General features: G+C 36.6%; 4 protein-coding genes and 4 long non-coding RNA genes across 8 annotated transcripts; 6 read left to right on the top strand and 2 right to left on the bottom strand.

The window, feature by feature from the left end:
- Positions 1 to 20,960: 20,960 nt before the first annotated feature.
- LOC110871434 lies at positions 20,961 to 21,724 on the bottom strand. The gene is made up of 4 exons (XR_004864304.1): positions 21,668 to 21,724; positions 21,533 to 21,581; positions 21,301 to 21,400; positions 20,961 to 21,175 (listed from the first exon to the last, which is right to left on the bottom strand). It is a non-coding gene; the product is annotated as an uncharacterized LOC110871434 (long non-coding RNA).
- Positions 21,725 to 23,572: 1,848 nt separating this feature from the next.
- Positions 23,573 to 24,118, top strand: LOC110870499. The gene has a single exon (XM_022119675.1). It carries the CDS (start codon positions 23,573 to 23,575, stop codon positions 24,116 to 24,118), a length of 546 nt encoding a protein of 181 aa, XP_021975367.1.
- Positions 24,119 to 25,083: 965 nt separating this feature from the next.
- LOC118481331 lies at positions 25,084 to 26,281 on the top strand. The gene is made up of 3 exons (XR_004865511.1): positions 25,084 to 25,185; positions 25,726 to 25,779; positions 26,149 to 26,281. It is a non-coding gene; the product is annotated as an uncharacterized LOC118481331 (long non-coding RNA).
- A 2,783-nt stretch (positions 26,282 to 29,064) lies between these two features.
- Positions 29,065 to 31,760, top strand: LOC110871435. Its single transcript, XR_002553733.2, has 3 exons — positions 29,065 to 29,185; positions 30,004 to 30,088; positions 31,569 to 31,760. It is a non-coding gene; the product is annotated as an uncharacterized LOC110871435 (long non-coding RNA).
- A 551-nt stretch (positions 31,761 to 32,311) lies between these two features.
- Positions 32,312 to 34,954, top strand: LOC110870500. Its single transcript, XM_035976110.1, has 4 exons — positions 32,312 to 32,772; positions 32,875 to 33,592; positions 33,689 to 33,936; positions 34,357 to 34,954. Exons 1-4 carry the CDS (start codon positions 32,312 to 32,314, stop codon positions 34,952 to 34,954), a joined length of 2,025 nt encoding a protein of 674 aa, XP_035832003.1.
- A 1,011-nt stretch (positions 34,955 to 35,965) lies between these two features.
- LOC110870501 lies at positions 35,966 to 36,592 on the top strand. Its single transcript, XM_022119677.1, has one exon. The coding sequence runs from the start codon at positions 35,966 to 35,968 to the stop codon at positions 36,590 to 36,592; it is 627 nt and encodes a 208-aa protein (XP_021975369.1).
- A 264-nt stretch (positions 36,593 to 36,856) lies between these two features.
- LOC110871437 lies at positions 36,857 to 38,108 on the top strand. The gene is made up of 3 exons (XR_002553734.1): positions 36,857 to 36,980; positions 37,521 to 37,574; positions 37,945 to 38,108. It is a non-coding gene; the product is annotated as an uncharacterized LOC110871437 (long non-coding RNA).
- A 22,762-nt stretch (positions 38,109 to 60,870) lies between these two features.
- Positions 60,871 to 63,110, bottom strand: LOC110873646 (transcription factor bHLH123). Its single transcript, XM_022122620.2, has 7 exons — positions 62,779 to 63,110; positions 62,072 to 62,669; positions 61,868 to 61,963; positions 61,721 to 61,786; positions 61,512 to 61,577; positions 61,381 to 61,434; positions 60,871 to 61,292 (listed from the first exon to the last, which is right to left on the bottom strand). Exons 1-7 carry the CDS (start codon positions 63,012 to 63,014, stop codon positions 61,149 to 61,151), a joined length of 1,260 nt encoding a protein of 419 aa, XP_021978312.1. The 5' UTR covers positions 63,015 to 63,110; the 3' UTR covers positions 60,871 to 61,148.
- Positions 63,111 to 72,089: the final 8,979 nt, after the last annotated feature.

Below are 72,089 nucleotides of genomic sequence, written 5' to 3'. Positions count from 1 at the left end.
AATCCCAGTTCCAGGTGCCCCCTTTAGGTATCGTAACGCCTTGAAAGCAATCTAAGTGTGGGCTTCAGTGGGTTGATGTATAAACTGAGATAGATAATGAACTGAATATGCTATATCTGGGCGAGTATGGGACAAATAAATCAACTTACCAATTAGTTTTTGATATTGGGTAACGTCAACCAAATTGGTTTCCTTTTTTACTTAGTTTGTTAGAACATGATTTTGGTCAATAGGAGAACCAATGGGTTTGCTACCACTCATCCCATATTCATTGAGAAGGTCCATGCAGTATTTCCTTTGAGAGAGACACACCCCATCCCCAGTTTCTATGACCTCAATGCCAAGAAAAAATTTTAAGAGCCCAAGGTCCTTAATTAGAAATTCAGTTTTCAAAAAAAATTTTACTTCAGTCACTTTTCCTTCATTATTTCCTGTTATAACAATATCATCTACGTAGACGAGAAGGACAACAAAGATGTCTTTTGTTGACATGATAAACATAGAATGATCACACTTGGACTGTATGAATCCGAATTTAACAAGAGCCTGAACAAGTCTTTCTTTCCACATGCGTGGGGCCTGTTTGAGGCCATACAATGACTTGTTCAATTTGCAAACTTTGTTTTGATATTTGACACCTAGACCATCCGAAAGACTCATATAAACTTTTTCTTCCTTGAGATGACCATAAAGAAAAGCATTATTGACATCAAGTTGGTACATAGGCCAGTTATTTTGAACAGACAAACTGATGACACATCTGACAGTGACCATTTTGACCACATGTGAGAATGTTTCCTCAAAGTCTATACCCTCTCGTTGGTTATAACCTTTAGCAACGAGTCTAGCTTTGAATCTATCAATCTCACCCGTGGATTTATATTTGACTTTAAAAACCCATTTACACCCAATGGGTTTTTTTCCACTAGGTAGGTCCACTATATCCCAGGTGTTGTTTCTGTGAAGAGCTGATAGCTCTTCATTCATCGCATCAATCCACCTTTTGTCTTTGCTGACTTCTTTATCGTTGGTTATAACCTTTAGCAACGAGTCTAGCTTTGAATCTATCAATCTCACCCGTGGATTTATATTTGACTTTAAAAACCCATTTACACCCAATGGGTTTTTTTCCACTAGGTAGGTCCACTATATCCCAGGTGTTGTTTCTGTGAAGAGCTGATAGCTCTTCATTCATCGCATCAATCCACCTTTTGTCTTTGCTGGCTTCTTTATAGGTGGACGGTTCGATGGTTTTGTTAACATTGGCAGCTAAACAGATATTTTCCCTAGGCAAGTTGGAGTAATTTACAACTTTATCATAACTATATTTGGCGTGTCCAACAACAAAGTCATTAAACTTCTTAGGGGCAGACACAGATCTAGATGATCTCCTAATGGTTTGGGTACCCTCAGGAAGGTTTGATTCATCATTAGAGTTGTTCAACTCAACCCTCACAAGACCAGGTTCAGCACTAGTGGATTCATGGTTCACACCATTATTTCCTAATGATTGCTGATCAGCAGTGTGCTCAGCCTCGTCACTGTGTTGCTATGTCTCAACAGGAGAATCAGGAATGTCCTTCTCTTCATCATAGGGATTTGTATCACTTGAAGTTTCAAAGTTGTCGAAAAAAACGATTTGGTTTAAATCATCTATTCTAACTTGATCTGGAGAGTTGTTTTTATTTTCAAAGGGAAAAATGGTTTCATGAAAACTGACGTCTCTGGAGAAGATGAACTTCTTTTGATCTAAACTCCAGACCTTATAGCCCTTTTTATAGTTGGAATACCCCATAAAGACACATTTTTCAGCACTTTCTTCAAGTTTATCAGTGTTATCTAAAACAGTAAAAAAACAGAGACAACCAAAAACTTTCAAGTGATCAAGAGAAGGTTTAAAGCCAAAAAGCTTTTCATAAGGGGAACTACCATGCAGCACAGAAGAGGGAAGCCTGTTAATCAAGTAGGAAGCAGTAAGCACACATTCAGACCAGTATTTAAGAGGGACTTTGGACTGAAATAATAATGCTCTTGCAACATTTAGCAAGTGTTTGTGTTTTCTTTCCACAACACAGTTTTGTTGCAGAGTATAAGTACACGAGGTTTGATGGACGATACCGTTTGTTTTAACAAAAGTAGTCATTTGTGAGTTAATGAATTCAGATCCGTTATCACTTCTAAAAATTTTGACATTCACTTCAAATTGGGTTTTTACCGGATTATAAAAACTTTGTATGTTCTCAAACACTTCAGATTTAGATTTCATTAGATAGACCCATACAAATTCGTCTACAATAGTAAGAAAATATTTGTACCCGTCTATACTAGTAACCTTGCAAGGTCCCCAAACATCTAAGTGAACCAGATCCCCTACTTTAGTTAACCTGTGGTCACTTAGGGGAAAGGGTAACCTGTGTTGTTTGGCCTTATGGCAGATGTCACAGGGTCTGGTGTCATTTAACTCAGTTTTAATTTGTAAAACTTTTAACACTTGTTCAGCTGGGTGTCCCAGTCTTGAGTGCCAGAGCTTTATATTTTCAGTTTTACTCAAGCAAGAGAAATTAGTGCCTAACGGATTACCACAAAAGTACAAACCCTCAGTTTGTCTACCAGTCACCAGGGTTTTCTTTATGCAGGAATCCTGAATATAGCAAGTATTTTCATCAAAAATAACTCTAAGTTTGTTGTCTTTAGCAAGCTTATACACAGAAATGAGATTCACATAATATTCAGGCACAACAAAGACATCTTTTAAGATCACAGAGTCAGATAGCTTAAAACACCCAATTTTTGTAACTTTAGCATCTGTCCCATTAGGATGTTTAATTGTTATATTGTATTCTGAGACATCAACTGTTGAACATGTTTTCACTGGCCATGACCATGTGCTGGTTTGCACCAGAGTCAATGATTCAGTTCAACAGTTGTGATGGTGAGTTTATAGAGTTGAAACAAAATGAGTTTTTGTAACCACTTAGAGTAGAGAAGGAGTTAAAGCATTTACCTCCTACATTGGACTTATTTGTGTCTTCAGTTTTATTTTCATTCAGCAAACCTAGCAACTTAGAAAACTGATCAGCAGACAGAGTATTCAAGGAACTAGCATCACACATAGAGTTGTTAACAGAGGGGCTATTACTGTTATTAGCAGAATTGTTAGACTTAGACCACTGACCATTTTGATTAGGTTTTTGTCTATAATTGGTGGGATAGCCATGCAGTTCAAAACATTTGTCAATGGTATGCCCAATTTTATTACAATGAGAGCATTTAAGGTTAGGGTTGGGACCCTTGTTAAATCTCTTTTTGTTGTCATAAAAATTGTTTGTTTTAGCAGCAAAACCAACATTGGGAATTTTTGACCCACCATTAGATCCTCTGTGTGATTCTTCTCTAGAAATGATAGAGAAGGCAGTTTTAATAGTTAGTAGAGGATCCCTAGTTAACAGATTTGTCCTAACAGGTTGGAAAATATCATCAAGACCCATTAAGAATTGCATAAGCTTAATTAACTGACTAAACTCATTAAATTTAGCAGAAGCATTACAGGTGCAAGAAGGCAGTTTCAACATAGCAACAAACTGTTTCCACATAGTGTTAATTTTATGGTAGTATTCAGCCACACTGGAACCATTTTGGCTAACTGAGTTAATTTTTTGATATAGGCTAAACACAACAGAACCATCAACCTTATCATAGGTGTCTTTTAGACCATCCCACACTTCTGAAGCAAGTTTAGAATAGACTTGACCAACATATAATTCATCAGAAATAGAGTTCAAAATCTAGGTAAGGACAATAGAATTACACCGATCCCACTGACTAGCAAGCACATCATTGTCTTTTGATTTAACGCAAGTTCCATCAACAAAACCTAGTTTGTTTTTGGCCATTAAAGCAAGTTTCATGGCATTAGACCAGACCACATAGTTTTCAGTTCCTTCTAGTTTTATGCTAACAATTGTGAGCCCACTAGAGTCACTAGCATGCAAATATAGAAGGTCACTGGCATCCAACTTGCTAATCAAGGTCACAGCAGTTTCAGTTTTATCAGGCATAATGGCAGGATAATGAAACACATAACAGAACAGTCAGTAAACAAATAAGCAGACAATAGAAGCAAACAGATAAGCAGTCAAGAGCCAAACAGACAAGTAATCAAAGAGAACCAACCACACACTGGCGAAGCCTGGACAGAGGTCCGATCAGAGGTTCATCACTCAAAGGTGCCTCCGCAGACAATGACCAGGGAGCCACAACTTAACAGACCAACAATCAGACACAATGCAACAGAGTGAACGCTCTCTGTCTCCCAATAATCAAAGCCGGTTTTGCCTAACCCGGTATCAAGGATGCCTAGACTCAAGACACAATGATGCAAAACAAAAAAGAAGACAAGGACAGGAACAATCTCACAGTGGGTGCCAGCAGAGAAGGGGACCATGACTGCAACCTTCACTTAGGGTTGCAAGACACAGGTCAGAAAGCCGGAGGTCAGTTCCTGTTGGTTTTCCCTAATGGGACCAACGAGGATCTTCTTCTTTAACAAGGACACAGCAACCCCAGAAAGGGTATTAGCAGCGCCATCACCGGAAGCCAGGCACCAACGGAAACCAAACCCTAGACCTTAGGGTTTCACACCTACTAGATCTGCACCGTCTCCTTTGAGCAAGAACCACTCCGGAAACAGAAATCAGACCACAGGATGACGTCAAGGAAGAAACCCTAGATCGGACAAGAGAAGGACAATCGGAGCAATAGACCGCAGCGGAAGAAGAACTAGAGCCCGATTTCAACCTTGGGGCTCTGATACCATGTCACAAGTTTATATTCAAACACACAGCACCACTTTATTCAAAGCATCAAACGATTACAACAAAGCAATCATCCAGTCATCACAGATTGACTGGTGATACAAAGGTTCAAGAAGAACAAACAGAAATGCTATAACTATAAGACTGCTCACGTATTTTACTTGTGAGGAAATGAGAAAGACAAAGAACACCAAGAAGTAGTAAGAGAGCTGAAATGCTCGATGATGATAAGCAGCCACCAACCACCCCTTAAAAGGGGAAAATAACCCTAGCACATATGCGACAGCTGGAGCCCAAGAAGAGAAGCCCAAGGACAGGAGCCCAGGAGAAGCTGGCCAGCGACACAAACAGGGGAGCGGCCCAACGAGCAAACATAAGCCAAACCTCACAAAATAAAACAAGAAATAATAGAAACTAGCCAAACACATAATAATAGGAGCACATTTATACTGATATTTCAACAGATGATTTTAGATAGGTTTATGAACCCAGAAAAATTAGAGAGAGAGAGAGGGTGACAAACTATATATGTAAGTTGGTGATTGATTAGTGATTAACTTTTAAGCCATCTTTAACAATCTCTATTTATACACCCAAGGATAAACCCTAAATAAGTAGTAAGGGTAATTAGGTTTACCAAATAATTACCAATTAAACATGGTTTTAGGTAGGTTTATGAAACATGAAAATTAGAGAGAAACATGGTTTTAGGTAGGTTTATGAAAGATGAAAATCAGAGAGAGAGAGAGAGAGAGAGAGGAGGTGATATGTATGTAAGTTGGTGATTGATTAGTGATTAACTTTTAAGGGGTGACAAATTATGTTTGAGGATTCCTATTCAACCTCTCTAATTATCTCTGTTTGTACACCTAAGGAGAAACCCTATTTAGGTAGTAAATGTAATTATGTCCATCGAATAATTACCAATTAAACACATAAATGTGTTAAGGTCAATGATAATTAATGATAAAAAATGCCATTTAATTATACATAAAATATATATTTTTACAATATGACATGATAATAGTCAGGATTTTCAGAACGATCGAATTCGAGATGACCTGTGTATTTAACGCATTTAACGCATTTATTTGAACAAATTGACCTATCAACCCCTCAACCCATTTAACTCTTATTACCACTCTCCAACTCGTTTAACACATTCACAATTGGGCAAAAAGCCATTGACTCTTTAAGATAAATACGTTAAAAGGCCCAATTGTTCGGTTACACAATTTTAAGCGTGTCTGGTTTATAGTTGATGTCTTTGAGAAGCATAAATTTAAAGATCATGTTCAGGTTCAATGATTCGACCCATCAACATGTTAACCCAAAACAATTGACACCCTAAGATACATCTGATCACCAATTTTGGAACCTAAGAATGAACTAAAAATAAGAGCTGACAATTGAAGATTGATAACCGTAGCATGGTAAATATGAACATACATAGGAAGACAACAAGCTATTATTGAGTATGCAGCGACTACTAATTAAAGGAGCAGACAATTGACCCTAACCCTAAAACTATATTTTGCTAAATTTCAGTATTTTTAGCAAGTTGCCAAAACCCAGCCAACTTATTTTTGGAGGTTTCTTTGGCCCTAAGTTTTTCTGAGGACAACATTAATTTATTTGGCGATATACATGTCTATAATCTCATCTAGGGTGGAGATACAATAGGAAAGTTATTTGGCTAAGAAGGCTAGGAAGTGATCTTGACCATCCATTTAGTTAATCAAGGGCTAAGATTAAATCAGGGAAATTGAAAGGAAGAAAAGAGCCGCGTGAGTTTGTTTAGGGGTATTCTAGTCAATCCAAGACAATAGTTTCTCTCTCCTCCAATCCCCCCCCCCCCATTTTTTAAACGTTAATAACTCTTTCATACGACATTATTTTTTTATAAAAATTGCACCAAAAAATGAGCGTTTTTTTATCTTTAAAACGAGTATACTATTGCTATATTTTCAAAAAAAAATTTTGAAAACCCAGTTGCGTAAAACGCAATGGAAAAAAACCCAGTTGCGTAAAACGCAATGCACCAAAAAAACAAAGAAATGTCTTATTTGTAAAACGCAATGGCCAGTAAACACAAAGAAATGTCTTAATTGTAAAACGCAATAGCCTAAAAACTCAAAAGAAAGTGTAGTTTCTAAAACGCAATGGACTGAAAACACATAAAAATGTGTTTTACCTAAAACGCAATGCACCAAAAACACAAACACATGTCTTATTTCTAAAACGCAATGGACAGAAAACACTTAAAATGTCTATTTTCTAAAACGCAATGGACTGAAAACACATAAAAATGTGTTTTACCTAAAACGCAATGCACCAAAAACATAAAGAAATGTCTTATTTATAAAACGCAATGGCCAGAAAACACTTAAAAATGTCTCCTTTCTAAAACGTAATGGCCTAAAAAACAAAAGAAAGTGTATTCTGTAAAATGCAATGGAAAGAAACCCAGTTGCGTAAAACGCAATGGAAAAAAAACCTAAAAAATGACATTTTTCTAAAACGCAATGCACAAAAAACACAAAGAAATGTCTTATTTGTAAAATGCAATGGCCAGAAAACACAAAGAAATGTCTTAATTCTAAAACGCAATAGCCTAAAAACTCAAAAGAAAGTGTAGGGACATGGTGGATACGCCGCTGGTACTTCCTATATATAAGTGTGTCTGTCAAATTTTCAAAAGCAGCGTTAGACTAATCATGAGTGTTTTAGTTAGTTTGTTTTGGTTTTGTGATTGGAGAATTCAAATTCTATAATTTCGCTCATTCAACTCAAATTGTGGCATTTTATGAGAATTTTTCTTTTCAAAATCCCAAGTCGTGACACAGATTGCAGTTGGGCATCACATATATACCTCACAGCTCAGTTGCAAACTCTCTCGCGTTACAAGTCATCTTTAGGACGTGATTTTCTCTTTAGCTGCAATACATCTTTGATATGCCAATCTTGGGCTTCGAGATCGTAATGGTCAAGGAGTCTACGATCGGCTACCTTATACATAACATTTAACGTTTTTTTCATTACTTCATCACTGGCATCAAAAGCGATTCCTTTAATTGGGAAGGCAACCCTTATCAGGAACGCTACCGCCTCAATAATATATGCATCTTACCTTTCGATATATCATAGTTTGAGCGCATTCTCGGCATCGATATCGTTAAGTTTAGGGAAGACCCTACACTTCATCCTATACGAGCAGTTTCCTCCTAATTTCGGGATGAAATTCCCAAAATTTTGGGAGATTGTAACATCCGTAAAAAACGGACCTTCGAAATTCGACCCGGATTGTAAAATCGGACCCTTATCATTAAAATAAAAATAAATAAATTTTGATATATATATATATATATATATATATATATATTATGTAATTAATCGTCACGTTTTGCTTTGGATTAAAAACAGGAATAAAATGGAGGTTTATAAGCGAGACTCGCTTAAACTTGGTTTGTTAGTTATAAAGGATATATACTAACTAAGTTAGTTCCGTAAGTTAATCAAGTTAGTAAAGTACAAGGGGGCCTATTGCAAATAATAAAAAGTGTTTTAACTTAAAAAACAGAAAATACTCGGCGGAGCAAGGATTCGAACCCGGGTGGAAGAACAGAAAGACACAAGACCAACTAGGCTGCAGCAACTTATGTGCTACAATGCAGGCTAATTTATATGTATAAGCATCCAAGAAGCGCATTATTAAAAAAATAATAAAAACTGGCTGCTGGATTCGAACCCGCGACCACCCACTTAAACGCGCAAATGAGAACCACTCCACCACCTACGCTTTTTTTTTTTTTGAAAAAATCGGTTGCGTATTCCTTTTAACTATAACCTGACTACGCAACTGATGTTTTAATGCCCGAAACTCAACGGTTTGGCTCTCTATTAATCCCTAATGACTCGTATTAATGGAGAGTTATGTTTTAAGTAACTCAATCGTCCTTTAATCATCCAAAAACCGATTTATTGGAATGAGATTTCATCACCATTAAAACTACTTTGAATATCATTTGGGTTTTACATTCTTTCGTAAAATTAGATTGCCAACTTTACACATTTCGATCCCCTGATCAAACCATGTAAAACCCCACTGAAATTTCTTCATTTCATCAACCACATCCCGCGAATTTAATCGAAGAACATTCTAGGGCTTGTAACTTCACGTGACGATATCTACTTCAATTCTCAACCTTTTCAGGTGATTCCAAAGCCTAATCTTATTTATTTTTCGTGCTCTACCAAATCCCTATCATCAATTTCTGCATTTGTAGAATTTAGGGATTCGAACTTAATTCTTGATAAACTAGGGTTCTTGAGTTCTTGAAATTTAGGGCTTTTGATCTTAGACACCTATTTTAGTGAAATTGAATTTACCTTACTGTTCTATATCATATTATATTAGTTCACGTAAATTTTGAGAATTTCCGAACTTGTTATGGATTTATTATGAATTTTAGCATATTATATTAATTTATAGATTATGGGAAAAATAATAGCTAATGAGAATATTATATCCCAAACTACATAATCTGAATTTTTCAGTTATTCGTTAGATGTGGAATTTTAACAGCAAAATTCATATTTAATCTACTAATTGATCATACTATATAATCTATACTATTATAAAAAGGAGAAGTGATGTACACACATGTAATTTTATATGGCGTCTATCATTTTATGCAATATGTACAACTAAACAATGCTTATTTTATAAGGGTAAAACCAGAATGAGGATGAAATTTTAAGACACTGGGAGGGTATAATAGTAATTCAACCGACCCATCACACTCACACATCCAAATTTCTTTCCTTCACTGCCCTTGAAAGAAACCTAACAGACCCTCACAATCAAACCCGGAGTGAATATAGCAAATGAAAGGGTCGAAACAATTATAGATGAAATTAATTGGATGAGGGAGAGAAAGAGAAGAATACAGAGAGGGGGGAGAAGGCCCAAGGCTCTCCGGCCACAGCGACATCGATGACGACGGCGGATTGAAGCTCGGATTTCCGATGGCAGCGCCCGATATTTGGATGGTGGTCGATCATCCGAAAAGACTGGTCGTTGGGCTGATCTGGTGGTGGTTAAAGATCAGGTGATGGATTAACCGAGGGTTGAATGGCACCATCATCCTCTTAAATCGATCAAGCTTGCAACCTGGTAAGACAATCTAAACCTTGTTAAATTGATCAATGTAGTTTTTGTCCGTGGTTGCCAGATTTCATTCGGGAACCCTTGGTGGCGGTGTCGCTGACATATTTTTGAACTGTGATTATGTGGAGGTTTGATCTGTCAGTGTTGATTCTATATTGATTTTGAAGAATTAGGGTTCTTACATAGTGTTTTTTAGTGTTTTTTTTTTAATTTTACTTTTAGTTTTATTATGAAAGTAAGGAACTGATGGGGGTTCTTAAGTTGATGTGATGTAATAGATAACCATGCATTCTTGATTTTTGTTATATGAAAAGTAATTCGAAAATATAAAGATCAGACTGTGAGTGATGCAAAGATCGCCATTGGTGATGAGAAAGATCAGAGTGAATGATGGTGGTGTTGGCAGATGAGAGTGCTATGTTGCTAGGGAATTTTGGCATGCTTATTGGTTACCAGTTTCATTGCCATTTTTTCAGCAATGTACATATTCTAATTCGTAATGTTAGGCTTACAACTAAACTTCGTATTTCATTGTTATTTATACAAAAGGTACAGCAAGCATCAGCATAAAACAAACTGATGCAAGAGATACAACTATACTATGCACGGAAGACAGGCTATGCAAGATGTACAAATACCAAAAGCCTAAAGAGTTGCAAATTTTGCTTCATACTGTAATTCAGCAAAATATAATGACCATATTTTTTAAATGACTTTTAAAATTAACTTTTAGTCTTTTATATCTCTTTTAGTTTTTAGTTTTCTTTATCTATAATTGTAACCGGCAAATTCACTAAGAAGAAATAACATTGATCGATCTGGTTAGCTTTAAGCTAATTCATTAATTTGTTATCATGAATGCCGAAATTTCGTATTTTCTAACTTTTGGGATGAATATGGTTGCAGATTTAGAGGTATGATGCGCGCAACAGTTTTTTGCAATATCGATTGATTCAAGCCCACAGGCAAAACAGGATCATAAGTTCAGGTTGCTTGTTTACTTTTAATGCCTTGATGTCTGCTTGTGTGGTGAAACTAGACTCCATTGCTTCTCTGAGCTCTTGAACATGTTTTTCATGCTGCTGCTCAGCCATCTGTTGTTGTTGGTGGAGAAATGGTTGAAAAAGATTCCAGAGCTCATTTGTAACATCTGCTGGTGGTGAAGCAGGTGCTTGAGGTGGAACAGCAGTGGATGGTACCATTTGAACTGTTAACAACTGTTGCAGCATTTCTTTGATTTCTACAACAGATGTATCCAGTTTTTCAACTCTTTCCGTCAATTCCTGGTACTTTAAACCATCATCTAATTTAATGGGATCATCTGATTTCTCACTAGCAGTGGTTGTATCAGATGTTGAGGTAGGGAGTGTACTCCAAACATCAACAACTGATGCCCCTTTTTCTTGGTACTGGGTTCTTCTTCCTTCAACACTTGATAATCTTTTGATGGAACCAGTGGTTAATACAAACTCACTAGCAGATAACAGAGGTGTTATGGAAGGAATTGCCTCCAAGGAAGTCTTATTGATGTAACCACTGTCCAAGTGTAGACCTGTAGGTTCAACACTTGTAGTGGCTGCTTCACTTGGATTACCACCAAGAGTTACTTGTAACTCAAGGGGTGTAACCTCCTCAAGTTTTGTTGGTGGGTTAGCAAAGATTGATACATCTGGCCCAGTCTGTTGTTGAGGTATATTCTCAAGAACAGGTGATTGAGAAGGACTGGTTTGTGCCAGGTTCAGATCAATTGCATCCAACATTAGTTTGGTATTTGGTGGAATTGGGGATGTGAAGGTAGGGTTAGAAAGCGAAATTGCCCCGGGCATTGGGTTGTGGATGATGGAAACGAGTGCTTCCAGAGCATCATGATGTGGTGACCCTATTTGTACAACCTGTTCTTTTTGTGAAGAGACAGGAGGAGTTTCAGGTATGGGTTGAGATATTTTTACCAACTGCTGTGAGGAAGTAGAAGCAGTGGTTTCTTGTGACTTTGGTTTTGTCACAGGCAGTTGCTCTGGTATCTCATCCTCCAGAGTTGCCTTTTTGGTAGGTTTTGGTGATTTTTGATTTTTCTTTTTATGTGGCTTTTTGGTGATTTTAGGTGTGGGTTTCAAGGAAGTTGTTTTGCTACCTTGATCACCTTGAGCAGTGGGCTCAGCAGCAGATGCCTGAGGAGCAGTGTTTGCTTCTAAAGTCTGCTCAGGCACCTCTGCTTGTGTTTTTCAAGGTGTTGACATTCTTGTAAAAGTTTCAGCAGTTAAGCTGTGCATTTGTAGAGATTCACCTTGGTTTATTACTGCAAGATCATTCTTACTGAATTTTTTCTCAAAATAGTAACTTAAAAATCTTGGAAACAGTAAGAATGATTTTGTTTCAACATTTTTAACCAAATCATTGAAGATTACCTTGGAATAGTTAAAATTTTCTTCTTGTAAAATAGCATATCCCAAGTTTTGAATCTTCAGTGGTATTTCATTAAAAGAAGTGGTTTTATTTGAAACACACATGAGAAGGGTATGGAATAAAAATCTCGTTGTAGGAGGGAAGAAACCTTTTTGTAAGGTATCCCTTTTCATCATTGTGTCTGCATACCCTCTCTCAATAAAGTCAATTTTTAACTCGTTTTTAGGGAAAGAATCTTTACCTTCCTGATCAGCGAGCTGAAAGACTTCTGATATGGATTGCGGTGTGATGTTGACAGTTTTACCCTTTAGAGAAGAGGTAATGGTAGTGACAGTTTCACCTTGTTTTTCAAGGGTTGCATTCTTCCAGAACTCTTTTTGGGTCGTCAAGTAAATTGGTGCATCGGCGGTTAACAAAGTTTTGTACTTTGTTGCATTAAGCATATTAAGGATGGAATCAAAGGTATCGGTGGTGCCAGGCTTTGTGAGAAGACCCAGAAGATTATGAGACGATTTGTGTGGGATTTCTGTGGAGGTAGCCTTTTGAGAGGCCCCTTTGGAAGATTTTGCGGATGATTTCGATTTTGTCATTTTGAAGATGAGAATCGAAGATGAGTTTGTGAAGAAATTTGATGGAATGAGATGGAAACTGCTTTGAGAAGAGAATTTTTTAAGAATTCAATTCGACAGTGAAACCCTGTTTGGGTTTTGAAAAGGGGGGTTTATAGAGGAAAAGTGAATGCTGACGTGGCAACGGTTACAAAAGGTCTGACCACTATGTACTCTCCGCATGCCATCCCCTGGTGAAATGAAGGAAAGTACTTTTGAACAGTACTTTTTGTGAAAACAACTGGTGAAGACAGTAGTTGTAACGGTAATGTAGAACAGTGGATGCTTTTAACTCTCAGTGGATAGCACAGCAGTGGATACAACACTGGTTTTGAACATCAGTGCTTATCAGAGGAAAATGAGAACAGGGGATGACTTTCAGCAGTGGACAGACTTTTAAAGAAAAGCATACTTTTGAACCCATCAGTGGTTATGGCAGACTTTTAGGATTTTTAATGAAAAATTCATTTTTAGCTATTTTTAAGGATGGATTTTTGATTTTCTGAAAACATTTTAATGCTTTTATTCATAGAAAAACAGGATTTTGCCTGTTATTCCATGTTTAGCATGCCAATCCTAGAGATCAAGCTTTCAAATGTGGATGTATCTAATGCTTAGGTTAGCACATCTGCCAGCTGATCCTTAGTTGGAACATGATGCAGAGAAATCAAACCTTTTTCATAGCAATCCCTCACAAAGTGATGTCTGATGTTGATATGTTTGGTGGTTGAGTGAGAAACTGGATTTTTGATGATATTTTCTGCTGCCTGGCTGTCCAACATGAGTGGTGTCTTCAAGGCAGTGATACCAAAATCCAGTAACTGATTTTGAAGCCATAGCAGTTGGGCTGTACAGCTTGCAGCAGCTATATATTCTGCCTCAGCAGTGGATGTGGAAACAGCTGGTTGCTTTTTGCTTTGCCAAGACACTAAGCAATTGCCTAGGAAGTGGCACCCTCCTGAAGTGGACTTCCTTGTTTTATCACATCCAGCAAAGTCACTATCTGAGAAACCTGAAAGCTCAATTATACCATCAGCTGGATACCAGATACCAAGTTTGGGAGCACCTTTGAGGTATCTGAATATCCTTTTTACAACAATAAGGTTTGACTTTCTAGGGGCTGATTGGGATCTTGCACAGACACATGTTGCAAACATGATATCTGGTTGAGATGCAGTTAGGTACAATAAAGACCCAATCATGCTTCTATATAAGGTCTGATCAACCAAATCATCCTTTTGATCAGAAATGGCCAATTTATTGGTTGCAATGGGTGTACTACATGGCTTACAATCATCCATATCAAATTTCTTTAAAAGTTCTTTGGCATATTTGCCTTGATGGATGAAAGTACCATTTTGCAGCTGCCTTACTTGGAGACCAAGAAAGCACTGGAGTTCACCCATTGCACTCATTTCAAACTCAGCTATCATGAGTTGCCTGAACTCTTCACACAGTTTATTACATGTGCTTCCAAAAATGATGTCATCCACATAAATTTGGACAATCATCAAATCCTTCCCTCTCCATTTTAAAAACAGTGTTTTATCAATCCTGCCTCTGGTGAAACCAATGGAAAGTAAAAAGGTGGACAGAGTTTCATACCAGGCCCTTGGTGCTTGTTTCAAGCCATACAAAACTTTATTTAGCTTGTAGACATGATCTGGATTAAATGGATCCTCAAAACCTAGAGGTTGACAAACATAAACCTCCTCTAGAATCTTACCATAGAGGAATGCACATTTGATATCCATTTGATACATCTTGATGTTGTGGTTGACAGCAAAGGCCAGAAAGAGACTGATAGCTTCAAGTCTTGCTACAGGGGAAAATGTTTCATCATAGTCAATGCCCTCTTCTTGTCTGAAACCTTGAACCACAAGCCTGGCTTTATTCTTGACAACAATACCCCTTTCATCAGTTTTATTTTTGAAGACCCATTTTGTGCCAATAGGACTCACACCCTCTGGCAATGGAACAAGCTCCCATACTTGTTGTCTTCTAAACTGTTGGAGCTCCTCTTGCATGGCTTCTACCCAGTTGTTGTCTTTCAGTGCCTCTTGGTACTTGACCGGCTGATGGAGTGATAGAAAACCTGCAAGAAGACAAATGTTTTGGGATTGCCTTCTTGTGAGCACCCCTTCATTGATGTTGCCAATGATTTGATCTGGTGGATGAGATTTCAAGAAGATGAGCTCTCCTTGGTATGGAATAATGGCATTGAGTGGTGAGGGCTGCAGATGTGTATCATCTGAGCTAACCACTGCTGGTGACTTTGTTGACCCAGCAGTGGCTTCAAAAGGTGGTGGCATAGGGGGTAAAGGTGTGGACACCTGCTGACTTTGATCCACTGTTTGAGGAATTTTGTCAGCAGTGTTTGATGAGGTGGAAGCAGTGGTTAAAGGGCTACTTTGGTCAACAACTGTTGACGTAGCAGTGGTTGAGCTTTGACAGCTGTTTTGGACACCTACTACTCTTCCCATTGTGGCAGACTTTTGTTGAGGAATGATGATCTCATATCCATAGTCTGGTGATAAATCCTCTGATGGACCTGCACTGTTAGTCTTGACAGCAGTATTTTCAAAAGTGAATTTTTCAAGAATCAAACAATTCTGCAGGAGCAGGGATTTTCATTGATGAAAGTTCATTGAACTTTACATTCAAAGTCTCTTCCACTGCTTTGGTCCGTGTATTGAACACTTTGTAGGCCTTAGCAGTGGTTGAGTATCCCAGGTGGTATCCCATATCAATTTTGGCTGCAAACTTTGAGATAGAATCTTTTAAGTTTAGAATGAAACATGGGCAACCAAAAACTTTGAAATATGAGATTAATGGCTTTATTTTATACAGAATTTCATAAGCAGTCTTTTTGTGCCTAGGGTTGATCAAATCTCTGTTTTGGACATAGCAAGCAGTGTTTACTACCTCTGCCCAAAAAGTTAATGGCAAACCTGAATCTGCAAGCATGGTTCTGGCAGCCTCAATCAATGTTCTGTTCTTCCTTTCAACAACCCCATTTTGCTCTGGTGTTCTAGGGATGTTGTACTGCCTTACAATCCCTTTCTTCACACAGAAGGCATCCAACTCCTTATTTTTGAATTATGTGCCATTGTCACTCCTGAAGACTTTCACTGGAAGGTCAAATTGCTTTTCAACCTGTGTCATAAAGTCTTGCAAAATGCCTGCAGTCTCATCTTTTGAGTGTAAAAAGAAGGTCCATGTAAACCTAGAGAAGTCATCAACAATAACCAAGAAATATTTATTCTTTTTGAGACTCATGACTTGCACTGGGCCAAACAAATCCATGTGCAACATTTGCAAACACTAGGTTGTTTTGGACTCTTCAATGGACTTGAAAGAGCTTTTATGCTGTTTTCCTTTTAAACGGGAAACACAGTGCTCAGGACATGAAAACATTTTTTTGTGGTAAGCCACTTACTAAGCCAATTTTTGAAATCTCATTGATTGTCTTGAGATTTGTGTGTCCCAGTCTTTTGTGCCATAGCTCTGTCTCTTTGTTAGAGGCAGCTAAGAACAGACAGGCATCAGCTCTGGGACACTCTCTTGACATATCAACAACATAAACATTGCCACTTCTTTGAGCAACAAGTTTTCTTTTTCCTGATTTTATTATTGCTTCAATCTTTTCAACCATTTCTGGTCCAACAATCTTACAACACTCCTTTGTGAATAATGTCCCATACCCCGTGTCACTCATTTGTGAGACACTCAGGAGGTTGAATTTCAGATTGTCTATCAGATTGACATTTTCAAATTTTACATTTCCAGACTGAACTGTACTAGACCCCAGAACTTTCCCTTTACTATTATTCCCAAAGGATATATCACCCCCTCCATGGATTTTGAAATCTTTGAATAGGGCTTTACATCATGTCATGTGCCTGGAGCCTCCACTGTCTACATACCAAAGACTATCTAAGCATGCAGAAGCTCCCTGCACATGAAGTAAAAGGATTAGTTCATTAAGGTTTTCAAAGCCAATAAGACTTTGGATGGGGTCTCAACAGTGTCTGGGCTGATGACAGATGCATGGACAGTGGTTAGCTCAGGGGTTTGAACATTTTTGAGAATGTTTTTCTCTAACCACTGTTGGGGGTCTTGACCAATCATCTGTTGATAACCAAAAGGATACCTGTTCACTTTGGGTTTAGAGGGCTTTTTGTAAGTCTCATAAACATGTGGGATCCTATGGTACGATGGTTGCCCCTTACCTCTTTTGAATTGATTGGCAGGGGGTGCATCAGTCACCTGAATATCTCTTTGAACAGATGTTTGGTTCAGCTGTTTTGTGACAGCTGTTTGGACTAGGACGAACAGTGGTTGTTTCTTGGTGAACCTAACAGATGATGCTGATGAACTTAAGAATGTTTTTGCAGTGTACTCTTTCTTCTTTTCATCAAAGTTTTTGAGATACACACATTCCTTAGTTTTGTGGTTATTTTTACCACAGATGTTGCAGCTTTCAGCAGAAACAATAACATTTGTTTTGTTTAGATCATGTGCTTTAAGATGAAAACAGTCTTTTGTTAGATGATTCTTCTTTTCACAAAAATCACAAAACAGGTTTTTAATCTTTTCTCTTTTCTTCTTTTTCTCAGATTCCTTTGCAACAGAGTTTTGAACCTCTGTATGGATATATTTGATAGGAATGATTCTTGCTTTTGGAGCTTTTACACCATCAGTGGTTGTGAAATCCATTGGCTTGAAGTTTTCAAGGATATCACACTCATCAGACCATGTGGGTTTAAATTGGTATTTCTCAATTTCCTCAAAAGTTGAGGATCCCACAGATCTTTCCAGAGTAATTTTGTTACCAAGTTTGTCGATTATTTTAACCTCTTGGCCATTTTTGTTGGTTGGAATTATCTCAGTTTAACCAGCTTGTTTTCCAGCAGTGTTTTCAAGATCATCATATTTTCTATGTCCAATACCAAATTTAACATTGCTTTAAAGCTGTTTTGCAAGCATAACCTCATACCCTTTACAAGACTCCACCCATCTTTCACAGGTGATCTGGGTAGACTCCAACTCCTTTTTGCAAACTTGGTATTTTTCTACCATAGTTTGGAGTTGAGTTTTGGTTATGCTCTGCTCTTCTTTCAGACTGCTGATCTCTTTATCTTTTTCAGTCAATCTGTTTCTAAGTTCTTTTAATGACTTTTCAAATTTGACTTCATCAGATAAGATTTTATTCCTAAGGTTTTCATTTACCTCTTTGATGTTAGCAAATGCAATAATACATTTGTCTGAACACAGTTTTTCAAGAACTTGAGGTGATACCTTAGCAGCAGCCATCATGGCACAGTCACATTGATGATCAGCTTCTTCATCAACTCTAACTTCTTCCTCACTAGCTTTCTTCTTTCTTCTTCCTTTTTGTCTTCTTTGGACCAAGGGTCAGACAGTGGTTCAAGCAGGGTTTCTGAATTTTCTCCCAGCAGTAGTTCACCAGCAACTACAGTAACCACTGCTTCAGCAACTTCATCCACTGTTTCAGCACTTAGCTGTTCACCTTTAGTTTCAACCCCTTCTTGTATTAACTCTAATGCCATCAAACAAAATTCATCATCAAAAGTATCATTAGAAGCATAGAGAGCAAAATTTTCATCACCAAGTTCATCAGGCATGCTGCTCCAATCAACAAAGCCTTGTGTGAAAAAGCTTTGTTGATCTGGTTATGTCACTGTTGGAGCAGCTTCTTTAGGTGCAACAGGTTGCACTTATGCCTGAGGAACAGGGGCCTGAACATACTGAATTTGTGGAACAGTGGTTTGAACATAATGCACAGACACAGGGGTTGCAACATAATGAGCAGTGTTAACATGTGCTGCAGGGGCATATTGGGTATAGTGCATAGTGTTTTGTTGTTGTGGTCTAGGGTTTGAGCCAGGGTGAGTGATTATGGGACCAGTGGTTTGACTCCTACATTCCCTAGCAAAATGACCTAGCCTATTACACTTGTAACACTTGATTTTTGACTTATCTAACCCCACCCTCAAATTCCCATGAAGCCCTGGGAATTTTCTCCCTGTTATTTTGTAGAATTTGCTTGTTCTAACACTAAGCAAAACCAATTGATGCAAAATGTCCATTTCTTCTAAGTCAGTGGGATCAAAATGTTGCAAATCATTCAGTTCAAAGCACAAGTTATCTGACATCTGGTTTTCAGTATTTGCAGTGAAAGCATAATTTGCAGAGTGAGAATCAGAGTTGTTAAAATTACCCCTAGCAGTTATGTCAATAAAGTGATCATAACTCTGATCCTTACTGCTGCTACCAGATTCTTCCTGACCAAATAGAGCTGTGCTGCCAAATGAATAGTCATCAGCAACTTTTTCAGACTCTTGCAACTTCCTTTTCTGGTTTAACTCCCTTTCATAGGTCAGGAGTCTACCATGGAATTGGGTCAGGGTCAGGTCTTTGAACTCAGCTGAATTTCTGGTGACAAAAGCAATTGTGTCCCATTTTTCAGGCAGTGATCTAAGGAACCTGCTATTTTGAGTTGCATTTGGAAATGTAACTTTAACAAGCCTTAGTTCACTGATGAGACAACTGAAAAGTTCAAATTGTTGGGTTAGTGACTCCCCTTTGATATGGCAAAATGTTTCATACTGCTGATTCAGAATTTCCCTAATGTTTTCGATAACCTCTTCCGTTCCCTCAAATTGTTCCTTCAATGCATCCCATAGTTCTTTGGCACTGTCACAATGTAACAGCCCAGCATAGATTTCATTGGGTAGTGTAGAAGCTATGATGCTAAATGCTTTGGCATCAAGTTCGAACTTCTGAAAATCAGATTCAGTATAATTTTCAGTTGGTTTAGGAACGAACTTTTTGGTGTTCTCAGCACTTGGCACCATAGGAACATGAGGACCGAAAACAACAGACCTCCAACATCCAGTGTTCTGTTGAGCAAGCATGTGACACATCCTTCTCTCCCCAGATGTTGTATTCATTTCTATTAAGCATAGGAGGTTTAAAAAGCAAGCCAATGTTATTCTTATCATCTTGAGACTGTGACGACATCCTGGTTGTTTTACAGGCACTGATTAATCAAATTTATCGGTGATTAAACCTTGCTCTGTTTTTCAACAAGACGAACAAACTATCAGTATCAACGATTTCGAGCTGAACTATTTACGTCAAAATAATTGTTAAATCAAATTTGATTGTCCAAGCTCTGATACCAATTGTTAGGATCTGAATTTGGATTGATTGTGATTTGTGTTTGAATTTAGATGAACAATGAAAGAGTAGTGCAGCGGAAATTAAATGGAAGCAAACTTTTCCCAATCAAACAGAAGAAATGCTTTCAATCATACATTTTCAACACAGAATCAAATGATTAAATTTATTTCAAACTTTGATTACAATGCATGTATGATTTGCAAACTCCCCCTCAACCCGAGCTTAGTATTTGTTCGTGCAGGAAGAATGATGGTGAAAGAGCTAAACAGAACAGTACAGAGTACTGTTCTATTTATAGGCACTAGCAAACTACTGAGCATCAAAGCTGACGTCACCATGAAAGTGACATCTAACCTCCTAAACAAACTCTTAACAACTGACCTATACAAACACTGCTATACTAACTACTGATGTTACAGTTCATTACATAAGGTAAACATAAACAAGTGCTGCATCCTTCCATTGTTGTGAACCCAGCAGTACTTGTCATGAACATCAGTGCTTGAAACAAGGCAGTAGATTGAGCAACAGAGCTTTTAGTTCTTCAACAGACTTTGACTTGATCAGTAGTTGTAGGTCAGCAGTTTGCATGATCAGCAGATAGGAGGTCAGCAGATGTTGAAACCACTTTCAAGGGGAGAGACTTGCAACCAAATATCTGCTTATTCTGGATCCACTGCTTTGATCCAGTTTTGGCTTTCATTATCTGTTCCTATGGTAGGGTTCAATCCCAACAATAATCAGTCTGGTTCCTAATTAAATCTCTGTTAAAACCCAGAAGCACACAGATCTCATGTGCAACACAAAATCCAAAGAGAGCATGCCAGAGTCACCCAGATACATTCATAATACGGTAACGACTCACTTATAAGACATCAAGATTATGTGGAGCCTGAAGGGTCAGCAGGACTTACTGTTAGCCACACTGAGCCATTATATCCAGTTTGTGGGAAGGATTTCCAGCCAACCATCTAAATGCATCCCCTAATAAAACAACACTTGCATCACTTGTAATTATAAATCAAATATTGGCATCTAGAAACCAAAGTAAACTGTTTATATAAAGGTCAAAAACCGCATCTCAAACATAATCTACCTTATCTGGTGCAAACTTCAACTTGCTTTAAGTCCTGTCAAAGAAGTCATCTTCACTTTTACCCTCAAAATATGGAGGTCGAGTAAACATGGATTTGATTCTTCCAAAAAAAAAACATAAAAAAATCAACTAAAATTCGTAATATATTAACAATAATCATCAAATAATCAAAATATAAATCAACTAAAACGCAAAGTACTTAGGGTGAGGGTCAATAGAGATCTGAAATTACCAAGGCTTGTGTCATCGTCTTCCACCCACAACCACTATCTTTGAGGAACCTAACACATATCTGAAAGTATTACACACAAATAAAAAAGGTAGATCGACTCAAATAACAAACAAAATAGGTAGACATGATTGTTACCCTTTTTGACAGAGATGGCAGTCCAGCACGCCGGAACCCTAATCGTCTTACCGGAAGCCATTTAAAGAGGATGTTTGTGTTTCTACAAAACAAAATTAAAGTAAAAAACATTAAAAAATAACCAAAACTGAAGAAACAAAATACATACAATCTCAATAATGGCGTCAAATTTATGCAAAAGATTACCGCTGGTACACGCAGCAGCAGAGTTCATCAAACCTTCATAAACCCTAGAGCATCCATTATCTTGGCTCGGATTCCGACTGGAATCTCTGAAGAAACGTGACACATTCCTTAAACCATGACCTACAAAAAAAAGACGATCCATGTCACAACACAAACAAATGTAAGTGAAATCCATTGAATGAATGAGAAATAGTGTTCAAAATCAAAACACGACGTCACTTACCCTTGACGAAGGTAGCAATAACACCAAAAATACCCTAAATCAGAACTGAGAGGTCAGAATCTTCATAGATCTGGTGAAATTTTCATGGAGGAAAACCCTAGATCCAGATCCAGATCTAGATCTGGAATCGCCAGAGGAGCAGGGAAGCGGGCGATTTTGAAATGGTGAAACCCTAATGTATATCCCGTGTTTTTTATTAGGAGGGTATAAGTGGAAAGTGAAGTTTTCTGGTGCTTAAAAGACTTGTATATCATGCTTTAGGGGTGTTTTAAGGAAATTTCAATGACCTAAAGAGGTCCTTTGGATATGTATATTATATATAGTATAGATATATAAAATATCTTAGGTTTTGCACATATCATGAAGCAACAACTTAGATCCTTCTTACGATCCTTGAAGCTTCCAGCGGATGACATCTAGCTACGAGCCTTCATGGAACGTAACACAAATCCTACATATGATCTTACGGTTTATAAGAGCCTCTAAATAGGCCCGCAACATGGTGGCCGCTACCACCACCCTCTGACACCTTTGCCGCTCATTTCTTCTGCCTTGAAACGTGTATGACGCGTATTCAACCCTCTACAACTCTCTTTTGTTATAAATAGCACCCTTTCTTGATAAATTTCCCTCGGATCTTCAGTTTTCATTTCCACTCTTCAGTTCTTTTAACTTTTTTGCAATTAAGTTCAAATTTAGCCAGTTTTCATTTCCAATCTTCAGTTCTTTTAACTTTTTTGCAATTAAGTTCAAATTTAGCCTCCATTGTTGAAATTGAAAGTCCTAGAAGCGTTCAGTGAGTGAGTTGGTTAAACCTTACTTAGCAGGTAATTCCATTTAATTCGAGCCACATTGCTTCTGCATTGTTCAATTACCCTTAGTTTGACATTTGGAGTTTGACACATGTATTTTAGGTGCTTAGGATCCCTCATTTTTTTAGTTCCTCGTACATAAACGTTCACTTTTGCAAAAGGTATGTTCCACTAACTACAATTTATTTTGTCGGGTTTTGTAATCGGTTCAAATCGACCGAGTCAGACCACAATATGTGGACTCCTAGTCCTTCATAGTTCGTAAAGAGTAATAGCGTATATATCTTTAGTATGATTGTATAGCATTAATGTAATTATTCTTGTTTTTATCTCTATCCTAAAATAGAGGCACCGAATGTAATTATAAATATCATTCTAAATCAATAGAGGGGATCACGGTTTGAATTCTACCATGGTATCACGAGCCCAGTGTGCCTAACCCTAATTTTCTTTCCCCTGCCGACACCATCTTTTGGCCGATCTTGCTTCTTGATCGTGCCCTCCCCCTACTGGTTCTTTTCTTTCTCTGTTCTTGTGCCTCTTTTGTTCTCTCCACCATCAACTTAATTCTCTTTTCTTTATTCTTTCTTGATCGGCCCCACCATTCCTTCCTTTTTATTCCATCCATAACCCTTTTGAATTCTTCTTTTGAATTCCTTGTATTTATTCTCTGTTTGAATGACAATGACAACAGAAACCCCACCTACCTCTACAACTCCATCCATAACCCTTGAATCCAAGATTTATCACGCCACCACAGTATCCAATACCAAAAACTATGTCCCGATCATCTTGGAAATTGAATCGTCTCAATATGTAACCTGGGCAACATTGTTCAAGATCAACTACAAGGCCTTCTTAGTGCATGACCACCTATCTCCTAAACCACATGAAACCACCACCGCCTCCTCTACTACCACTCAACCCAATGAAGATTGGGATCGTCTTGACGCCATTGTTCTAGAGTGGATTTATAGCATGATCTCCATTGATCTCCTGCACACCATCATCAACAAAACTGCCTCCGCCTATGATGCTTGGAAAGCCATCGAAGATCTCTTTCAAGATAACAAAGGTTCACATGCCATTCACCTTATGCACAAGTTCTCTAATAAAAGGTTGGATAGCTTTCCTAACGTTTTGGCTTATTTTCAAGAATTGAAAGTTTTGGCCGATCAATTAGCGAACGTGAATGCTCCGGTCGACAATGATAGGTTTGTCTTACAATAAATTTCGGGTAACCACTACCTTCATTTTACAATGCACGTTCTAAGTTGATACAGGTTGAAACTCGGAAGGTGGAACAAGCTTTACTTGCATAAAAAACAGCTTCCACTGCCCTCTCGGCTACCACCGGTCGGTCTTCTTCAGCCGACTACAATCGGTCCAATGACCGGTCTTTTGGACGGGGCAACCATGGCAGATCAGCAGATTAACAGACCTATAATCCACCCTATTACAATCCTTGGCAACCACCTTGGTTTCAATAGCCTACACAATGGTCCAACAACAACCCTTATTCGGCCCAACAACCATTCCCATGGCCCAACCCACCATGCCCTTATCGCACTACCAACCGCCCAAATCAAACAAACCCGACCCAGCAGTCCGACCTCCTAGGCCCACGCCCGCAACAAGGAAATTATGTTGCTTACAGCCCAACAAACATTGAATAGGCCATGTACAACATGTCTCTTCAGCAGCCCGACCCAACGCATTACATGGACACCGGAGCAACTTCCACTATGTCTCATGAACAAGGTGATTTCCATTCTTTTTCTAATTCATGCATTCCTCAAAATATTATAGTATGTAATGGTAATACAATTCCGGTTATAGGACAGGGCACAAAATACCTACCCAAACCATTCCCACCCTTTGTCCTTAAAAATGTCTTATACTCACCTAAATTAATTAAAAACCTTATTTCAATCCGTCGTTTTGTAACACCCCAAAAATATGCAGTTTATTTTGATACCTAAAATGTCTAGTCATGTTATATTGAATATAACCTAGTTAAATACATATGTTAGTAACTTGTTTAGAAGGAAAGTTATGTGATAAATAAACAACAATACTAACTAGAGGGGGTAAACTTGTTAAAAGGAAAGGAAGTTTTAAATTAAAAAGTGAAACACAAAATACACACCTTGTGTGTGTTCTGTGGATCGACCATAGCCAAAGGAGGGCCAAGAGAAACCCTAAGTTCATAAAATTCTCAAAATCAGAAGGAAATTAAGAGCTCTAATGGATGCACGAACCCTAAAGTTGAGTAATCTAAGCTTGTTCAACGATTGGTAAGTTGAAATTTCTGTTTTGATAATTTGTAGAAGTGGGGTTCAACCCAATCTTGTAGTAAATGTGAATAATTGTGTAGTTTTGAGTTAGGATTGCACAATAGAACAAGGAATTTGTTTGATTCTAGATAATCAAATGATTTGAAGCATAAACCCACTTGAATTAGGAAGATAATGAAGAACATGAATGAAATTATATGCAAATTATTGTAACGGGTAGTATGAGAATTGTTATTGATGAATTAATGATAGTTAAAAACTGATTTGGAATGATTTTTGTGGGAAATATTGGTTGATCTTGATAATCTAAGAATGAACTAGTAGAACCATGCTTTGAACACTTGTACCTTATGCTTCGTTGATGTTATGCGCACCAAGTGTTTGACGAAATGCCTTAATAAAGATGTTAGCCTTGTTAGTCATAAACTTTATGTGAATTGAATGTGTTTATGAAGTAATTGTAGATTGTATGATGTCTTATTAATTAGTGTGTGTAAACAGGTATGAGACATGAATTAAAGTATGAATGGTTATGTATAGGTATTAAGGAAGAGAGTTCAAGTCAAGCGAAGCAACAAGGGAATCAAGATCGAGGTACGCTACATGTACAATTCATGGTTTTATTATGTTTAGTTTTACTATATGATGTTGTAATTGAGTTAATTATAATGGGTGCCACGTGTAGGACTCTTAATGGGTCGAATATCTCGAATTAAAATGCAAGAGAGAGAATGTGTGTAGACCCTTTATGAACGGATCAAAAGATTTAGAATGTAAGGATCAAAACGATGGTATGAAATTCCATTTTTGGAACATACTTATGTGTAAGAATGACGATACTAATGTATCGAGTAACTAGTAAGTTCACGGAAGCCATAATAGCTAAAAATTTGTGAGTTGAAATCTTGAGTGATAAAGGAAGTAATTTAGTTTTAATGAAGTTTATTTGTTGTTGTGATGTAGGTAAATCTCAAGTTTAATGTCGAGCTTCGCCCGGTACGAACACACTTCAAAGCCCGTCACGTGTTCCGCAACTTTTGTAAAGAAGATCATGTCAAATATATTATGGTCTTTTTAGTTATGTCTAGTTGTTAAATTTTAAAGTCCTAACATGTTTGCCTTTTGAAAACTTAGTTGGTTGTAAGTATTTTAACTTAATGGTTTTTGGTATGTATATCAAGGCTCGCCTTGATGTTGTATATTATGACTTTTGAAACGTAGCGTATCTTAAATGAAATTTTGATTGTGAAAAACAGGGGACCGCTCGTAGTACTGATATTCGCTAATTTACACATATTTTAGTCCCCCGTTTTACCCCCATTTTATGCGTTTCGGCCGTAAAATCGTCATTCGGATACTTAATTATCTACATTTTGGTTTACAGGCCTAAAACAGCATACCAGACGAGATGATACCAAAAACGAGGACTTTCCGGACAAAACGATGAAGCTGCGAAGATTCTGTGGAAAAAGACTGACCTGGGCGTTTGGCACGGTCATGCGGCCATATGCACGACCGTGCATATCCGACAAACCAAGAAGATCCGGCAGTGAACCAGGCGTGCAACTCACCGTGCAAGGCACTGAAGGCAAGCCCGATAAGGAACGACCGTTCCCGATCAAGAACGATTGTGCGGATCCGACATCCCAGAAACATCTCGGAGCTGAACGACCACAAGTCAAGGCGTGCAACAAATTGCCGGTGTGGAACGCTCGTGCCAAATGTGGAACGCCCGTGCGTGACCGAAGACTAGTCAACGATCTGTGACGCCATGCAGTATGGTGGCCCACCACCAATAATGCTTAAAGTGCACGGTCGTGCGATCGGAAGAACGGCCGTGCAACTTCGAAAAAGCATTTAAACAGAACAGAACCATTTTAGTAGTAACTCTGGACATTTTGGGAGCTCTGCAGGCGATTTTGAGGCTCCGAAGGCTGCTGCTTTCACTCGGATTCAAGCCACATTGCCCGGTTTTGCTCATTTACTATCCAGATTCTCATTCTTATGCTTGTTTATGGTTTGGTTTCTCAAATCTTTCCATTATTTTGTTATGTTTCAATCATTTAGACTGATTATTATGTATTAATGTAGCCTTTGGGCAAAAACACAACAATCCCTTGCTTGATTATAACCATTAGTATGTTAATCTATGTTTGTAATGACATTTTGAAATGTTTTCTATGATTATCTTTGATGATTAGTTTGCAACCTTGTTATTGATATTGATTTCTTGATTATAGGTAATTGTGTTGGATGATTGGTGCTTGGTTAGGTAAGATAGTTGCAAAATGAAGCTTATTTAATCATGTATTAGTAAACTTTTAATTTGGTTAACTAGTTTAACTTGGTTAAAATGTAGGCACCATGATACTCTAACGGGTTAGTGGTTTAATAAAATGTAATTATTATTAATCAAGAGAGCTTGCCCTCACGGAAGGACTCTAACGGGTTAGATGGTGTTGTTACGAATTCCTGCCATGATTTGTTAGCTTAGTTAGTAGTTTCGGCCAAAATTGCTATCTTGGTGAATTTATGTGCAAGATTTGTAAAATGAACTCGGTTGTGATTTAATCTAGTTTATGCTTGTCTCGGTGGTTACATTGTGTTTATCGGTGTTGCTTTCCTTGATTAAGTGAGGTTAGAAAACTCCTAACGGATGACTAACTTATTTTTAGGAGATTTTTGTAGACATTTATCAATTGCACGTTAAAGAACAATTTTAGGTGGTTAAAGTGTGTTTATCGTTTTAACTTTCCGAATGATTGTCATGTTAGGATTCCCGAAAGGGATACTAATTGTCTCGAAATGGAAAATTGACCGAATGTTTCTAAATGCCAAAACTGACTTAGTTGACATGCTGTAGTTGTGTACTAAGCAAGGCTATTTATATATATTTTACTATGTTCTATAAGTATTTATTTATGCTTATTTTAGTTTGATTAAAAACCAATACCATTTATGTTTTTACCGGTAATTTAGTGGCAAAGGTCTAGTATTATTTCTCCGCTCATTTCCGTGGATCGATACTTGGTTCTTACCGATACTTTACTACATATATGACGGGGTACACTTGCCTCTTTCGTGTGTGTTTTGATGTAAAAGTAATAATCACTTTTATAAATTTAAAACCAATTCGTGTGTAATTTCATTGTAAAAATATGTGTAGTCACGTACGTATCAAGTACGAACGGGTCATGCCCAAATTTCGTTAGATATAATATGTCGTTCTTTAAATTTAAACGAAAAAAAAATTGGGCGTTACGAGTTGGTATCAGAGTCTAGGTTTGAGGGATTTAAGCATCCAATGCTTGAACTCAAACCGAAAGCTCGTGTGAAGTGTGTGTTCTTCCACGGCGCGAAACAAGTAAGTACCTTTAAAAATAGAAAATTTTCATTATGAACAATTTAGTTATGGAATGTTATGGAATTGTTACGGGATGTTGTGGAAGGGTGTATGATGAATCGGGTCAGTTTGGGTTAGAACGGGTCGGAAAATGGCTGCAAAAACATGAAAATCAGCCATAGTATGCTGGGCGTCAACGTAAGCTACGGTTGCTACCGTAGCTTACGGTAGACCGTGAGATAAATTGGCCACCGTAAGACAGTAGCTCAGGGGCATAAGGAAAAGTGTAACGCCCCAATATCCGAAATTTTATATTCGCTAGCATGTTTTACATATTATAGCATGAAATAAAATAACTAGGCTATAATTAGATAAGATTTTAGAATACCAAGAAAGTTTATAAAACTTGGAAAAAGGTTATTAAGTGACAACAATAGATAACATGGGGGTTGAATGTGTAAGATTTGATAAATAACATAATAAAATTAAAAACCCAGTAGTTGGGTGCGTGTGTGTATCGCGACCAGAAGGGGGAAAGAAAGGGTGAAACCCTACTTGTTCAATCAAGGTCAAAATTCAGCAAATTAATGGTGGTTCTTGACACAAATCGAATGCATGTGCTTGATTTCTCACTAATCTAAGTATTCTGATCATAAGGTAAGAAAGAATTTCATGTTTTGGTGCATCTTGATGAAGTGGGTTTTACCAATCCGTGAATCGCTATGAAATTGAGTTATATATGAGCTAGAATCACTAGTTAGAAGGTATATTATGCTTCAATTTGATTTGCTAAAGATTTGAGAGAAAACCCACTTGTTCTAGTAAGATGATGTTTATGTCATTTGAATAAGTAGAACCATTCTATGAATAATTGTGTGAACACTAGAACATTGATATATTACTATGTGTAGGATGAAAGGTTTGTACAAGAATGGTTGATTATGTGAATTATGATGATATTTTGTGAAATTATGCATAAGGTACATGTACATGATGTTTCATATGTTGTATGCACACTAGGTGTTTGATGAAATGCCTCAATGACAATCTAAGTAGCTTTGAATGGGATATGAACAAATGGTTGTAAGCATATTTGCATTGCGAATAAGAAATGTATATAGTGTCATTGATATAGCATAAATGATGATACGGATACATGAGGATAAGCCGAAAGTTTGTATGATGAACTGTTGACTTTTTGAAGGTCAACTACGCATAAGAAGCATGATTTGGTTTGTGGTCGTAGAGGTAGGATTATAGGAAGTTGTATGGTACATGTTATGTTAGTATGTGTTAATTTTGATTACATGATGAATTCCATGAGTTTTAAAGGATATGAATTGAGTTATATGTCATATGCTTGTTAGTTGTCACTAATGAAAGTCAAAAATGTGAAATATACAATTGGTATGATCTTTAACAAGGACAATTGTGAAGGCTAATGAGAATGTGATTTCGGTGACTTGAAAGTATAGGAACCATATCAACATGGACACGAGCATGGAAGGACAATGGGCCAAGGGCAATTATAGAAGCTATGCACGAACTCGGACGCACGAGGTAAGTGATTTCCTTAATCGCTTCTTAGTTGTTTATGTTGTTTATGTAAAGTTATGTGCTAGTTAGTTAAGTGTGTTAATTGAGGACCAATAAGGATGTGTTGTATGAAACCAATGATTTTCGTTAAGTAGATGTAACGGGTCAAATGTAGTCTTGATGTTATAACAGAAGGGAGAGTAAGAAAGGGCTACGGTATGATAACCGGGTAATGGGTAGAATTACGCATAAGTACGCTAACGATAAGCGGGAGTATGGATAAGTAGTCGAAGGACTTGATTATGATTTATGACTAATGGGTAAACGATTTCATGAATATAACTTGGGCTAGCGAAGATTAATTTAGTATAATCATTTAAAATGAATGAATTAACACACAACGAGTATCGGGCGCGTAAACCCGGGTACGAAACTCCAGATAGTGTAGAAAGTATTATGCTATAATGATCATGTAAGTTTTGGGCTAAAACGAAAGTGTTGTTTGATGAATTCATGAACGGGTCGAATAACCGTAAATGAATCATAAGCCGATAGCGTATAAGTTAAGAATTTCCTTAATCCGGATGTGGGATTTTGAGTCCATAGGGTAGAGGACCAATTTACAAGCATGTAGGAAGAAACGGGAGGTTAAACGGGTTGAAAGTTATGCGAGTTTTAGTGCGCGCGAACGACGAAACAACACAACAGGAAAAACCAACATTTGGGAGGCTGTCGCCGACGCCCTCTGGAAAGCCAGTTTTTGCTGAGGGTTATCTTGCTGCCTACGGAGGTTTTGGGCTACGGACAAATGCAAGGATCGTCGCCGACGCCCTCCCCATGTACAAAAAGCTGAAATTTGGTTATTTATGTTATTTACGCATTGTAGGCTTCGGTATATTATCCGTGGTCTATGGCGAGCCTTCTAAACATGATTTTGGGCGTTCCCTTGACGCTGAGTTGTAAACCCAAGTCTAAGTACCATGTAATTAATGTATGGATATATAAGAGGTATGTAAGATCTTGGACGTGTATTTAAGTATATATGAAGGTACGTATGAGTGTATGCAAGTAAGTAGAGACATAGTAATGCATGTATGTACGTAGATGTGTATTTATGTATGTGTGAAGATACGTATGTGTGTATTAACGTATGTAGAGACGTAGTAATGTATATGCGTATGTAGATATGTATTTGGCATATATGAATGTACGTATGAGTATATGTAGGTACGTAGAGATATAGGAAGGTATGTACGTATGTAGACGTGTATGTATACATGTAAGAATGTTCGTGTGCATGATTTAGATATGTCTAGTAATACGTTATTAATAGTGTGCCTTGAGAATGAAAAAGTAATGCAGGTACATTATTGATGCCTCACCAGAACATGGATATGCGGATGAAATGCTTAAAGTTAGAAAGATAACGCAATGGGAAGTGTACGAGATTGAATCTTGTTTATATATTGTGTACTAATGTGATGAATGTATGTGGTGAGTGCAGGTTGTACGAATCACGGGCGGTTATCACGAGGAGTAGAGATCGAAGACCGAGTCACAAGATAGATTGTACGGGAATAGTTGAGTATGTATTTTAGTAAGCAGGATTTATACTTTATTTTTGTAAAAGATACATATTAAAATGAACTTTTAAGTAGGTCAAGATGTTTGTAATGAAAGAAATTTTATGGCACGAATTTCCGCTGCGACTTTTTGTCAAGCACGTATTAGGGTCTTACAAAAAGACGCCACCGTAAGCTACGGTAGCCACCATAGGTTACGGTGGGGACCATTTTCAGCCAAATTCAAATATGTTGTTCTGTTTGATGTTTTTGTCACACGGGAAGTATTAAAAACGTTATAATAAGACACTAAAGGATAAGAAAGTGACACCAAGATATATGGAAGAAAGAATACCAAGATATTGGTTGTCAGAAACGTTGAGTTTTCAAAGGAAGTTTAAGTATGAATTAGTCGCGAGTAATTTCTTTGACATATTAAAAAGAATGAGTGCTATGTATTACTAGCTTGATTACATGATGGAAAGGATGAATGAATGTTTAAAATAAAGAATGATGTTTATGTGTAGATGGCGGATACGAATGATGACGAAGCGGCACAACAAGAACAACTAAAAACTATGATTTGGAAGAGGTTGGAAAGGAAATCCAGGCAAATATTCCTCGGTTAGCCCAAGAAGTAGAGAGTCATGTGTTAGAAGTGGTGGAAATGATGATGGCAAGTAAGATGGACGAGTTAAAAGGGATGATTGGTGAAATACAAGGAAAGAAGGGGGCTCGCAAATGCACATACAAGGAATTTATGGCGTACAATCCTCTACCCTATAAAGGAGAGATTGACCCTATATCATGTCAAAGGTGGATCGCAAGTACGGAGGCGGTGTTCGTAAGGAGCCACTGTGAAAAGGAAGATCAAGTAATGTTTGCAACCGGTTTGTTACAACTGCAAGCTAAAGACTGGTGGGATGCTTACAGTAAAGAAATTGGTGAAGATAAGGTTCAAGTGTTGACATGGCAAGAGTTTAAGGAACCTTTCCTAAAGTACCACTGTCCACAATCTGCCATTGACAGGATCCAAGAAGATTTCTTACATCTTCATCAAAAAGACGAAACAATTGATGAAATCACCAACACTTTTCTTGACAAGCTGAAATTCCGTAAAGAAATAGCGGGAACGGAAAGAATAAGGTTAAACCGCTATCATGGTATGTTGAAAGCCGAATATCGGGAGTTCATAACTCCCTCTAAATGTGAAACCTTGAACGAGCTCATTAATTAGGCCCGAGATAGGGAGATTGAACTAAGAAGACAAGGAGAAAGAGGTGAGAAGAGAGTGTCTGAGAATGTTCCCAGCTTAAGCCCGTCAAAGAAACAGAGATTTCAAGATCATGGCAAGAAGGATAAGGCGAAAGGTAGCATTCCGAAATGCAAGACTTGTGGAAAGCTACACATGGGGGAGTGCTTGAAAGGGAATAAGGGTTGTTATAATTGTGGTCAAGAGGGATATCCATACTATAAATGTCCTAATCCTACCAGAGCATGTTATAACTGTTTCCAACCGGGTCATATTAAGGCTGAATGTCCCAAGCTTCAACAGAAAACCAATAAGGAAGTAAGAAAGGAGGAAGTCCCAAGAGCTAAGGGGAGGATGTTTCAGATCTCGACCGAAGAAGCAAAGGACCACCCGAATGTTGTGTCAGGTATATTCTTATTGAACTTGATACCTACGTATGTGTTATTTGATATTGGAGCCAGTAGATCATTTGTATCAAGTGAATTAGTATCACACCCCTCTTTTAGAATCGAAAGAATGAATGTCCCATTAGAAGTAGAAATAGCGGATAGTAAGAGTTATTTGTTGCACGAAGTTTGTAAAGATTGTGAAATCATCGTTGAAGATGAGAAGTTTGCCATTGATCTTATTCCCATGGTATTGGGAGAATTCAAGTTTGTAGTTGGCATGGATTGGTTAGCCAAACATCATGCCGAAATCCAATGCGAGAAGAAGGTGATTCATGTGTTAACGCCGGGAGGAAAATGAGTGAGTATACAAGGGGAAGGAAATGTTAATTCAAAGCTTTGTTATATAGTCCAAGCATTCAAGTATGTGCGAAATGGAAGCAAGGCGTTTCTAACTTACGTGATAGATACTAACCAGAATACCCCCAAGATAGAAGAAGTTGAAGTTGTGAACGAGTTTCTTGACGTATTTCCGGAAGATTTGCTGGGGCTTCCACTAGAACGTGAAGTGGATTTTAAGATTGAATTGTATCCCGATGCCAAACCCATAGCCAAAGCTCCTTATAGGTTGGCCCCAACTGAAATGCGGGAGTTAATGGTTCAGATACAAGAGTTACTCGACAAGGGATTTATACGCCCGAGCGTATCGCCTTGGGGAGCGCCTGTTCTTTTTGTCAAAAAGAAAGATGGTTTGATGCGCATGTGCATCGACTATCGAGAGCTGAATAAGCTAACGGTGAAAAACTGATACCCGTTGCCCCGAATCGATGATCTCTTCGATCAGTTACAAGGGGCAAGTTGGTTTTCAAAAATTGATTTACGGTCTGGATACCATCAGTTAAGGGTACGAGATGAGGATGTGGCGAAGACGACTTTTAGAACGCGATACGGACATTACGAGTTCTTAGTAATGTCCTTTGGGTTAACGAACGCGCCTGCCGCGTTCATGGATCTTATGAATCGAGTTTGTCGGGCCATGTTAGACAAATTTGTTATAGTTTTTATTGATGATATCTATGTTTATTCCCGAAGCAAAGCCGAACATGCATGCCATTTACGCGAAATTCTTGAAGTGCTCCGCAAGGAGAAATTGTACACGAAATTCTCTAAGTGTGACTTCTGGCTTAGAGAAGTACAATTTCTCAGTCATGTGATTAGTGCGGATGGTATCTTAGCAGATCCGTCAAAAGTGGAAGCTGTTATGAAATGGGTGCCACCAAAGAACCCAAGCGAAGTGAGAAGCTTTTTGGGTTTAGCAGGCTATTATAGGAGGTTTATTCAAGACTTTTCTAAATTAGCCCTGCCGTTGACCAAGTTAACCAAGAAGAATGAGAAGTTTACATGGGGTACAGATCAAGAGAAGGCGTTTCAAACTCTGAAAGAGAAACTGTCGAGCACCCCGGTATTAACCCTACCTGATGGAACGGGAGACTTGGTGGTGTTTACTGATGCATCACACCAAGGGTTAGGATGTGTCTTGATGCAAAGGGGTAGAGTCATTGCTTATGCTTTAAGGCAATTGAAACCACACGAAGGTAATTATCCAACCCATGATTTAGAATTAGCAGCAGTAGTGTTTGCTTTGAAGATATGGAGGCATTATCTATACCGAACAAAAAGCACAATTTAATCTGACCACAAAAGCCTTAAATACTTTTTCGAGCAAAAGGATTTAAATATGAGGCAACGAAGGTGGTTAGAACTTCTAAAAGATTATGATTGTGAAATCCTTTATCATCCGGGCAAGGCAAATGTAGTGGCCGATGCCCTGAGCCGAAAGGATTATCCGCCTCCAATTCAAGTGAAATCAATGAAAATGGTAGTTACACCTCGATTTCTCGAAATGATTAAGGAAGCCCAAGTCAAGTCGCTGAGCAAAATGGATTCAAGGAAAGAAAGAACAAAGGGGTTCGTTGAAAAATTAGAAGAAAGACCCAATGGAATTAAATCAATGTATGGCGGGATATGGATACCTCGATTTTGTGAAGCAAAAGACGTGATACTTGATGAAGCTCACAAGTCCTGATTTACGGTTCATCCAGGGGCTACAAAGATGTATCTAGATTTGAAGAAAAGCTATTGGTGGCCCGAGATGAAACAGGATATTGTAAAATATGTTGCAAAGTGTCGAACTTGTTCCCAAGTTAAGGCGGAACACTAGAAACCTTGTAGCATGATTCAACCATTGGAAATTCCGGTGTGGAAATGGGAAATTGTGACCATGGATCTTGTAACTAAACTCCCAAAGACAAAGAAAGGGCATGATGCCATATGGGTGGTCATAGATCGACTCACCAAAAGCGCTCACTTTTTACCTATCCGGGAAACTGCTACCTCAGAAAAATTGGCGGAAATTTATGTAAACGAGATTATATCTCGTCACGGGGTACCCGTATCCATTATTTCAGATCGAGATATCTGATTCACATCTCGATTTTGGCAAAGGTTTCATGATGAGATGGGTACAAAATTACATTTCAGTACCGCCTACCACCCACAAACAGATGGTCAATCTGAACGGACCATCCAAACGCTCGTTGATATGTTAAGAGCGTGCGTGATGGATTTTGGGGGAAGTTGGGATGATCATCTACCCTTGGTAGAATTTTCATATAATAATAGCTATCATAGTGGTATATAAATGGCCCCATATGAAATGCTATGCGGAAGGAAATGTCAGACTCCCATATGTTGGGAAGATTTGGGACAAAGAGAAATTGCACCTAGCGACGTAGTAGCCATAACTAACGAGAAGATTGATCTTATACGGGCTAGATTAAAGGCGGCACAAGATCGACAAGCAACATATGCAAATCAAAGAAGACGTCCTCTTGAATTCCAAGTTGGGGATTATGTGTATTTGAAAGTATCCCCATGGAAAGGCGTAATATGTTTTCGAAAGCGCGGGAAATTGGGTCCGCGATACATAGGACATTTTAAGGTTCTAGCACGAGTTGGAAGGGTAGCATATCAATTGGATTTACCGCCAATTTTAGAAGGGATTCATAATATATTCCATGTATCTCAACTAAGGAAGTGTCTATCGGATGAAACCGCTTGCGTTTCTCACGATGATATTGTATTAGATGAAAGATTGAATTACGTTGAAAGACCGATAGCTATCAAGGATTCTATGGTAACGCACCTTCGAAACAAGGCTATAAAGCAAGTCTTGGTGCAATGGCAACATCGGAAAGGATCAGATCTTACATGGGAACTGGAAGATGATATGAGGGAGCATTACCCGGCATTATTTGGTACGTATTAAGGTTTCGGGGAAGAAACCTCTTTTAAGGGGGGTAGATTTGTAACACCCCAAAAATATGCAATTTACTTTGATACCTAAAATGTCTAGTCATGTTATATTTAACCTAGTTAAAAACATATGTTAGTAACTTGTTTAGAAGGAAAGTTATGTGACAAATAAACAACAATACTAACTAGAGGGGGTAAACTTGTTAAAAGGAAAGGAAGTTTTAAATTAAAAAGTGAAACACAAAATGCACAACTTGTGTGTGCACTGTGGATCGACAAGAGCCAAAGGAGGGCCAAGAGAAACCCTAAGTTCATAAAATTCTCAAAATCAGAAGGAAATTAAGAGCTCTAATGGATGCATGAACCCTAAAGTCGAGTAATCTAAGCTTGTTCAACGATTGGTAAGTTGAAATTTCTGTTTTGATGATTTGTAGAAGTGGGTTTCTACCCAATCTTGTAGTAAATGTGAATAATTGTGTAGTTTTGAGTTAGGATTGCACAATAGAACAAGGAATTTGTTTGATTCTAGATAATCGAATGATTTGAAGCATAAACCCACTTGAATTAGCAAGATAATGAAGAACATGAATGAAATTATATGCAAATTATTGTAATGGGTAGTATGAGAATTGTTATTGATGAATTAGTGATAGTTAAAAACTGATTTGGAATGATTTTTGTGGGAAATATTGGTAGATCTTGATAATCTAAGAATGAACTAGTAGAACCATGCTTTGAACAATTGTATCTTATGCTTCGTTGATGTTATGCACACCAAGTGTTTGACGAAATGCCTTATTAAAGATGCTAGCCTTGTTAGTCATAAACTTTATGTGAATTGAATGTGCTTATGAAGTAATTGTAGATTGTATGATGTCTTATAAATTGGTGTGTGTAAACGGGTATGAGACATGAATTAAAGTATGAATGGTTATGTATAGGTATTAAGGAAGAGAGTTCAAGTCAAGCGAAGCAACAAGGGAATCAAGATCGAGGTACGCTACATGTACAATTCATGGTTTTATTATGTTATTGTTTTACTATATGATGTTGTAATTGAGTTAATTATAATGGGTACCATGTGTAGGACTCTTAATGGGTCGAATATGTCGAATTAAAATGCAAGAGAGAGAATGTGTGTAGACCCTTTATGAACGAGTTAAAAGATTTAGAATGTAAGGATGAAAACAATGGTATGAGGTTCCATTTTTGGAACATATTTATGTGTAAGAATGACGGTACTAATGTATCGAGTAACTAGTAAGTTCACGGATGCCATAATGGCTAAAAATTTGTGAGTTGAAATCTTGAGTTATAAAGGAAGTAATTTAGTTTTAATGAAGTTTATTTGTTGTTGTGATGTAGGGAAATCTCAAGTTTAATGTCGAGCTTCGCCCGGTACGAACACACTTCAAAGCCTGTCATGTGTTCCGCAACTTTTGTGAAGAAGATCATGTCAAATATATTATGGTCTTTTTAGTCATGTCTAGTAGTTAAATTTTAAAGTTCTAACATGTTTGCCTTTTGAAAACTTAGTTGGTTGTAAGTATTTTAAGTTAATGATTTTTGGTTTGTATATCAAGGCTCGCCTTGATGTTATATATTATGACTTTTGAAACGTAGCGTATCTTAAATGAAATTTTGATTGTGAAAAACAGGGGACTGCTCGTAGTACGAACGGGTCATGCCCAAATTTCCTTAGATATAATATGTCGTTGTTTAAATTTAAACGAAAAAAAATTTTGGCCGTTAAACATTTTACCACGGACAACTCTGTATGTGTTGAATATGACCCGTTTGGTTTTCTTGTGAAGGACCTCAAGACGCGAGCCCCTCTACTGCAATGCAATAGCAGCGGTGATCTCTACCCTCTGGTGCTCGGGTCCTCCTCCTCACATCCAACTGCTTTTGCCGCTATCTCTGCTCAGCTTTGGCATCAACGTCTTGGTCACCCAGGAGGTCAATCTTTAAATTCATTAAAAACTTCTTGTTCTGTTTCTTTTGACAATTTAAATAATAATGTATGCCAAGCTTGTGTTTTTGGAAAAAGTATTCGTTTACCATTTTTTGCTTCTACTAATTATACTGTTCAACCATTTGATTTTATTCACAGTGACGTTTGGACTTCCCCGATCATAAGTTCGTCTGGTCATAAATATTACGTATTATTTTTAGACGACCACGTAGATTTTTTATGGACCTACCCAATAAACCAAAAATCCCAAGTCTTCCCTGCCTTTACACACTTTGCCACAAATATAAAAACACAATTTGAACGAACCATAAAAACTTTTCAATGTGATAATGGTAGGGAATACGTAAACACTTCTTTCCAAAACTTCTTCACCACAAATTGCATTCTTTACCGTTTATCTTGTCCCTACACCTCCTCTCAAAACGGCAAAGCTGAACGTAAAATTTGAACCATCAATAACATGATTCGTACCCTCATGGCCAATGCCTCCCTTCCCCCCCCCCCCATTTGTGGCACTTCGCACTTGAAACCGCATCTTATTTACTCAACATCCTACCTAACAAAACCTCCAAAAACAACACACCTACCGAACTTCTCTACCACTCCACCCTAGCGTACGATCACCTTCGTGTGTTCGGATGCCTATGCTATCCTCTACACCCATCCACTACCATTCATAAGCTTTATTACCGCTCCCACCCGTGCGTCTTTCTTGGCTACCCACCTACTCATAGGGGGTACTGATGCCTTGACCTGAAAACCAAACAAATGGTCATATCTCGACATGTCGCTTTTGACGAGACCACATTCCTTTTTTCCCAAACTATTGGCCCGCAACCCACCTACGATTTCTTGTCCGACCCGTTCCCACAACACCTATGCCCACATATTTCAAACCCCACAACCACACAATCACCTCCCACCCAACCAGCCCTTAACCCCACATCGCCACAACCGTCAACCCATACCCCTCCTGGCCCAAACCTTCAGCCCCATAACCCGCCCCCCACTTCAGCACCCACCACCTCCACCAATCCACTCGGCCCAAGCCCTCCACCAAACACTGAATCTTCCTCGGCCCATCTACCTCCACCTACTACGGCCCAACCTCAAACCCGACCCCACACCCGTTCTATGAGCGGAATTTTTAAACCTAAGCAACCCTTCAACTTAAATACCATGACCACAACCTCCACTATTCACATTCCTAAAAACCCGGCCGATGCCCGAACTATACCGGAATGGTACTCTGCTATGACTACTGAATATAATGCATTAATTAGAAACGGAACTTGGGAACTTGTACCTCGACACCCTAATATGAATGTTATCAGGAGTATGTAGTTGTTTAAACATAAGTACAGGTCGGATCGCACTTTGGAATAGTATAAGGCAAGATTGGTCTGTGACGGTCGATTGCAACAGGCAGGTGTCGATTGTGGTGAGACTTTTTGTCAGGTTGTGAAACCGGCTACTATTCGGACAGTTCATTCCATAGCTCTGTCCAAACATTGGTCTGTACATCAGTTAGACGTCACCAATGCCTTTCTTCATGGAAATCTCCATGAAACAGTTTACATGTACCAGCCAATGGGATTCAGACATAAGCAGTTCCCAGACCATGTTTGTCGTCTTAAGAAATCATTATACGGGCTAAAGCAGGCCCCACGGGCTTGGTACCAGCGGTTCATGGATTTTGTTCTCTCTATTGGGTTCATTCATAGCAAGTGTGACGCCTCCCTTTTTACTCTTCATCAGGGTTCTAATACGGCTTTTCTTCTTTTATATGTAGACGACATCCTTCTCGTCACCTCATCTGACGCTCTTCGTCAGTCTCTCACGGCACGCCTCAGTAGTGAATTTGCCATGAAGGACCGTGGTCCTCTTAGCTATTTCTTAGGCATTTCTGTGTCCCGCACCAAGGACACCATGTTTCTCTCACAGCAATCCTATGCGACTGACATTATTTCCCGCGCCAGCATGCAGTCCTTGTTGGTGCATATGTCTGTTGACTTCGCCTTAGGTCATGTCTGTAGCTTGTATAGGGGTCTAAATGTAAATTGATGTTATTTTGATGTAATTCCGCTTGAAATGACACATGGTCATTTCAAGGAAAATTAGAAAAGTTAATTCAGCTTGAAATGACAATGGTCGTTTCAAGCGAAATCATATGCCTATATATAGGTGATGTGTGTTTCTCATTTGGCACGGAATCACAAGTTGTATACCGAACTGCTGCCGGATTTTCTAGTGAAATATTAACGAGAAACGTGTGTTAAAGTGATATTCTCTTTTTTTCTACTCAATTCTTACTAATTCAGCTCTGTTTGTTTGATTCCGCCTTACAAACAGTGTGTATTGACTCTGAATTGACTCACTTGATCGTCAAAACGATCCTACAGTCCTATAACTCTGTCGCTACACCGGTTGATGCTACCAGCAAACTCAGTGCGCATACCAGTGAACCGTTTCATGATCCTACCTTATTCCGGAGCTTAGCCGGTGCACTACGGTACTTGATTTTTACACGGCCAGACATATCCTATGCCGTTCAACAGGTGTGCATGCATATGCACTCGCCACGCCTTGACCATTGGAATGCTCTCAAACAAATTATTCGCTACATCAACGGAACTTTATCCTTTGGCTTATCCCTTCACACAAGTTCCACACAGACCCTTGTTTCCTATACAGATGCAGATTGGGTCGGCTGCCCTGACACGAGGAGGTCCACGAGTGGGTACTGTATTTATTTTGGTGACAATCTAATCTCATGGTCTTCGAAACGCCAGAGCACCATTTCTCGTTCTAGTGCCGAAGCTGAATACCGGGGAGTTGCAAACGTTGTTGCAGAGATCTGCTGGTTGCAAACGTTGGTATATTTTGACAATGTCAGCGCCATCTACTTTTCAGGGAATCCCGTCCAACATCAACGAACAAAACATATTGAACTCGATATTCATTTTGTTCGCGAACAAGTTTAACATGGCTAGGTTCGAGTTCTACATGTCCCTTCACGGTACCAAGTTGCAGATATCTTTACTAAGGGACTACCTCGGATATTGTTTGAAGATTTTCAGAAACAGTCTCAGCATTCGGTCTCCTCCCGCTTCGACTGCGGGGGTATAATAGTGTATATATCTTTAGTATGATTATATAGCATTAATGTAATTATTCTTGTATTTATCTCTATCCTAAAATAGAGGCACCAAATGTAATTGTAAATATCATTGTAAATCAATAGAGGTGATCACGGTTTGAATTCTATCAAAGAGAACCCTGTCAGTTCTTCTTGATTCGTATTAGGGTAATTTTGATCAAAAGTGATTTCATATTTAGGTCATGAACCGTAAAATCCGAACCTGTCTAACCTTCACGGTCTGTAAAGAGGCTCAGTTGACCAAATCTTGGTAACGAACCACAAGGCCAAACCTCGACAACCTCTCACGATTTGTAAAAGGTCTAAAGTCAACATGTGATCAAATTTAGGTACAAAATTGTAAGACAAACACTTTCTTACATAATACGGTCTATGAAAGCCCACTGTGGTCCATCTAATTCAAACGGTTTTACCAACAAACATAGTTACTTATGATTAGTCTAAGTGACAATTAATGATCAGTAATTGTCCTAATAGAGGATTGTTCCCTTCTAATATCTAACTATAGAACCAACCTAGAATTGGCACTATGAGGCAATAACACTTTAAATTTGGCTGTCATACAAGTGTAAATACATTGTGTTACGAGTGCTATTAAAGGTTAATGCATTTTAGCTACTTTATGAAAACATGTTATGCGAAATATAAAACCTTTCGTTAATTGTATCACGCATAATGGGGCTTTGATCACCATGTGATAACTTAATTTATGACATCATACTTGTAACTATAAACACTCTTAGCCAATTTATGCACGTGCACTTTGAGCCAATAAACACCTCCTGCTAAAAAATAGAACTATTTCTCAATCTGTTGTAATGGGATGAACAAATTATGTGCAAAGGTTAAATAGAACCTGAACAACAAAAAAAGGTGATTGGTTGATCTAACTGACCTGATGCGGTAGACCAGCTAATGAACTCTTGACGGGATTTACATGGTTTGGTCTAAACTGACCTAGTTCTAGAGAATTAAAGATAGAGCGTAGTTGATATGATCAACCTTAAAGTGACAGATTGGTAAGTATAATTAATTGATTTTTTCTCTCTCCTGATTCTTTTTTCCAATTAAAATAATATATAATTACATTCTCTATATTTTTTTCTCTCACATATTACCTAACTTAATATTTGATAATTAAAAAAAAAAACATTATCAAATATTGTTCCATCTGGAACACATGATTAAAAATATTTAATTATATTCTCTATACTATATGTATTAGATTAATGTTTAATGAAAAGATGCATAGTGGAAACAACATGTAATAATACACAAGTGTATAACTCTGGTATATACCGACCTGTATACACTATGCACTTGAATAATACACAGGTGTATACGTATGGTATATACCGACCTATATACATATATGTACTTGAATAATACACAGGTGTATAAATCTGGTTTATACCGACCTGTGAAAACAAGATGTAATAATACACAAGTGTATTAGTCTTGTATATGCTGACATGTATACACATATGTTAAAAACATAATTTAATTAGGGTTAATATTTAATTTTAAAAATAACATAAGAGTTTATTTAAAAGAAAAATAATAGAGAAATAATTAAAAATAAGAGATAGAGAGAGATAGAGAGAGAGAGAGAGGGGGAGAGAGTTAAGAGATGAGAAAATTAATGGATTTTAATTAAAAATACTTGCCTAATGACAATCTTAACCTTTTTATCTAAAAGATGATCAAGGGCCAAGATTAGTTCACTCAGTTCACTCTCAATAACTTGTTCACAAATGAATTTAATCCTATATATATATATATATATATATATATATATATATATAGGGTAGGGTTCCAGCGTGAACAACCTCCAAGAGTGAACTGCATGAACAAATCTAGACCCTTGATTTCCTTTTTAGTTGTTAAGGGTAGGATTGTAATTATATAAAAAATTAGATTTAAATCATTATTTTAATAATTGAATTAAGTTACATCTTTCCTATTTTAAACTCATTATCCACATTTTCTTTTATTTTTTAATAAGATAAATATCAAAACAAACAACAAATCACAATATTTCAATTTCAATTTTTATTTCAAAATTCAAATTTTAATATTTAAGATCCACGTGACCTTCATATTTCAACGGTATACACATGTGTACTTGGATATTAATAGAACAGTACACATGTGTACTCAGCATCGTACATATGTGTAATTAGCTGCATAATACATACATAGAAACAATACATGTAAAACTATTTTATATTTAACAAATTACAAGTCCCAGAATGTTTGCCAAACCAAACAAAAAAACATACAATTACAAGTTCCAGTTTCGTGAAAACAATAAACCCAATATAATCGGAAAAACAAAAACTTAATCTTTTACAACTATTCACCACGTTGTATGCTGAATCATCCTTATCGACCAAGCAAACAAACATACGTGAATCATCCTTATCGACCTCATACGTTAATCATCCTTATCGACCTTCCATCTTCACTTTTCTCGTTAACGACAACTCCTATAATAGCACAAAAAAACTCAGCAACTAATACTTTGCATAATCCACAAGTGTACATCAACAACTTTACACATTCAATACTCAAAAAATTATGAGATATCACAAAAACAGACGCTATACACATGTGTACATCACATTAAAATCAGAGCAAAATCCGAATACACATGTGTACTTCGCATTAAAAACATAGCAAAATCAGAATACACATGTGTACATCGCATTAAAAACTAAACCCTAACCCACTATTGATAACGACGACGAGTACCAATTCAACATCAAAACAATCCAAACAAGTTTTCCAAAAAAATGAATCAAAATAATATCATTCGTATATCTAACAGTGAGTTTAAAGTAACATAATTCGTATATTAAAAAAAAGAGCCAAATAAATTGCAGCAAATAGCAAAAAGCTCAAGTGAGTTTACTGAATTTTTTAAAAATTACCCAAAGTAATGAGTTTTTAAAGGTCTAAGGACTTTTAAAGTTTATTTAGAAATGAAGCCGTTTATTGCAATATACCCCATTAAGAAAGCATAATATAAATCCATAAATGGACTGGACATAATCAAGAATATGCATACCTACCTTTAAATGGTATAGATCTGATTGCAGAGTAAGGCTATTCGAGGATCAGGGGCATGTGTGAGTGGGAGTTTTGTTTTTTCCGTTCACCTGTTTTATCCGTCCCCTGTTTTTTTCTTCCCCTGTTTTTCGGTTCACCTTCCTTGAAGCCCTAAATCGATCGATCTTCGTCCCCTGTTTTTTCCGTTCCTTTCCTTGATGTTGGTGATGAAGATTGTCCACTGATTTCCGTTCACCCTCCACGATGCCGGGGATGAAAATCTGCTGATTTTTCCGGCGGTTTGAATGATCTGACGCCGTTCTTCGTGTTTTATTTGCCGTCGCAAATGAAGTTTAGAGAGAAAGAGGATCCGAGTTTTTGTTTTAAAAGTGAAATCAAAAGATTGATAAAACAAACCTATAGATAATTATGGGATTTAATTAAATCGGAGAATATGGAAACAATCTAGTTTCCTGATTTTAAATAACCAATTAATCTAATTACACTTTTACCCTTTTGATTTTAATAAAACAATAAAAACTAACCTAATAATTACAATCATGCCACCCATTCAAAATATCAAGATCATAATAATCAATGGTCTAGATCAGTTCACGCAGTTCACTCTTGGGATTTTGTTCACGTTTGAACCTAATCCTATATATATATATATATATATATATATATATATATAGGGAGAGGATCATGAGAAAACTAGAAAACTAATTAAAAAAGCCTAAAAAAGCTAAAAAAACATACCAATTTTTTTTACAATTTTTTATAAAAAATCGCTATTTTTTATATATAAAAAAATTTTCAAAAATAAAAAAAAAAATTGTTGTACTGCACATGTGCATTATAAACGGATTATATGTGTACTACACATGTGCACTATATCCGTAATAGTGCACATGTGCAATACAACAATTTTTTTTTTTTTTAAAGTTTTTTCCATGCATAAAAACTAGTGATTTTTTTATAAAAATTTGTAAAAAAAATGATATGTTTTTTAGGCTTTTTTAGTGAGTTTTTTGGTTTTCTCATTTAAACTAGTTTTCTCATGATCCATCCCCTATATATATATATATATATATATATATATATATATATGTAGATTTACCAATATACCCTTATAGTAATATTAAATACTTATATTAAATGAAGTAAAATAAAGCATTCTTATTGGTTGAAATTTCTTCTTTTTTCTTCTTACAAAAAATTTCTTCTCATTTGAACTCTCCACTATATATTTGGGAGGGATCTGGAGAAAACGCCTAAAACTGTGAAAATGCTGAGAACGATTTTCAGCCACAAGATCTTTTTGATTTGTGGCTAGGATTGATGCGGTGGCGTTTTTGAAATATCAATAACTTTCGAACGTGCGCGGGCTTCAGTAAGGGTAAAAAGGTAAATTGTCCATATACATATCCTTACAAAAACACCGAAACATATAAACTTCCCATAAAAACCTCCCCAACTTCTACGGAAAACGCGATAACCTACGCGAAGACCTATATTATGGCGTCTGAAGATCAGTCACGATCCAAAAGTGGAAAACAAAGTGAGTTGACTCAGTTATAGATTGTATAAGTTATTTGATGTTATTCGCGTTTTAATTTCAATAGTATTTGTGCAGTACAGTAAAGGAAACTAGAGAGTCACCTCGTCGTAAATGCCAAAAAACCGACGAACAAATGAAGAAGGCAACATCAAAACAAGGTTACATTTATGTCTTTTAAAACTTCAACATATGATTACTATGAAGCTTGAATATGTTAACTATCTTGTTTGTTTGTAAACTCCATATAAAGGATAACTTTGATATATATTTGACCTAAAAATACCAACTACTGCTATGATGTATTGTATAAAATTTTTAATGCCATATAGGGTGAAACCTACAAACTTGATTGGTGAATTTATCAATTTTAATGCAAATCAAATACAAATAGTACAAAACATGGGACTTGGTACTGCCCTGAAAATGAAGATAGACAGTATACCAACAATGCTTGGGTACTGGCTCGTGCAAAATTACAATGCAGAAACAAACAATTTAAATGTGGGTAACCATACGATACGTATATGTGCAGAGTTGATACACTCTTGAACCGGTATACCAAATGGAAACTTTGTTGTAACGGCCAAAAGATCATCAAAAATGACAAAGTAGTGACTAAATGGAGAGGACAGTTTATAGGGACAACCTGGATTAAAGACCAGGTGTGAAGGCATACTTTGAAGACATTTTACCTAAGATGGACGATTAGGGAAGAAACTTTCATCTAAATTTCCTTGTTGCATTCTTCACCATCATTGGCCATGCAAGTGATAACGCTGTTGTAAACCAAAAAATTTTGCACAACAGTGAACCAAACATTAAAATCAACCAAATGAAGTGGTGTGATTTTCTAACTAAGTGTTTATAACAAGCAAAAAGTGCATGGATGCCAATAAAACATTTCACAGGGCCCCTGATTGTAGTGAAATTATTTTATACAACATTGTTTGCTAAAAAACTTGAAAATTAATATAATTTGTTACCCATTGCTTTGGTGAATGATACTTGCGTTAGAAAAAGGTTACAAAGACAAGAAGGTTACCCAATTGAGTGGGTCACTATGAGAATTCTAAAAATGACTGAGAATATATTAATGAAAAGCATATATGGAGCTGACAAAAAACGACATGATGTGAAGGCTACACAGAAAATAACTGTTAGGAAGACTGGAAAGCCACATTTTGAAGCAGTTGTTAAAAAAAGGCTAAAAACCAAGAAAACTAATTTTGAAGCAGTGGTTGATGAAGATGATAATGATGATAATGATGTGGAGAATGAAGACGATGATGGTGATAATGAAGATGAAGATAATGCTGACAATGATTATGAGGATGAAGATAATGCTGACAATGATTATGAAGATGAAGATAACACTGATAACGATAATGAGGATGATGATGATGATGAGGTTGATGATGATGTTGATTTTGATTATGATGTTCGCCATAAAACGCCATGGCTATTATGATGTGGATGATGAGCATGAAGAATATTATTTTCAAAGGGTTGTTGTAGATGACTTAGAGAGCCAAAACAAGATGTTTGAGGTATCAACATCAGGAAATCATGCTCTATACACAGTCCTAACACAACATGTTGAACAAGAAGCTGGTGAAAAACATGACAACATTGATGTGGAGAAAAACACAATGTATGAAGTTGAAGAAGTATGTAATATAATTAAAAATTTCACACAAAAAACTAGTAAAAACAAACTCGATGATTAATTATCTTTTCTCTCATTTGATATGCAATGGCTGAAAAGTTAAATTTTTCCTACAAAGAGTTAGAGGAATCTTACAAGAAGATCAAGGCTTTATTAAATCAATCAAAGTTTCAACATCCAAACAACCTGCTAGTACATATCAAATATTCACAATGTCTGGATTTGTTGAAAATCATTTCAAAAGATATGTATTAGAACGCCAAAGAAGGAACAAACGAAAGGGAAGATAAGGATAATGATGTGGTTGAGTCTGGCAACAATGAAAACGCCATGGTTGATGAACTAATAACAGGAGAAGGTGAAAATGAAGGTGAAGTCGAAGGTGGAGGTGACCAAAACGCCAAGACTACAACTGAGGCTACATGTGGAGGTGAAAGAGATAGTGAGGGTGACATTGACTAAAACGCCATGACTGTTGTAGGGGGAAATTCATATGAGGCTACACTTGAGGCTAAGGCTAGGCATGTAGGTGAGGGTGGAGGGGAGTCTGCAAATGGTGTTGAAGGTACAAATGAAGAAGAATATATATGGTCAGATGAAAATGTTATGAAGATTTTGATGAAAATGATATAAAAAGCTGGGGTTGTGATTACAAGAGGCCGGAGTATAAAATTGTAAGGTATAATGGTGAAAGAACAGTGTTTAGGAATGTGACTGAGATTTTGGGATTGCAAAGACAAGATCTAAAACAGATGGTTGAATTGAAAAGAGATAATGATTACACAAAGATGGTGGCAGAAATAGTTAAAGCTTTTAAGAAGCACCTCGAGCCTGCTGTGGACATACCCAAGATCCCTGTATTTGATAAAACGCCATTGGATAACCAAAACAAAAATCAAGAACCTCATATCCCCCCAACAGAGACATAATGCAGTAAAGCCTTCATCGTTGAACTTGAAAACACAACTGTTCTAGTCTTTGATACAACGCCAACAAATATACAACAACTTGTGACCGACACACAACTTAGTGATGCTTTCATGTCTCAATTCGAAAAACCTGAAAGGGAGATTGTGACCAAAGGTGTTGACAAGTAATGTGTGGTGTTTGATGAAATGCCATGTCAGTAACCACTATCTACTGCAAGTGAGTAAGGTAAGAAGACCCTCATGCAAAGGCTTGAAGAAGAAGTGACATCCAAAACTCCAGAAGATGAAAACGCCACTGCTGGGGAAGCAAATATCAGATGTACCTTCTTTTGATCTATAAACACCAAAACGCCAGCAAGGCAAATGAACAGGACAAGGGTGAGGAAGAAAAAACACTAGACATAAACAAGTTGATGCAAGAGAACACCATTTTGAAAGCAACAGGAGCGGGTGAAGATGATGATAAAGAAAAAGATAATAAAAAGGAGAAAAATGTGGGTTTAGATGAGAAGAGGGTGTCAAAGCCAACAAGGGTGTGTTTGTCCTCTTATATTAGTATACAAGTGGTTATAAGTGAAGTAAGGGAAACACAGGAAAACAATATTTCCACATACATATACACTAGATGTGGTTATTACTAGTATGTACATTTAATAACTCATTACACGCCATAGTTTGTAGTTGTAACACTAGATTGCCATAAAGTGTGCATGCAGATGCATATAACTGACAAATGTCATGAAGATGCATGTAACTAACAAAACGCCATGTTCTGCTTTTCAGGAGTACAATGTTTTAGATTACAGGCGTGGCAGAACTCCCAAGGGTGTTATTAGAAAGCATGACACCAGGATTATATGCACACTTTGCCATTATTCAAACTTGGGGGCATATCCTGAACTATGAAGAAAGGTTTAAGGCCCCAGAATCACCATCAAGCTTGCTCTGCACTCAAATAATGCTAGTAAGTGTTTTCCTAGATTAATTGATGCGATTATACTATCGCTTTGTTTTGTTATTAAAAATGTTCACATGCACTATTATAGAATACACCAACGCTTAAACAAACAAAAACTTTCCGATACAAAGAATTCAATGAAAACATGGCGACGATTTTGAAAAACGCTCGTTTCAAAGAAGATGTGAAAGATAAAACGATACACCAATACGATCTGGTCTTCATGCCAATAATATAATAATATGGGAAAAGAATTTCTATGTTATCTGCTTCAGTCTCAAATCATATGGAGTTGAGGTCTTGTATAAGAGCACTCACGAAGATGACCTCAACATTAAGAAAAAAATATGACAGATGGGTTGAAAAACTAGCAAATCTCTTAAAAACTTTTTATTGGTATGCAACTTTAGTTTAAAAAAAACCATACTAAATATGCAAAAAAATTCAAACTGGAGCAAGATGCTTTTGCAAACTATTTGAATGATAAAAGATACCCAAGTGCTCAGCACATCCAAAAAGCAACTATTGTGAGACAGAAAATGGACCGGAGAACAACTTCTAACAAGGTCAACTGTGGGATATTTACAATGAGGCATATGGAAACGTATGTGGGGTAGATGTCTGGTTGGAAGTATGGTTTAGAAAAAGAAGAAGCCCCAAATAACCTACAATAGAAAGAACTAAATGACCTCAGGATCAGATACACTGCAAAAATCCCACTACATACCTTAAATGAAAACCGAACTTGACTGGTAAAATCATTAAATAAGTTCTTGCTTTTAGGGAAAAAAGAATAACATAATTATATAGCACATGATTCGGAAGGATAGAAGAAAAGAAGGACAAATATGTAGATTAGTTTATTTAAACGACATGTTTAGCATGTTCTTCTGGTTTACACTCTTATATGTTTATATTAGTACCAACTGTAAAACACCATGAATTTGCTTTCACTTTACAAAATGTGCATGTTTTATGTTATAATCCCATGTATATTTTTAATGTTTCAAAACGCCATTTTATGTATATTAGTTTGTTAAAATGCCATGTTTACCATGTTCTTTTGGTTTACACTATTGTATGTTTATATTAGTACCAACTGTAAAACGCAAAGAATTTGCTTTCACTTTACAAAATGTACATGTTTGATGTTAAAAAATCCCTTGTCTATTTTAAATGATTCAAAACGACATGTTATGTAGATTATCTTGTTAAAACGCCAGGTTTTCATGTTATTTTGGTTTGCACTCTTGTGTATTTACATTAGTACCAACTGTAAAATGCCATAAAATTTGCATTCACTTTACAAAATGTGCATCTTTAATGTTAAAAATCCCTTGAATATTTTCAATGTTTCAAAACGCCATGTTAATATACATTAAAACACCAAAAAATGTTTGATTTCTCAAAAAAGCCTTTTTCAGTGTCTGTATACCTACAGTCTATTAATAAAAAAATTCAGAAAGCTCTGTTTGCAAAAAAAAAGTATTATTTTTTTGGCGCCAAAATAATATAACCTAATCTTTATCGCGCCAAAAAACCATTAATTTAAGTGAAAAAGCAACCAATATAAATAAGTATATCACTATAACAAACATCCACCCCATAAAAAGTGTGTAAACTCCATACATTTTTAAATTAAGATGGTTTAAGTTATTGCATGGAGTTTCAATAGATTAGATAATTGTTTCATTCTAAAGTTCTCAGACAAGAGAAGGGTAAAAGTCAAGACCATCGACGCCATACTTCGCATGGATGAGGAAGTCCATAGGGATATTCTTGCCCTAGGTGTTCCAATGGCAAACCGGTGTGAAAGAACTCAAACAGTAATAAGAGGTTGAAGAGAAAATTTCAAGGGGATGATGATGATGATGATTTTGAGCTACCAATCGGTTGGAGTTTGAATGAACAATTTAGGATGGTGAGAGTGACTTATAGCAATGGAGATAAAGATTCCTTCACAATGGACGAAGTGCTGAACACAGAGAATGTTCGCTTTCTTCAACAACTCTTTAACTTTAACACCTCCACCTGTTATCACAACCAGAATTGTGATTATGTTTAAATCTAGGATGTCTTTTAGGCTGAACCAGTTGATGACGTTAAATGCCAACGTAGTTAATGATGAATATGAGAAAAGTGATGATAAAAGCGATGGGTACATCTTTGATGTAATCCTATCCAATGAAGAGTATTGATTTTATTTGTTTTCTTTAGTTTTTATTGTAATGTTTGAGTAATTTTATGAAATGAATTGTAATGAATGTAAGAACGCCATGAACTCCAATCAATTTACTTTGAAATACTTTCTTTATCAGGGGCACAACTCTATATAAGAAAACAAAATGCCATAGATTGAGTTTCTAAATAAACGCCAAAAAGCTTTCAACGCCACAACTGAACACGGTGTGTGGGATAAAATGAATAAAAACCTGTAAAAAGAAAAAAACACCCCTCCCCTGAATTGTAGCACGCGCCACGTGTCGCACTAGGATCCGTTCTCACCGTTTTCACACTTTCCACCATTTTCTTCAGAACCTGTTTATATATATATATATATATATAGGTAATGTACAATAGGGCTTATTGTGCGATACATACGCGATCATCCCAGCCGTACGATCTGGTGCGAATTCAATCTTCCACATGCGATTTTGTCCATCTACACACCCCATGCCATTTTTCACATTACCCCATGCTAGCCATTTTTTCACATGCGATATTCAATCTTCCATATGCGATTTTGTCCATCTACACACCCCATGCCATTTTTCATATTACCCCATGCTAGCCATTTTTTCACATGCGATATCCAATCTTCCACATGCGATTTTGTCCATCTACACACCCCATGCCATTTTTCACATTACCCCATGCTAGCCATTTTTTCACATGCGATTTCATTTGCATGAGATTTCAAAACATGCGATTTCATTGCATTTTCAAGCCATGCGATTTCATTTGCCTTTTTATAACATGCGAATATTGAATTCGCACCAGATCGTACGGTTGGGATGATCGCGTACGTATCGTACGTTAAGCCCTATTACGTTACACTTATATATGAAAAAGTGTAACGTACAATAGGGCTTATCGTACGATACGTACGCGATCATCCCAGCCATACGATCTGGAGCGAATTCAATCTTCGCATGTTATAAAAAGGCAAATGAAATCGCATGGCTTAAAAATGCAATGAAATCGCATGTTTTGAAATCCCATGCAAATGAAATCGCATGTGAAAAAATGACTAGCATGGGGTAATGTGAAAAATGGCATGGGGTGTGTAGATGGATAAAATCGCATGTGAAAGATTGAATATCGCATGTGAAAAAATGGCTAGCATGGGGTAATGTGAAAAATAGCATGGGGTGTGTAGATGGACAAAATCGCATGTGAAAGATTGAATTCGCACCAGATCGTACGGCTGGGATAATCACGTATGTATCGTACGATAAGCCCTATTGTACGTTAACTGACCTCTCTCTCTCTCTCTCTCTCTCTCTCTCTCCCTCTCTCTCTCTCTCTCTATATATATATATATATATATTTAGGAATATGATCAAATACAAAGGCTCCTAATTATAAGAAGGGTACAAAGGCTCCTAAAAAAACCACTACACAAAAAAAACTTAAACACCCACCACGATCCAAAAACCTAAACCCCCACCCCCACCCCTCCCCTATCTCCCACCCAAAAAAAAATTTGCCAAGTGTGGGGGGGAGAGGGGTTAGGGGTTTAGGGTTTTGGGTGGTGGTGGGTGTTTAGGATTTTTTTAGGTTTTTGGAGGGTCGGGGTGGGGTTAGATTTTTTAGGGGGGCTTTTAGTGAGGTATAGAATCTTTTTTTTTAGGGGGGGGGGGGGGTTGGGGGTGGGAGGTTAGGTTTTTGGGTGGTGGTGGGGTGGGTGTTTAGGTTTTGGGTGGTGGTATAGTGGGTTTAGGTTTTAAGTTATTGGACACTTGTCACTTTATAAATCCTTTTTACACTTCGTACAATTAGGAGCATTTGTAGAATACCTATATATATATATATATATATATATATATATATATATATATATATATATATATATATATATATATATATATATATATATATGATATTTTGTAATTGACATTTTCACCACCTCAGAAATTATATTGACACATCCAGTGTAGACTGTGGACACATGTCAGTTTAGATCGAACCATGTGAATTTTGTTAAGAGTTCATCAGCAGGTCAACTACAGCAAGTCAGTTAGATCAGGTGATTGCCAATTCTTATTATTCAGTATCTATTCAGCTGCTGCACAAAAGTTGGCCATCCCATTACAACAGATTGAGAAATTATTGTTTTTTGTTAATCAGAAAGTTAAGCTCAATTTAGGACAACCATCATACTTGCCTAACATCTCTTTGGCCACCAATATAGTATATTTGATCACAAGACCTTATCTTGTATGTGACGGGTCTTCAAGTATGGTATTGGAAAAAAATATTTCATGGGTATGTGATTAGGTGATACACAATCCATTTACCCGAAACTATATACTCATTTATCTGAACCATATATTTGATTTTTCAGTTTTTTCCTTAACCCTTGTTTAGTAGTGCTTCATTCTAATAGCTTCATTACTTAGTAAATAAACTTTTTTATTAGGATATATATATTTTTTTATAATTATTCCTTATCTTTACATGCTAAGAAATACAAAATTATCTTTTAGGATTTATATGATATTATTTATATTTACAATTTTGAATATTTAAAATATTATATGGTGACGATGATATAGATGTTATTTATCACATTTTAATTTGTTGTGGATTTTAATACTGAATTAATACCTGATGAATAATTACTCGACAAATACTCAACAAGTGTTAAGTCATGTATGTGACATGATTTTACAATCGAGTATGAGACTAGTATTAAAAATATCAGACCCGTTACTATTCCTATATTACGTTAAGAGAGTGGCTCATGTACAAGAGAAGTCTCTTGTACTAAGCATACGTGGTGAGAAACTCATCCATTGATCTCCCAAGATCAATGGTTACAAATAAAGCGGTGACATTTACGTAAATATCATGTTCAAACAATTGAAAAAGAAAAACAAATAGAGAAAGGGTATTCTTGTCTTTTCTCAATCGAACTTCTTCCCTCTTGATTTTCAAACGGCTATAACTTTTTCATACGTTAATATTTAAAAAAAAAATTATACCGTATTTACGAACATTTCAGTCTCTTTAATTCAAGCAGACTATTGCTATAGTTTTCTTCAAAATCTTTTACATGATACATGATTACATATTCAATATAAATCATTATGTGATTACACATTCAATATAAATCATTATGTGATTACCCATTCAACATAAATCATTACGTGACTACACATTAAATATAAATCCATTACGTGATTACACATTCAATTTGATTTGTTATAATTACGTACTAGAACATAATCAATGAATACCCAAATCACGTACCATATGTGAAAACTGAAAAGCAGTAACAAATTACGTGACTACATGATTTTGAATACCCATTACGTGATATTACGTGATTTCATTATAGTATTTTATGTGAAACCCCACTAAGTGATTAGGTAACAATAGCTGACTATGTATTATTACATGATTACGTGATTTCATTATAGTATTTATGTGAAACCCCACTGAGTGATTACGTCATTACGTACTAACCATAACTATAATAAAAAACAAACATGTAATACATAATAATTCATGAAATACCTAAAATTTTAGGTCTAATCACGTATTAAGTATAAATGTAATACAAAAATTAGTCAATCAACCTATAATAATCACATAATGTCGTATATTAGAGATTTAATCACCTAATAAAGTAGAAACAATTAAGTTTTTATTATTGAATGTGTAATTACTTAATAAGCATAATTGTAATACCATCAATTATAACAAATCATATTAAATGTGTAATCACGTAAAATATTTATATTAAATGTGTAATCACGTAACGATTTATGTTGAATGTGTAATCACGTAATGATTTACATTGAATGTGTAATCACGTATCCTGTAAAAAAAATTAAGAAAACCATAGCAATAGTCTGCTCAAATTAAAGATAATGAAATGCTCGTTAATATGGTGTACTTGTTTTTTTTAAAAAAAAAATATGAACATATAAAAAAGTTATAGTCGTTTGAAAATCAAGGAAGAAGTAGTTCACTTGATAAAAAGACCATAGTACTCTTCTTGTCTTAAATTAGAATTGAAACTTGTCACTCCATAGATCTCGTGTACACGTCATACGGAATTTTGTTCTTGTACATGATCTATACAACATTATGTAAAGGTGGAACCTAGTAAACTATGTAGCACGAGATGCCACTTATGTGGTTGTACCCACCTCGAGTACTCATCGGGGAAGGAAACTGCATGGGTACTCGTCGGGGACCTTTCCTAAACGTTTCCAGTTTTGCGGGGACGTATCCTAAACGTTTCCAATGTCGGGGACATATCTGGTAGAAGTATCCAGTCCGTTTCCATTTAATTTTAGGGTTTTAACCTTTCCAATTCCAAAATCGGCCATTAAATAGATAGACCATACATATTTGGCTTCTCTAATCTCTCAACTCTCAAGTCTCATCATCTTTGTCGATTATGGCTTCTCAAGAACACACAAGGATCGTCAACTACATCAGTAAAAGAACCTCTATTGTGAGACTATGTAACTAAAATCGAAAAGCAAGGTGCAGTAGGAGGAACTTGGAAATTTAAGTGCAACATTTGCAATGAAATCAGACAAGGATCATATTCATGGGTTAGAGCACATTTGCTTGGTATAAAAGGTACTTATTCACTCGGTTAGGAGGAACAAGTTGACTACAAGTCGTGCTCAAGACTTGGTTTACATCCACAATAATATCCGACTTTTATCAAGGAATCCGAATGATGATGTAAAGATGTGGGATGTGGGTGGAGATGTTTTTGATTCAATGGAAGATGTAGGGTATTTAGATGTTGCCGATCTCTCACTAGATGAACCGGAATTTGAAAATGATTTGATTATTGATAATTAATTACGTTTGAAAGATGTAGGATTTTTGGAGTTTACACTTTATGTCAATATATATCTATTTTGGAATTTGTTTAATATATTTTTATTCTTTTATATTTTTATTGTCGTACCAGTATCTTGGATTTTTAAGTTATGTCATTCTCCGTTCTCGTATCTTCCCATATCTGTTCCAGTGCTACATAGCTAGTAAAAAATATTGATGAGTAAGTTTACATGGGCCGTGAACGTATATGGTCTTTTATGTTTAATGGATGGTAGGTGACTCTCGTGTAGGTTTTTGGCAATAGTGGAAATACTCACATATTTGACTTGAAGACCATTATTTGACCCTTTTCAACTCCACAATATACGCTAGATGTCAAGTCATTGATGCGTTGATGGTAATAACTAATAAGTCACTAGATGAGCAAAATTCAAATGTAAAACCTTTTGATTATTTATATTTAAAATATCTATTGATAATGAAACTAAAAAACATAATAAAGTTAAGGGGTCAATCTATCATAATCCAAACTATTATGATCATCACCGTCACTCAACCACCTATATAGATGTGTAACCTTTGTGTTTTTAGAGCATTTACAATGGAAATGTATCCTTTATATATGAGTGTAACCTCTATATTTGGAAGAGTGGTTGTATATTGTTATGAGTAGAGAAGAGAGAAAAAGCAGAAAAATTACTGTTCGTCAGTAAATTTAGAGGAGATACTGTTCACCTCTATAATTTTTTAATATTTTTTAAACGGTTGTCAGTGGAGAAGAGAAAAAAAGGTAATGATAAAAGTATAAAAAAAATATTGTTTAATTAAAAAGGAAAAAGGAAATGTAGTGTTTTTTAGTGTAATTATAAAGATGGAGTAAGAGATTTGATTGTAAATGCTCTTAGTTGAATACATTTTTATGGTTTACAATAAGAAATATATTAGAGCATTCACATTCAACTCTCTATCTCTATCTGTTTAATTTAACTAAAACTCATATTTATCTTTACACTCAATTCTCTATCTCTATCTCTTTAATTTAACTAAAACTCGTATTTATCTTTGATATATTCATCTTTTAAAAACATTTCACATCTGATTCTCCATATCTATCTTTATTCAACTAAATAGTACTTCTTTATTTTATTTTTTTCTATTATAGAGATTGAGGTAGACTATAAATAATTAATAAATCCCTATGTTTAGAGATTATCTATAGTATTCTTATATATTTTTTTTTTATCTCAATTCTAGAAAATCGAATGGTGGAAGAATTTAGATAGTTTTCTGTAGTCATTCTCTATATGTTTTTCTTTAATAAAAAGTTTGAGTTAAGAAGATGTTTTAGAGATGTGAATGCTCTCAATCAACTTGAGTTATGATCAATGGACATGGACTAAAAATAATAGAAAGTTGTACAACAAGAAGTAGGAATTGAGGTGATAATTAAATGTATGAAAACTTGAAGTATGGTAATGATGGGGAATTGAAGTATTTGAGTGGGATGGAGTATTATTAAAGGGAATGAGAGAGCAAGTGTTGTCGCTATCGTTTCTTAAAATAAACAATTTAAAACATCAACTCCTTTTTGTTTTCCTACTTCTCTTCTTCCTTCACTGCTTATGTCATTCTTCCGTCATCCATACATGTCAAATTAAATATTCTAGAAATTAATTTTAGAAAAAGAATATATTTGTTACAGAAAACCAAAACGGGTTTTAAATGATTTTATAAAACGTACGGTTTACAACTAACATATTCATATTTTTGAACTTAATTAATCCTAGAACATATTCTTTCAACTTATAAGGTTTTGAAATATTGAAGTTGTAGATTAAACACTAGACTATATACAGGAATAGATGGAGTAACCCATTAGTTTATATATGGGCATATATGGGCATTAATTCATCCCATCCAACCTTGTTCTGTCTTATTTTAATCTTGGAACACACTGGTTCAAACTAGGGTCATGCCACTTGTTTCATCCACATTTGAGCTAAACCGGAGCTTGGATACTAAAAGGATAAACTACTTAGCCCATGCACCGAACATATAAGCCACTAGAGTTCTGATCTAAACTGATTAGCAATAGTAAGTGTTATAAATAGGTTTACTTGTAAACATTTACTTTCTTTTTTCAAGGTTGAATTAGGTTTGCAACAAACAACCATCCTTTCTTTTACCACCTACAAAATTCATGTGGAAACATGATTCTAATCCATTCACATACCTAATTTCTAAGTTGGATATCATGTGCATACGAGTTCTAATCTATTCAGATACCTAATTGATGAATTGAAAATTAAACCTTTACCTACAATCCGAGATACAAATATTTGTCTAACTTATATCAGATACTCAAAGCAGACTAACATAGGCCATCTTCTACTACATTTTTTACACTTGTAATGTGTAACATGTATTACCTTCATAAAGTGTTGTTTATACATAGCCGATTTAAGCGACTTGGGACATTACTCACATTAGTCGTGGACGAGCAAATGTAAGGCTTAAAATTATATGACATCCATCAAAGTGTTCATTTTTCATTATTAGAATTTAAAAAAAAAAGTAGTAAACATTGTCCAGATGTTCCAATAAGACAAATCTTTCTTCACCAAACTATGATCATCATATGTTGTACACATAATGAAGATGGTACTTTATGTAGCATCCATTCATCCTTCAAAGTGAAGCTAGGGTTAATCTATCTAGCAACTCACATTTAAAGTCCCTACTACTTGATTACATTATCATTCATTTCACAATAGGGATAGTCCCATGAATAACAATTCAGTCTTATTTCCCCTTAATTATTTATTTATTGCTAAAATACTAGTAACATTCCTCTTGTTTTTATAAAACGGCTTTTGTTGATCTTTATGAAAGAATCTTCTATATATAACATAATAGTTGAACAATTTTCATATTAGATTGCATAATGCTTAATATTTTATATGTAAAAAAATATTTTTATAGATGTTTTTAGTTGTTCATAGACCATTAAATAAAAAGCACAAAGCATGGGCCCTATTACTCCTTCACCAACACCCTTCCATTTCCTTTTCTAGAATTTTATACATGTAAACTATTTATAAAATATACCAAAACTAAAAACATCACATTTCCACCAACTCATTTATTCCCAACATTACATTCTGTTATTTTTCGCTTTAATTTTTATAATCATATCATATTCACCTACTATTACACATGATACATACAAATAAGGGGAATATCAATTGAATAATCATAAAAGGTGTCAGAATTCAAGATCATTAGTCCCATAATGATCACTTACAATTGATTCAGTCTGATATACATAACTTTATAATGTATAAAGTTATAACATTTATCATGTTACAAGAGGAGTTGTCATAATTTTAATTAATGATGATAATAATCAAATTAAAAAAAAATGGTTTAGGATTTTAAGAATACAAAAGCATAGAACCAATAATCAAGCTTATAAGTAAGACTCATGACTATTAATAACTATGATCTTTGAAGTTTCCGTTTAAGTTGGTTTTAGTTTTACGTATTAGAGGTCCAAGTGCACGCTTTTGTTATATTTCAAGTCTGTTTAAGGTAGCGGGAACTTGGGGCGACTTAACAAACAACATGATTAGACCGGTTATTAGCTCACTTTCATGACATATAAGATCACACAAGGTTTCACTTTGAAACCAAATGGCTTAACTTAGTTTCTAATATTTGGATTTACACCAACACATTACCACATAATGATTGCAAACTAACAATGAAATAGATTAAAGTGCCACGTGAAATGCTACATAACAATGCAAAGTTAAATTGGTCACACATTAGATATGCTTGAATTTAATCAACCTTGTTATAGCTACATGTAAAATACAAAAAAAGATTCTTTATATAGAAACAATATACAAATATGATTAATTAGGCAGGGTATAATTAGGTCCTGTTCTCACATATTTCTACACAAAACTTTAGTTAACTAATCATTATTAATACTAAAGTTATTACAAATGACTCAAATTCTATGTACAAAGGTAGACACCTTTAACTAATTAATAACATTGGCCAAAACTGCATCATTTTGCTTGTTGCTGGCCCAGCATTTTAAAGATTCATATCCTTTCATTTACTTTCTCTTCAGATTTCTACAAGATATTTGTATATTATTGCTTTGAATTAATTCCTTTGATGATCTCTACCGGTCCCATCCACAAATTCTTTAGTGTTTTCACACTTATCTGAATGTTCCTCCAAAAGATGGTGTCCAGAAATCGACTGTTGTTTCGTGTGTCATAGGGAATGTGCTTGACATCGGTACCAAACATAGTCCTCGACTTCTTAGATCTTGTCTGGATCCTTCTGATGTCTTATCCGGAATCTGCATCCAACCCGATATTGTAAAGTTGATTATAGAATCATTACTAAAACAAATTTGAACATCAATGGATTACTTAAATTATAATCACCTGTTGTTGTTGCTGCATGATTGCAGCATTTTTCATATATGGGGTACTTAGAACCTGAGGAAATAATCAAGATTATTTAATAACTTATTATACATTTATTTTTGTATGGTTTTTGGATTATTAAAACTTACATTAACTTGTTCATGGAGAAATTTGATGTATTCAATTGCTTCAGACAGTACGGATGCTGTATCAGTCTGAAAAAAAGAACCAATAAGGTTATGATTGTCATAAAAATAATAAAAATAAACAAGGCTTCTGTTTCAAGATTTAATCATCAAAAAATGTGTGAAAAAGATAATGAAAAAAAGTCTGCAGAGATAGATTTGATCATGCATACTTTTCCGAAAGGAGAAACTAATTGTTGGAGTGCAGTGATTCTGTCCCCCATCTTTTCTTTTCTCACCTGATCAATACAAATGAACACAAAAGATTTTAACCTGTGTTTTCAAGATTCTTAAAGAGTAAAAACAAGATTAATATGTACCTTAAAAGCTGGCATTGGTGGGTTTTCATTTCTTGGTCTCTTGGCTGATGATGACGATTTGGTGTTGCTCTTTTTCACCATTTCAGATATGGGATTCTTGTTATATGCAAACAATTGATAAAAGTAACATAAAATATTAGGTTTTTAGTTTAATATGAATTGTGGGTAGTGTGTTTTTGTGAATCATGATTATCATTGCTATACCTTTGGTTTATCTTCAATGGTAGAAGGTGATTGCATTTGCAACGGGAAAAAACTTGATCTAACATCATTAGTGGATGCAGGCGACGCGTTCCAAAATTGAGCGTTGTTGGAAAAGTGCAGTTGGGGCTGCACTTTAGGTGGTGAATTCCCTGAGAATTCTTGAGGCGGATGTGGTGGCAGTGGCGGATACTCTCCACCGCTGCTGCCACTTCCACCAGACATTGTGATGCCACCATAGCTAGATTGGTACGAATTATAACCCATTCCTTGGTTCTGATCATAACACGAATCACTTTGTTGATTCGTGTTAGTATCAGAACCAAATAAGCTTTGTATTATTGTAGAGTTACTTCCATAGGAATGATCTATGGGTTGGAAGCTTGGATTTAATCCACTTTCATCGTTGTAATGCAATGGTTCGTCTAATCGAAAACCTCTAACGTTAATTTGCTTGAACTCAGAAGGTGGCTCTAAATATATTTTATGTGATTTCCATGGTGTTTCTTGAAAAATGCTTGTGTTTGAACTCAAACCATTATCTTCTTGAATTAGGGTTTGGTAACCACTTTGATGATCATCATTTCTTTGATCTCCACGTCTGATTTGCATAAAAAAATATAACTTGTTAAGCAACTAAACTAAAGGAACACAATACACAAAATTAGGGTTTTGTAAAGAAAACAAGAACTTGTTCTAGTACTACTTACAATAAAGTTTGATTCCAATCCAACGGCTGTGATACTGGTTGTGATGAAAGACCTAACTCCATCATCTGTAGACTTGGGTTGTTTCCCAACAATCCACCACCACCACCGCGGTTTCCGCCGCTACTGGTGGTGGTTGTGGTGGTGCTTTCTGTGGTTTCTTGGAAAAGATTCATGGAGGTGACAGAAATTGAATCTAAGCAAGGTCTTGTTCTTGAATCCCACCAGCTATCTGCCATCTTTTGGATCAAATTAATTTCTTGATCTTGAAGATACTTGTAAGTTTATTGTTCTTGGTTAAAAAATATTGGTTTAAAGTTGTAAAATGAAATCAAATGGGGTGGGCTGTCTAGTATTTATATGAGGCTGGAAGTTGGAATTTAGAGTGTAGGTAGATGAACAGAAAAAAATGCCAAAGTTTAGTTGACTTTGTATTTTCCGGTTGAAAACTAAAATTACATACTTTCTTTTCACAAAAAAAATTCTTTTGGTACAAATAAAAAATATGGGAATACCAAAACGTTTTACATATAAGCTTATTCACTTATTTAACTGTTTTTTTTCATCTAATTATGAAAGATACTACTTTTTAATAACTAGTCTTCGATATTTTTGGATAAGCATCTATGCAATTTAGTTATATGATATTAAAGGAAATATGCAAATTCAATGCAATTACTCAAATGACCAACATTGATAGAAATAGAAAATATTTTATTTCGAGAATATTTCACCTAATAGAACCACTTAGGTTTTCTAATAAAAATTACCAAATTTTTATTTTAATTACAACGACTACTCAAACTTTAATATTATTTTATTGCTGTGAAATATTTTATGTGTTATATTTTTTAGATTAAGTGAACAAAATGGAATAGATATAAAATTTTCTTATTATGTAGAAAAATTTTATTTTTCAAGTATGACCTGAAAAAGGAAATTGTGTAGAAAAACCTCTAAAACAACTATGAAACGTTTCACAACAATGAAACTTGAGTGCTTTTTTTTTTAATTTAAAGCAAAATGAATGAACGATTTATTTGAATAATAACAAAACTTGGTTATTATTACATGATATATCCCTTACATTTACAATTACACACATGTTTTAAATTGCTTCCGAACCCCCTTTTACAGTGGCGAAACTTGAAATTTTCCATTATGGGGTTGGAAGTCACCGGATCTAAAAGTATATACTTAATTTTTTTTTATAAAATCGAGGGGTCGAAAACGTATATACCTAAAAATTCTATACAAAATGTATATACATAACACTACTGAGCGAAAAGTTTGGGGGGTCGGGCGCCCCCTGGCCCCTTCATAGATTCGCCCCTGCCCGCGTTGTGGCGGTGGCCTAAAATTATGCCAAATAACATCAATGTCACACCGCTGGTAGCGACCACCAACACTGAAGTGGCGGCGTGTTAATGCGAAGAAATAAGACTGAAACTTATAACATGAAAAAAATAACTATGTCGATTTAACATATGTACCCCCAACGTCTCTGTAACTAACTATTTTGACCCCTAACTCTAACTCAACCCATTACCCTGGTTAATTAATTGTCATATGCATCTCACATGATGGACATACTCCTTTATAAGCAAAACCCAGGCCTTTTCTCTATCACTTCATCTTCTTCACCATTCTCTCTTAAACCCTAATTTCAAAATGGTGATTGATGTGCGTGCGTGAGAGTATATTTTTAAGATATAATTTAGCTCTTTTTACTCGCAAATTCAAGTTTTAAATTTATAAAACACGATATAGTACTTTCACTCTACACACACGTTAGGGCAAGTGCACCCATCATAGACATAGTATAGTGATGGCAAGATACCAAGGTCGTCCAAGTATACAAGAGCTTTTAATATCGGCTTATCGTTAACGTCTAATCTAACCAAATTTTTGATGAAAAGGGTTTAAAGTTATAAAAAGATATACTAAAAAGCAAAAATAAAATATAAGGAAAAACAGATAGACAAAAAGGAATCACTTGGTTCCAACTCCTCTTTTATGTACCCTTTAATGATTTTCGCACTTTGGGCATTTTAAGAGACTATCTTTAAGTTATAATAGTAGGCCCCCTTCCAGGCAACGTTACCCTCAACCTATTGGTCTGAGTCAGTAGGGATACAGTCCCGCAATGTCGGATTATTGAAAGATAAATAAGTTATTAATGCGAAAAGTGTTAGGACCGGTTTTGACTAGGAAACGATTGCGAAACGAACGTGTGACGTGCGGAATCCGTACACGAACGTGACCTAACACACAAGATGTAATATAAACGTGATTCGATTAGAAATCTGACATGAACAAGCACCTTGAATCACTTTCTCTCTCTAGACTCTCTCTCTCTAAATCTAGAGCTCTTCAAATGACAAATGAGCACAAGTCTTTAATCTAAAGCCTAAAGCTCCTATTTATAGCCCTTGGAATTAATGAGACTTCTCATTAATTACGAAAGTGCCACCTTGCTATTTGACTAGTTATTACAATATAAAGCTTGTAATCTTCAGTTTCTCGCTATGGCTTGGATTGACGAAGGCGATAGACATAAATGCACTAACAAAAAGTGGTAGGCCCCCTTCCAGACAGCATTACCCTCAACCCTTTGGTCTGAGTCAGCAGGGATACAGTCCTCGCAGAGTTGCTTTAAAGTTTTAATAGTAGTTTATAGATAAGGGATTCAAGTGTTTTCTTACTGGGCGAACACTACCCCCCAAACCGTGAAGTAGTACTATACTTGAACCAGGTTCTTGCATGATCTACACGCTGAACGAGACATAGAATTACCCAACCAACCTTCTAACCCCCTTCCAAGTAGTTAACGCACTATATAGACCGTAAAGACACGAATATGTGAATCAACAAAATATGAAGAATGGTTAGATAAATTCGCCTTCAATATAAAAACTAGTTATTAAAGTCATTAATACATACCCAAATAAAAAGGAGCCAAAGATTATAAATCAAAAAGTAATACATAAAAGATTTGTCTTCACTAAGTGATGTAAGAGTTTAGCCAAGCATGGCCTTTGTTTGACAAGAACTCTTACGACCGATCTTGGATCCCGACACTACTACACACTCTAAATGATGGGAGATGGATGATGGTGGTGGATGATGGTGTTGTAGTGGTGGTGGAGTGGTGGCAAGTGTGAGAGAAGTGGTTTGCCAAGGGATGGATTGGAATGAAACCAAGCACCCCTATTTATAGCTGAAATCAGACGTCCAACACGTCCCGTGCCCGCCTGGAACGGCCTCGTGGCCTTCAATCTCTCTCCTCTTCATTAACTGCAGTGTTAGAAATCGTACTAACATGACCCCGTGTGTCAACGGCACGGCCCGTGGCCAATGTACTTGTTGTACTATCTCAGATTTTGCGAATCTTAGAGTTGACCACGCCCCGTGTTTCTTTTGCACGGCCCCGTGTTGATCTTCTAATTTGTCTTTTGTTGTTGTCTTCTTCTTCTACAAAGAACTCCCACTGAGCACGGCCCATGCCTGGTGGGCACGGCCCCATGCCAAAGCTTCTGATTCTTGTTATTTTATTGGTTTGGATGTGGATTAGGGCTTGGCGAGTTGTATCAATCCTCCTTCATTGTATTTATGTTGGTTTTTGCTGTTATGTTGCTCCTTTTGTGCGTTTAAGCTCTTTTGACACTGTAAATTAAAATGGAACAAAGAAACAAGCTTTTTCCAACATTAGTACCGAAAAAAGGGTTGGTTTTACACCGTATTTGATATAATTTATATGTTGTATTTTACGTATATCAAATACCCCCACACTTGAATCTTTGATTGTCCTCAAACAAAACTCTATAATGTGGCTTACACACCCAAACGAATAGGTAGAATAGAAGGTTTTGGACTTATCTTTAGAGTGTTAGGAATCCAAGTTCTAATTTTATTTTGTTTTTATTTTATTTACAGTCTTATTTGCCATGATTTATTCACAACATAAATTAAGAAAAACTATTTGTTTTTTCGGCATAACATGCCTTTCTAAAATTCTTTTTAACTATATACAAGTTTACACACCTCACAAGTAATCACTCAACACTCGGCCGAATATGTATAAGTGAAGACGCTCGTTCTCGATTTGGAAATTACTCCTGCTATAGGCTTGACAAGCAATCAAACCTCCTCCTTTTTGATGTTTTAATCCTTGTAAATATCGAGAGGACTTTTAAAGGATAGGTTGTGGCTCGGGTAGGTGTGTTTTATTGAAAGTGGCTAAAATTGTAAAATGTTGACTTTTTCTTTTGAAAATTTATTTGCTTGTGACTTAGTTAAAAGCTACATACTTATAAAATTTTCAAAAGTGCCGCATTTACTGAAAAATAAGGGGTGTGAAAATAAAAAGGATTGGTTTTGAGGTGATGGGTGGTTGTTTTTTTGCAAAAATATGTTTTTGCGGGTTTTAGAAATGAAAGGTTTTAAGGCTCAACAGGGTTTATCTAAGGGAATGTTTTTGAAAAAGAAAGAGAGAAAAAATAAAGGTTTTAAACGAAAAAGAATTTAGTCCTAATGACTCTGTCATTTACTTACTTGGATTTGTGTCGGTAAGGACTTGGAATAAATTGCTTTGGCAAGTTCTAGACTTGCAAACACCAAACGGGCTATTCACACAAGAAATGAAAATTGAGCAATTAGTATAGATGTATATTTATATGCTCAGGCTCAAAACTCACTTTTGTGGGAAAGGGGTTATAGTGTAAAAATGTATATTTAATCAAATTTTACAAAGAATTGTTATACATGTTTTTATAATTTTCTTAATTGGTTCTTTTTATCACGACGTTATGAGGTGTAAATTAGTAAAGACATAATTTTTAGAAGTTATTTTATCCAACTAAACCAAGATAAGTAAAAAAGAAAACAAAAAAATTTTGAAAAAGTTTGGGGTGATTAGACGTTTTCCAAGGCGAGTTTTATGTAAGGTTTGTTTTTAGGACAAACGATTTAAGGTTTAATCATCCCCCCACACTTAAATTACACATTGCCCTCAATGTGTAATAGGAGTTATTTTGGTTGAATGTGAAAAAAGTGTGCAAAAATAACAAAATTTGCAGTTACTAGGCATTGGGCACGGGGGCGTGTCGGGTGAACACGGCCAGTGGTCAAAGTTCCAGTAAACTGTGTTTTCAGAAAACTTATAGTGGAGTGAGCCCGGGGTCGTGCCTGGTGGACACGGCCCGTGTCACTTTCTGGGGAGAATTTTTTTTGGCATCAGGTGTGAGGGCATGGGTGTGTCAGGTGAGCACGGCCCCGTGGCGCTTGTCTGTTTCAGGTAAAAATTCAGGTTTCGTTGTTTGGCTTCTGTTTTCTGGGCTTGGGGACTACTATGCTTAGTGTGTCAAAGCCTCCCATGGTACCTGTGAGCTACAATACTACCGTAATCCAACACAATGCAACACAAACATAGTTCAACCTAAATTACCAAAGTTTCAAGTTGTTCTACCACCACATCACGTCTCAAGAAAATAAAAACAAATGCAAAAAAGTAAATAGTTCGGAAAAGTAAATTGTTCAACGGGACGCAGCCCGAGAAATGCTAGTTAGTTCAGAAGTCAGGGAAAGATAACCTGAAAGACAACCACGTCGCCTGCTGCCACCACGACCTAGTCTGAATCCATATCCTGTCCCTCCTCCTCTTCCTCCTCCTTGCCTCGAAGCACCATTTTGTCCTGGATGTATGTGATGTTGTTTTGCATGGTGATGATGTTGCGCTCCATGCTTCCGATCCGGGAACTTGAGCTTTGACCCAAGCTATAGGCGTTCTTTGAGACTTGGAGGGTTTTCTGCATGATATTATATAAATTATAGAGGTTAGGAAAATCACCCACTCCTTGGGATGAAGAGCCCGGAAATGGTCCGGGGCGAGGATGATTCGGGATATCTTCGATTGCTAGGTTCTCATCTGGGTCATTTTGGTTCAAACCCGACCTCTTACATCCTTAAAGCGCATAGACCCGTCGTTGCAATCGATGATCAGCTTCATACTTCGGCACACTGCAAGATCAGCTTTCGTTATACCTACACCCTTGTGAAATTTCATCGGAGTTCTGCTAATGTAGTTTTTGAATAGCTTGGCGATCTATCCTCCGTAAAAGATGGGTGTGCGAGTGTCTGCGGTGGCGTTGGCGGCCCTGTTTCTCAGCAGCATGTAGGCGACGTCGATGGGCTGGTGGGTCACGAGGCAATAAAAGCAAGTAAGCTCGCGAAGGTTCACCACCCCACCGCTATCTTTCCTTTGGCATAAAGCACCGCTAAGGACCCGATGGCTGCAGCAGATAAGCGGGTCCCCAATTTTGGTGCTTTTTGTGGAACTCGGGTTGTAGTGGCCATCTCTGATCATTGCCCATGCAGCTTGTCTCACGTTGTCTGGTAGTTCTCGGATAGCTTCAGTGAATTCGGGCTCAGCAGCATCCTCCTCGGTATAAAGCCCAATGTTAATACCGAATTGGGCGAAAGACATGTTGTACCATTCACCCCCACAACTGAATTGCACTGCATTAGAATCAAAGAGGTCTGGCTCAGTCTTTTTGAATGTCAATGTGCTCAAAAACTCCATGTTATATTGATGGATTGATCAGAGTCGAGTCTCTAAGAAGATGCGAAGAGGACCAGTGACGAGAGCATCATATCTTTCCCGCTACTCGACTGTTTTAAGTGTTTCGTAGTAGACTTGTCTCGGGTGCTCTTCATGCCTAGCTTGCAGAATTTCAAACCGATTTTGGTACTCAAGCTCAGATGATCCGAACCTGAGGAACTTGTGTGGCGCCATCCCTGCAAGAAAGAACTAGTAAGACAGTTGATACGTTGAAAATTATGCGAAAAATTGAAATCAGATGGTCTGGACACGGCCCAGTGTCTGTCAAACACAGCCCCGTGTCTGGGGTCTTAGTTGCCCACGGCCCCATGTCCACTGTACACGACCCTGTGTCAAATTGTATGTTTCTTCAAAAATTAAGTTTTTCGAGCCGGCTTCGAAAAATTCAAAATTTTTGGTCCGTTAGGTGCGGTTTACCCCGAAAATCAAACCGCAACTATCAATTTTGCATATAACACTCGTTTACCCTTTCGATTTTAATTTTTTCGGTCAAGAACAAGGCTTTGGGTATAACTGTTTGAACAATCCGATTTGCCCAACAACGTTCAGTGATTTACTTCTCAAAATACTAGTACTAACTAATACTAACAAGATCTAAACAAAAATTCAAGATTGGCACTGGTCTAGTTCAAGAACCCTAGATTTAACCCGAATTTTGGATGTTACACTACATGCAAATCGTTAAACTAACTAACTATGATGTTAGAATCATACCTCGTAGTCGGATTTGGTCGGTCGATCGTTGAAATCTGGCAGAAAATGGTCAAGAACCGGAGTCTCTGGAGAAACAGGTTGTGTGTTGTGTTGAAAAAGTGAAGATAGTGCCTTATATAGACTGTCTGTACGTCGGCCACGGCCCCGTGCTGATGCACCACGGCCCCATGCCGTGTTTTATTAAATCTCGTATATCTGCGCGTTTGGGCACAGGGGCCTGTCAGGTGGGCACGACCCCGTGTTCAGAGTGCCAATAACATTATTTTTTTTTATTGTGGACATGTGTTTGACTGTTTTTCCATGGTTCCTTTTATACTTACCTGTTTGTTGTCAAATCTTCAAGGATGATGCTTCCCAATTGCTCTTAAAAGATGATTAAAAAGAAAAACATGCATATTCGCAATTAACATTTTATCGTTTTCCGATCACGTATCTACCTCTTGAAGATCTATTTCAACTTCCTCATCCTCAATGAAGCCTCGGTAAAGATTAAGCTTTGTCCATTTACCTTGAAAGGTTCTTTGTTTGGAGGCTTAATTTCTACCGCTCCATGTGTAAAGATTTGGGTGATGGAAAAAGGTCCCGTCCACCTTGACTTAAGTTTTCCCGGAAATAATCGAAGCCTCGAGTTAAATACTAGCACTTGATCCCCCTCCCGAAATTCTTTAGGTTTGCTTATTTTATCGTGTATATTTTTCATGTGTTCCTTATAAATTTCGGAGTTAGAGTATGCTTGATTTCTCAATTCATCTAATTCGTTTAACTGATAGAATCGATTTTTACCGGCAGCTTCTTGGTCTAGGTTTACGTTTTTTAATGCCCAGTAGGCTTTGTGTGCAATTTCTACCGGGAGGTGACAATTTTTTCCATAGAGGAGCTTATATGGGGTTATGCCTATTGGTGTCTTGTGGGCGGTTCAGAAGGCCCATAAAGCATCGTCTAGTTTATTCGCCCAATCTTTTTTTGTTTTGACCTGCGGTTTTTTCTAAGGTTCTTTTTAGCCGTCGATTTTTACTTCGGCTTGGCCGTTGGCTTGAAGATGGTAGGCGGTTGAAAGACGGTGATAGACCCCCATATTTTGTTAATATTTTATTTAATTGATGATTGCAAAAATGGGTACCTCTATCACTAATGAGTGCTTTTGGAGTACCGAAATGAGAAAATAATCGTTTTAAGAATTTTACCACAACTCTCCCATCGTTAGTTGGAAGAGCTTTGGCTTCGGCCCATTTGGACATGTAATCTACCGCTACAAGAATGTATTTGTTTCCTTTCGATGGTGGGAAGGGTCCCATAAAATCCATACCCCAAACATCAAAAATTTCCCAAATAAGAATGCCATTTTGAGACATTTCGTTTCTTGGTGAGATATTACCTGTTCGTTGGCATGCATCACATGTTTTAATTAAATTGTATGCATCCTTATGGAAGGTTGGCCAATAAAATCCTGAATCGAGTACCTTTCCTGTGGTGCTTGTGACTCCATGATGTCCTCCATATGATCCTTTATGACAATGGTGAAGAATTTTTCTTGCTTCTTGACCATGGACACATCTTCGGATGAGTTGATCGGCACATATTTTAAAAAGATATGGGTCTTCCCAAAAATAGTGTTTTACATCGTTAAAGAATTTTTTTTTCTTTGTTGATGTGACCAACCTTTGACTAGAATGCCACTAGCGAGGTAGTTAGCATAGTCGGCGTACCATGGTTCCTCTTGATATTCGGCCATCTCCAAGGATTCGATGGGGAACTTTTCATTGATGAGTTCTTCCTGAGTTAGCTCCAAAGCAGGATCTTCTAAGCGTGACAGATGATCGGCGGCGGTGTTTTCGGCTCCTCGTTTATCTTTGTTTTCAATGTCGAATTCTTGGAGGAGAAGAATCCACCAGATCAAACGTGGTTTGGCATCTTGTTTTTAGAAGAGGTATCGAATGGCGGCATAGTTCGTATAGAATATTGTTTTAGAAAGAACAAGATA

The sequence above is a fragment of the Helianthus annuus genome, chromosome 8 (assembly GCF_002127325.2).
Source record: "Helianthus annuus cultivar XRQ/B chromosome 8, HanXRQr2.0-SUNRISE, whole genome shotgun sequence".
NCBI classification, from domain to species: Eukaryota; Viridiplantae; Streptophyta; class Magnoliopsida; order Asterales; family Asteraceae; genus Helianthus; species Helianthus annuus.
The sequence above is the reverse complement of the archived record's forward strand: the minus strand, read 5'-3'. Positions and strand labels throughout refer to the sequence as shown.

Coding starts and splice junctions, on each gene's coding strand:
- LOC110870500 (XM_035976110.1), top strand. CDS start 32,312: ATGGACGAGTTAAAAGGGATGATTGGTGAAATACAAGGAAAGAAGGGG. Junction 32,773..32,874: donor GCGGGAACGGAAAGAATAAG/GTTAAACCGCTA, acceptor GGCCCGAGATAG/GGAGATTGAACTAAGAAGAC. Junction 33,937..34,356: donor TTAATGGTTCAGATACAAGA/GTTACTCGACAA, acceptor TTATTCCCGAAG/CAAAGCCGAACATGCATGCC.
- LOC110873646 (XM_022122620.2), bottom strand. CDS start 63,014: ATGGCAGATAGCTGGTGGGATTCAAGAACAAGACCTTGCTTAGATTCA. Junction 61,578..61,720: donor TAGTTTCTCCTTTCGGAAAA/GTATGCATGATC, acceptor TCTTTTTTTCAG/ACTGATACAGCATCCGTACT. Junction 61,293..61,380: donor TCATGCAGCAACAACAACAG/GTGATTATAATT, acceptor GGTTGGATGCAG/ATTCCGGATAAGACATCAGA.
- LOC110870499 (XM_022119675.1), top strand. CDS start 23,573: ATGACAACAGAAACCCCACCTACCTCTACAACTCCATCCATAACCCTT.
- LOC110870501 (XM_022119677.1), top strand. CDS start 35,966: ATGGCCCCATATGAAATGCTATGCGGAAGGAAATGTCAGACTCCCATA.